Here is a 72089-nt window from a genome sequence, read left to right on the forward strand (position 1 = left end):
AGTCAAGATATATGACATCAATCTCTTCTCCCTTGTCCAGGTGATAGGTCACCTGGTCATAGAAGGAAATGAGATTGGTCAAACAAGACCTACCCACAACAAACCCGTGCTGGCTATCCCTGGTTAGCCTGGGCCAGTCCCTCAAGGATGGCCTCCTTAATAAACTTTTCTAAGATCTTCCCCAGGATAGAAGTCAGGCTAATGGGCCTGTAGTTAGCCGGATCCACTCTCCTCCCTTTCTTGAAGATCGGCACCACATTGGCCTTCTTCCAGTCTTCGGGCACTACACCAGAGCGCCAGGAATTTTCAAAGATCCATGCCAGGGGCTGGGCTATGACGCTCGCCAGCTCCTTGAGTACCTGGGGTGCAGATTGTCAGGGCCTGCTGACTTGAAGGTATCCAGCTTCTCAAGATATTCCTTCACAAGGTTAGCATTTATGGAGGGTAGGGGTTCCCCATCACCCGGATCTCCCTGTCCCATAGCAGGCATGGGCGTCCCATGGGACTGATGAAAGACTGATGCAAAGTACCTATTTAATAGGTTGGCTTTTTCCTGGGCATCAGTTGTCAGTTGCCCCATCTGGGTTAGCAGGGTCCAACGTTGCCCTTGCTTTTCCTCCAGCTGCCCACATATCTGAAAAAGGACTTTTTGTTGTCCTTGATGCTTGAAGCTAGTTGGAGTTCAGTTGCAGCCTTGGCTTTCCTGGTTTGCTCCCTGCAGGACCGGACCAGCGCAGAATAATCCTCCTTGGAGGTGAATCCCATCCTCCATCCTTTGTAGGCTTTCCTTTTTAGCCGCAGGAGGTCTGCTAGGTCCCTGGAGAGCTAGGAGGGCTGCTGTGCCTTTTTGCTGCCTTTCCTCCGTGTTGGAATAGATTTAACTTGTGCAATGAGGATCGCTTCCTTGAGAAGCAACCACCCTTCTTGAACTCCCATCTCCCTGGGGTCATGGTCCCTGAGGGCCTGACCGACAAGCCTCTTGAGCTTGTCAAAGTCAGCTTTTCTGAAGTCAAGGACTTCTGTGTTGCTGACTGACTTGCCAGCTTTACGGCGGATGGTGAAGGTGATCAGCTCGTGGTCGCTGTCACCCAGCTTCCCATCGATCACTAGGTCGCCGATTAGGTCATCCTCCGTAGCCAGTACCAGGTCGAGCAGCGCTTTGCCTCTCATTGGCCCATAGACTTCTTGAGTCAGGTAGAGGTCATCCACGCATGAGAGAAAGCTTTGCGACCGCTCGGATTTTGCTTAGTGATCTTCCCACGAGATGTCCGGGTAATTGAAGTCACCCATGACAACCAAGGTCCTGGAGCAAGTGGCCTCAGTCAGTTCCCGGGCGAACTCCTGGTCAAGCTCAGGACTTTGAGTGGGAGGTCTGTAGTAGACTCCCACCGTTGTGTCCCCTGTGCCATATTCCCCACGAATTTTTACCCAGAGGGTCTCTAGCTGTCCATGCCAGTCGCCAACATCAGCTTGCAGGGACATGTAGCTTTCCTTTACATAGAGAGCTACACCTCCACCCCTTTTGTCAAGACGATCCCTCCTGTACAGGGTATAGCCCTCTATACCCGTGGTCCAGTCATGGGTGGAGTCCCACCAGGTCTCCGTTATCCCAATGATGTCATAATTCTTTGCACTGAGCAGGAGGATGAGCTCCTCCTGCTTGTTGCCCAGGCTCCTGGCATTAGTGTACTAGCAGGCAAGTGTTCCCTTGGGGGCTCTTGCCTTGCCCACAGATTGTGCCAGGGCTGGGCAGGGGTGGGCTCCCTTAAGTGCCTTGGTCTGCTGGCTTTGCAAGGGTTGCTCAGCGGGCCAGCAGTGGCAGTAGTCCCCCCCATGATGATTTGGCAACAGGGGGAGTCATGCTCAGCCATGGCACGCAGCCCAGTTCAGGTCCCTGGGGCTGCACCTGGGAGCAGGAGAGTGGGGGTCTCTGGGTGAGTGTGCTGGAGCCCTCACAGAGTTCTCCATGCCCCCACAAATGAACACAGCCCCAGGGAACATGACCAGGCTGGAGAGTATAGGCAAGCATGGTTGCCTCTGCTGCCTGCCTGCAGTCAACAAATGCCTGTGGCTGAAGATGATGGCGGGGAGGGTGCTCAGCCATGCCCAGCAGCCAATTGGGAGTGACCCAGTTGTTCTACTGTGTTGGCAGGCTCTGGCAGCCCTGGCAGCTTGCTGGCAACCATGCAAGTCCTCCTCCAGCCTGCTGGCCTCGTCCACTGCAGGCAGCCTGCGTGCCTCACCTCCCTCCCCTCACCAAAGGGTGAACATGTGTTTCATTCACTCCCAAACTAACCTGCAGTGCTTACAGTTACCCATGTAAGTTTAATCAATTCTGCCATGGGTTTTTTGAACCTCTGTATTTAGCCTTCATGAAGGTTTCCATTGTTACCTTCCTTCCCACTATTTAGTGCATCAAGGGCAGTTGTCAGTTCTGTAAAAATCAAAACCACATTCAAGTTCTCCTGCTATCTTCAGGAAATCCTTGCTTCTGGGTCTCAGCCTGACACAATTTCTCCAGAGAACAGATCGAAATAAACCCCCATTGCAAATCTAGGGATAGCCACAAGGCAATGACTTGCTTTTAACTGTTTTTTCAAACAGTATTATGTACCGTGTATTTTTCCTTTTGCAAGCAAAGAAATAATGAGTAGGAACGTGACAGGTCCATATGGGATTGGACTGGTATGGTTTCTTATGCCTTCATAAAGATCAGGTCTGTGCAAGACATGTACAGTAAAAATGGTAAGAAAATAATCTTTCTACTGCCAGGCCAAACTAGTTCTGAACTAACTGAAAATATAGCTGAGTCAAAGGACATGTACAAATGGAGTTGATCAGAAATTAGGAACAAAGAAGAGAAAGTTACCCCTACCTTTTTTCAAAGCTGCCAGGTTCACTCTTCCTCCTCTCCCTCTAGGATGTGGGATTTTGATAATTTATCACAATCAGATGTGTGCAGGCACTGATTCTCTTGCCACTTACATTGCAAAACAGACAGCCAAAAGTTTCTTTGTGTCTTTGTACCACCCTTTAGTAAGGGCATTCAGCTGTGACTTTCATTGTGGACAGTTAGCTCTGTCCCTGTTTGGGCATAAAGCAAATTATCCATTAAAAAAAAAAGTATATTTCCAACACAAAATACAAACTACTGTATCTGTAACCATGATATTCAAAAGGAGAACCAAGTTTTATTACTGTAGATAGGGTTGCATGAATGATGGATTTTCCAGTTTGGTGGCCTAACCTTTTTTTTTAAATGGGTAAACCAAAATTGGAAGGAAGTATTTCATTTTGGTTTAAGATTATTTAAACCTTTTTTAGCCTTCATTTCCATTATTTCATTTTTGGAATAAAAGATAATTTTGAAAATAAAAATCAAAAGTTTTCACTTAGAAAATGTCAAGATGAAACATTTAAACTGTTCTGAAATTTCTTCACCATAATTTTGTTGATATCAGGGAATAGGGGTTTTTTTTAAAGTGGGAATTATTGGCAAAAGTACTAGTCCCTCCAAAAAATTCAACTTGGCTGTTTTAGGCACTAACTCAGGCTTACATTCTATTGACTATCAAATACTTTTTCAAGTCCTTTGAGTGCAGCTTCTGAATTATTCTGTTAGTCCATTAGTGTTATCAGCCATGAACATTGCTGGCAAAAACATCTATTTTAAACCTTTGTCTTCATGGGAGGGAAAAGTGTTCCAGGTTCAATTATTTTTGGGAAAGTTAAAACATAATGAAAAAATAAAAATTACTGTGTCAAAAGCAGGTGCTGGAATACTAACCATGTGCATGAATGGAAGCTGAAATTAAAGAAAACAAAACCAGACTGGCAGAGAACCAACTGGGGATAATCTGACTGGCAATCAGGACATTAAATGATTTTGAAAAACATAAAATTTGTCTAGTATCTCTAAGTACAAATTGACAGTTACCCAATCAAGTATATTGCCGAATATAAGCGTTAAAATTCCTCTATACATCAATTAAATCACTGGCTTGCAAAATAAAAAGACAGATAATGGGTGACAATCCAGATGGCGTCTATCTGTAATTTCATCAATTCCACAATTAAAATCTCCCCTATAATCAGAAGATCATCACTGGTCAATTGCTGCTAACTTATTGCTAGACAATTATTGCTACTAAAAGATCAACCAGCATTTTTAAAAAGACACAATTTCTTAGAAGTGGTCTAACCTATCAATAATGTCTTTCTTAGCAGCTTGTGTAACAGCAATTAAATGGGTAAGTGAGGAAGCTACTAGTCTCTTTGTGTCTCTGAATTGTTGCAAAATCCATATGAGAACCCACTCAGAATATCAGACTAGCTAGCATCTTGGGAGGATTCCAAAGTTCCTGTAAAAACCTGCATCTTTATACATAAATTATTCCCTGAGCCATCCAGTCACAGGCTAAAAAATGTATACACGGTTTAGTAACACTTTACAATTCTCTCTCTTGCACATTATTATTTTGATATTATTTTTAACTGCTATTACCTTGTCAACTTCTAAGTCAACCAAAGCAGTATACCTTGACTGAATTAGTTTTGTATGGCATAAATAAGAAAATAGAAGATATATACATTAATACATTCTTAACCACTTTATTCTTTCTGGGAATTCCCAGCTTTTGCAGGTTATTTGCTATATTCCAGAAAGCATTTGACCACCAATGCAGTCCTAGTTTGGGGGGAATTTTATGGGTAGGAAGTATAACCCATTAATATGGAAACCATAACATAAAATGAATAAATAAATGAGAATGTCCACATTTGTTGTCTTTAAAAAAATATCTTGACTGGCAGGGAACTGTCGAACTCCTGGGTTTTGAACATTTGAAGAAGAGTGAAACTGGAATTAGAGAGGCAGAATTGCTTTTTTAATGGCAGAATTAATTTGCCTTTGTTGGGAAAAGCAGTGATTGTTTCTGGATAAGAAGTAGGATGTGATGGATGGAGGGAAGGATTTTAATAGGAAATAAAAACAAAATAATACAAAACAAAAAAAGGCAACTATACAACCTTTACTTGTATTGTATCAAAATGAATTAATTCAATATTGTATTTCAAGTCTGTGCATAAACTACAATGATCAGTGACTATCAGAAGGCAGAAATATTCATTTTATATCTTTAATATCAGATATTTCCCTGTCACAAATCTCACTTTCATGCAGTTTTGGTTTTTAGCACTTACTATGTCTATATTTTATATTCCTAAGATTATTTCCTGCAGAGGGAATTCTGTACTTCTCATTCCAATAATATTTTTGGTAACAGTTATTGTTTTCTGTCAGAATTTCTGTATTTTGAGCCAGAATCAAATTGCCTTTTTTAAATTCCCATTTTCATTACATTTTCTCTAGCACTGCTTATGAAACAGTAATTTCACAGCACATAATCTGAAAGGAGTATAATAGAATCTACATAAGATTTTATACTGCGTTTATATCAAATTAAAGGTGATACAATTGTTTCTTGTAGATATTATAATCATCTAGCACCCTGAGAGCCTTCTGCTTTCAAAGGGATGCATGATTTCACTGGTAAAACTCAGTTCTGCAACCTGAGCTAGGAAGCCAACACTTCTAGCTTCCTGTTCCATTTCTTGATCAGAGTCTATTCTTAGTGTCATAATCCAAAGCACAGAGCATTATAGAGTGATAGGACACTTTTACATGTGGTCTAGGGGCGGGGAGGGGGGTGTTAATTTACAGCGGCTCTCAGAGCCGCTGTAAATTGTTGCCACATCTCCCATATCAGCATCTACGCACTTAAAAATGGCACAGTGGGGGCACTTGAACTAAAGCTCATTCAATGAGCTTTCGTTCAAGCACCCTGAAGCCATTTTTAAGCACAGAGACACTGAAACATGAGATGCAGAAGGCTGCTAGTGCAGCAATTGCCATGCTCCAGCAGACTTGTCTGCTCCAACACATTGGAATTCCAGCACATCCAAGCAGCCTTGGTACTTGTGTATAGGCTGCCATAGTTGCCACAAGCCAAACATTTTTGCAAGTTCAGATGTGAACCAAGACCAATACTTCAGTTTCTTTTCATTTAGCCATGCAACTACACCCCAGTATTGTACCCATGTACAGTTTAATGTCATCCCTCAGATCAAATAAAGGAATCATGTTTGTTTGTTTTTTAATATATTTTTGTATGTGCTGTCACATATAGGATCTTGGAAAAGCAGGGCTGGAAGAGACTTTGCTCCATCATTTCATCATTTAGTCTAGCCCCTGGCTCAACACAGGATCATTCCTGACTGAACTAACCTAATCAACTGTTGATCTTACCTGCTCTTGAAAATTTCCAGGGATGGAGATTCCAGAACATCTCTAGGTAGCCTGTTCTCATGCCTAACCACCCTTCTATTCAGAAAGTTCCTTTGAATCACCAACCTAAGTTTCTTCTAATGTATCTTGAGGCCCTTGCTTCTAGTCCTGTTTCCTACAGTCACACAGAATATTGTATCTCCATCCTCTATAACCACCCTTTAGGCATTTGAAGACTGTTATCAAATCCCTTGCTTAGCCTTCTCTCCTCCAAATTAAATAACCCAAGTTCTTTTAGCCCTTCCTCATAAGTCATTTTTCATAGATTTCATAGATTTTCATAGACATTAGGGCTGGAAGGGACCTCAGGAGATCATCGAGTCCAGCCCCCTGCCCAAAGGGCAGGAAGTCAGCTGGGGTCATAGGATCACAGCAAGATAAGCATCCAATTTACTCTTGAAGGTGTTCAATGTAGGTGCTTGAACCACCTCCGCTGGCAGACTGTTCCAGACCTTGGGGGCTCGGACAGTAAAGAAATTCTTCCTTATGTCCAGCCTGAAACGGTCTTGAAGGAGTTTGTGACCATTCGACCTCGTCATCCCATGGGGCGCTCTGGTGAACAGACGTTCCCCCAGAACCTGGTGGTCACCCCTGATAAACTTATAGGTGGCCATCAGATCACCCCTGAGCCTGCGCTTTTCCAGGCTAAAGAGTCCCATGTCTCTCAGCCTGTCATCGTAAGATCTGTTTTCCTGACCTCTGATCATGCATGTGGCTCTCCTCTGGACTCTCTCAAGCTTCTCCACATCCTTTTTGAATTGTGGAGCCCAAAACTGGACACAGTACTCCAGCTGCGGCCTCACTAAGGCCGAGTACAAGGGGAGAATGACGTCCCGGGATTTGCTTGAGAAGCATCTATGGATGCATGCCAGCATTTTGGTCGCTTTACTAGCCGCAGCATCGCATTGGAGGCTCATGTTCATCTTGTGGTCAATGATGACCCCCAAGTCTTTTTCTTCTGTAGTGCTAACCAACGTAGCACTGCCAAGCCTATAAGGGTGCTGCAGGTTTTTCCTCCCAAGGTGGAGAACCTTGCATTTTTCGGTGTTAAACACCATGAGGTTCTCGTCTGCCCATTTGCTGAGCTTGTCCAGGTCAGCCTGCATCACCCGCCTATCTTCTGGCGTGGATGCTTTGCCCCAAAGTTTGGTGTCATCGGCGAACTTGGCCAGTCCACTCCTGACTCCAATGTTCACATCGTTAATGAAGATGTTGAACAGGATGGGTCCCAGGACAGATCCTTGAGGGACCCCACTGGTCACAGGGCACCACGATGAGTAACTGCCATCAATCACAACCCTCTGGGTCTGACCACGAAGCCAATTTCCCAGCCAGCAGATCGTGGTGGAGCCAAAGCCACAACTGGCCAGTTTGGCCAAGAGGTGATCATGGGATACCAGATCAAAAGCTTTTTTGAAGTCAAGATATATGACATCAATCTCTTCTCCCTTGTCCAGGTGATAGGTCACCTGGTCATAGAAGGAAATGAGATTGGTCAAACAAGACCTACCCGCAACAAACCCATGCTGGCTTTCCCTTAGAATGTTAGCCTGGGCCAGTCCCTCAAGGATGGCCTCCTTAATAAACTTTTCTAAGATCTTCCCCAGGATAGAAGTCAGGCTAATGGGCCTGTAGTTAGCCGGATCCACTCTCCTCCCTTTCTTGAAGATCAGCACCACATTGGCCTTCTTCCAGTCTTCGGGCACTACACCAGAGCGCCAGGAGTTTTCAAAGATCCGTGCCAGGGGCTGGGCTATGACGCTCGCCAGCTCCTTGAGTACCCTGGGGTGCAGGTTGTCAGGGCCAGCTGAGTTGAAGGTATCCAGCTTCTCAAGGTGTTCCTTCATGAGGTCAGCATTGATGGAGGGTAGGGGATCCCCCTCACCCAGATTTCCCTGTCCCATAGCAGGCATGGGCATCCCGTGTGACTGATGAAAGACTGACACAAAGTACCTATTTAATAGGTTGTTTTTTTCCTGGGTGTCAGTTGTCAGTTGCCCCATCTGGTTTAGCAGGGGTCCAACATTGCCCTTGCTTTTCCTCTGGCTCCCCACATATCTGAAAAAGGTCTTTTTGTTGTCCTTGATGCCTGAAGCTAGTTGGAGTTCAGTTGCAGCCTTGGCTTTCCTGGTTTGGTCCCTGCAGGAGTGGACCAGCGTGGAGTAATCCTCCTTGGAGGTGAATCCTGTCCTCCATCCTTTGGAGGCTTTCCTTTTTAGCCACAGTAGGTCCGCTAGGTCTCTGGAGAGCCAGGAGGGCTGCTGTGCCTTCTTGCTGCCTTTCCTCTATGTTGGAATAGATTTAGCTTGTTTCCTAGGACTCTAATAATATTTGTCCCTGTCTACCAGACCTTTTATAATCTGTCCACATCCTTCTTGAAGTGTGTCACCCAAACCGGTCACAGTATTCCAAATGAGGCCTCATGAGTTCTGAACAGGATGATAGAATCATTTCCCTTGGTTTGCAAATAAGACTCCTGTTAACTAACCCAGTATGCTGTTAGCTTTTTCTGCACAAAGAGCACACTGTTGGGTCATATTCATCTTATGGTCTACTGTAACCCCTTGGTCCTTCTCTGTGCTACTGTAGCCTATTCAGTCATTCCCCGGTCTGTATTTCTGTATGCAGTTATTCCATCCCAAGTGCAGGATTTTGCAATCATCCTTGCTGAATTTCATTTGGCTGATTGAAGATCGTTTCTCCAGTCTATCCAGGTTGTTCTGGATCCTAGTCCTGCCTTTCAGAGTAGCTACAACTCCACCCAACTTGGTGCCATCTGCAAATTTGCTAAGCATGCTCTCCATCCCATCGTTCAAATCATTAATGAAGTTATTTAACTATCCTGGACCCAGGACAGACTCATGGGGGAATCACTCAATACCTCCTCCCAGCTAGATATTGAGCCCTCATTCAGCGTGATGACCCAACCAGTTACGTAGCTACTTTGCAAGTACTTTCATTTAGTCTGTATTTTCTTAGCTTGTTAATGAAAATGTCAGGGGACTTCACCTAGATAAAGTCAACGTATATCACATTCACTGCTGTCCCTCCATCCACAGACCCTGTCATCCTATCATAGAAGGAAATCAGTTTGGTCAGGCATGACTTGCTCCTGGCAAACCCATGCTGGCTGTTCCCAAATGCCTTGTTCTCCTCTAGATGCTTCACAGTAGATTCCTTGAGGATCTACTCAATGATCTTTCCAGGTATTGTGGTCAGACTGACCTCATGCCCTCCCCCACACACACATTTACCAGAAGGAGCCCAATCCAGCTCCCTGCAGATGCTCTGGCTGCCCCCACAGGGCAGGGTCCAGGACTATGCCCTGCCCGACTTTTTTTCACTGCAGTTCCCCGAGTTGATTGAAGTCTGCTTTTCTGAAGTCCAGTGTCTTTTTTTGTTGTTGCTGTTCTCCTTCATTCCTGCCCTGAGGATCTTAAACTCTCTCATTTTGTGGTCACTGTCACCTAAGTTACCTTTCAGCAGTAGGTGGAAAAAAGGGTCCCCCTTAGTTGGCCTCTCTACCATCTATGTCAAATATCATTCACAGCACACTCCAATAATTTGATGGACTGCTTGTGCACTGCAGTATTTCCCTCCCACGTCCCTTTAAAAAAGTCTTAATTTACCTCTTTTTCCTGGTTTGGTGGCATATTGCAGAAACCCCCATGCTGCTCTCCCCTCTGATCCTTACCCAGACCTTTCAACAGGTCTATCTTCCACTTTTTACTGCATGTTGCATACTGCAACCTTTTTCTTTTTGTGACAAAACTCCATTATGTTTCACAATACAGAGGCTGTAAGGATTACCTAATCTGCCATTTAAAAATACCCTGAAAATCAACCATCGCTCTTCCAAAACCCTGTTAGCTGAGGAGGGATTATTTCAGATGTCACCCTCCCTATCCCAGAATACAGTCTATTATTCTGAAGATTTTACATCAAAAGCTATTTAAAGTTTTAACAGAGTCAAACTAGAGTCAGTGTCTATCTGGTGTAAATAGAGTTCCACTGAACCTAACCTTACTTTAAAGGAGTAAAAGCAAACATGCTAGCACTGTATGGAACCTTAAGGCATGTCCAGATGAGCAGGAATGTATGTTTCCCTGGGGACAAGTAGCAGCAGCACACCTTGTGCACCGCTGCTACTTGTCTCCAAGGAACTCCCATTCCACATGCACTCTGATGCATGGCAGATTACCCTGGGTGGAGTAGCGGAGCTTGGTGCTGCACTCCCATTGTGTACTAGATGTAAGTTAGAGTTCTTCTCTGAGTTCTGGTGAACCAGACTTGGCTGATTTACCAGATTTACAAAGGAAAACCAGTATAATCACAATCTTTCAATGGTTTAGAAACATTACTCATTTGCAGAAAGACAGTTTTCTAGAGGATAGAACATGCATCACATCAGATGCTTTACAGCCTGACTATATATCTTATTTGAATTGATGACATACCCTAAACTAGCCAGCCACACCATTTTCCTAAGTGGTAGCACAATGGAAATAAGTTTCTTGGCAGCTGGTTCTGAGAGAAATTAAGCTGGAGTAAAACTGTCATTCAGAAGAATTGCCTCAATGATTATTCTGCTAGCTTAATCAGAAACAGAGAAGAAACAGTTCAAATTATTTGATGAGCATATTTTTTTCCAGATGAACTTTCTAGAGATAGCCACAGACCTTCTCAGAATTGTGCTCTGGAGTTATCCATGGCTGTAAACAAAAACCCTGTAGATGAAATCTTGATTCAACTAAAGTCACTAAAGTCAAGATTTTACTTAGGGCTTTTACTACTATTTGGAAGCTGCATTGGTTGAGGTTTATAGGCAAAGTTAATCAAAATTAGGCCTCTAAAAGTAACTAAGAAACAATACAATTGTGAAAAAAATTAAGATCAAAATATTTCTCCAAACAAATGCACTCAAAATTTTATCAAAATAAGTTTAAGAATATATCAAAAGTTTGTGTTTTCATTATGCCTCTCAGTTAAAAAAAGGATTTGTAGCTCAGCAGCTGTATTATGTCATTTTTTCTTAAAATTCAGTCTTGAGAGAAGACAAAAGAGACATGACCTGAACAGAGAACAATCTACAAAGCACAGTGTACATCAATACACATACAGAATGGTGTATAGCATTGTAGTTTGCAAGTAGATAACTGCATGTGGTCTTTGGATTCTGCATTTGAATCGGAAGGAAATGATTCTATATTAAATTAGAAGTAGAGTGGACAGTTTGGGAAGAATGAATATAGTTACCCATGCTGGGATACTTAAGGAAAGTAGATTGTCTCTTAAAGACCAAAAATGGTCTACTTTATCTCTTTTCTGAAAACTGACAGATAGTGACCTCTAAAACCATGGAAGCATTGTTTCAGGATTATCTCTGATACAATAGGACAGATTTCCCTCGCCTTATCCTGTACATGTGTTCCTGGAAAACAGTACATAACTCAACTTCGCACAAAGGGAACCCACTTTACAATGTAACAAAAAGGGATACATTCCAAGACCTCGACTGTACTGACCCCCAGACCCATTTCTACCACTTTTACAGGACAATTTTGGTATTCACCAACAGCAGGCAGTACACACGAGCACAGAGTGGTAGAGAGGATGGTGAAGGGTCTTCAGTGTCAAACTCCACGTCACTGGTAGGAGGTACAGGCAGGATAGGAGATAAGCAAGAGGGATGCTAAGAAGACAGGGATGGCAACCACAGAAACACGTGTTGCAGACAACAAGAGAGGAGCACAGATCCACACAGGAGACAATAATTTGGTGCACATCACTCCCCCAATGCACTGCACAAAGCAGCTGACTGTGGGCTTCCACTACACTGATCGCATAAGAGTGAATCTACCTTAGATGGAATGAATTTTTGGTATAAACAGGGTCATCGCGTAAGAGTGAAGTCGCACAGACAGAACCCGCATAAAGGGAGGAAAACCTGTATTGCCTATTGAGAATCACAAGGACCATTTATTTCTCTCAACACTTGTTGCCTTCTCTACAGCAGTTGGGTTCCTCCTGTCCAATAGTGAACCACTCAGCTCTACTTGGCTTTGAGATTTGATGGGTCATAGTTTCTTTTGTATCCCAGTTTGAGGGATTCATGGGTAAGAATACCCATAACGTTTACTCACAGGAAGATGGGGTATTAAATGTGGGCATGTGTATAGTTTTCCTTTTTGTCTCACAGTTCATTAACATGTCATTGATGAAAATACGTTACAATGCAGTGTTGGCCATTAATGCTTCCTTTTGAATTTGACTGTGTATTTTCTTTGTAATTTATGTTTATATTCTAAAATATGCCCAAAACACATTTCAATTTCATTTTTTCTGCAAATTAGGCAACATAAGTGCTGGACCAAAAATATATTTTAAAGTCCTCTTTACTATAGAAAATGACCACCTTATAAATGATGGTGGCTTTACTAGTTTGTACTTTAAACAGAGCTAATATTAATAGAGGAAGAAAAATGAATGACACTTTTAGTATCTATCTCAGAGAAGTTACATTATCAATATGTGCTCCTACTTCAAACTCTGGGTTTTTTAATATTCTGGGAAATTATAGAGCTTTATTTTAAAGTGAATTGTAGAGAGATTTAAAAAATAGGTACTTTTACCAATCTGCCATCACTTTGTGCCTTTCTGATAGCTTGCCTTTTCTCTGTCTCTCTCCTTGCATTTTCTTTGGGTGTTTAACAGTTCCCTCAGGATAAGACCAATTATTTATGACATACTTCTCCATGTAAGATTTATTTGGGAAAACTGTTCCTATGGAAACTGCTGTTTTCAAACAGGGTTGTACTAACTTCAAACAATAGGACTGAAAACACAATAGAAGAAACATCTTTTGTTAGCAGGCATATTCTAATGACTTTGACAACTACACTAAACTGCCCGGAAAGGAACAAAATGAGGTGTATTCTGTAATATGATCAAGGAGGTGTTCAGCCGTCAGCTGATAACTACAGGGAATTAGACTAGCTCTGTTCATTTAAGAAAGTTGAGTTTGAAGCTCTCGCAAAGCTTCAAAAAAAAGCTTTAAAAGATATCAGTCAGAAATCTGCACTGGTAAGTTTGGGATGCAATGTCTTGAAAGACATCATGTGTATTAATTATGGAAAGAACCCTGGAGGGGTCTGTTTCAGAAATGTCAAACTAAATGTGCACAAAATACATGCTTTGTAAGGCCTTTGCACAAAAATAAATATGTAGGTCTGGCTTCTACCTTCATTGGAGTTCTGCAGCAGCAGAATCAAGTTTGTAACAATTACATTTGCTATACATCTTGTTTTGTTGATTGCTCTCTGTTCCAATCATGTTTCCTTTGTCTTCTTTTCAAGGTAGCAATCTAAGCTAAATGGAGCACAGTGCAGCTGCTGAACTACAATGCCTTTCTAATCAGGTTATTAAGGCAAATTCATTCCTTTATCTGTTTGTTTTAAGAACAGAGAAAATATTTTCCTTTAAAAAAATTCAGCCATTGCTCTCAGAACAAAATGTTATTAATTACCATGGCAATATTTTTAGAGTTTGTAGAGCTGTGATATCTTGCCTTTAGTCAGGAACAGATGTGGATAGTAGCCTGCAGCCTGGAAGGAGAGCTACTGCCCTAATGCAATCTGTAATTCCCCTTTGGGTAAGTGAGGAAGCTATTGATTTGAGTACAAAGGCATCCAGAGCTACCTTTAGCTCAGGCAGATTCTTAACACCTGTTTAGGTGAGTCATCATGTATCAAAGACTCAGAAGAAATACATCCTATGCCTTTCCACACTGAAAATATATTCTCAACTAACAGGCCTGTTTTCATCATTTAAATGATAACTTGAGGGCTCCTCATTTTCAGAATCAATGAATTCTACCAAGGATTAATCCAGACTCTAAAATAAATTGCAAAAAAAATTAGCAAGTGAGATGTGAGAAAGAACTACATGATGATGACTAGATCCTGGGGTAGCAGGAAACACCTTCAGTTTCTAATTACCATATTTTAAATAAAAGAAGAAGAAAGAATAAATAGTGCCTTTAAACTGCTGAAATCCAAATCCATCCAAATCATTAGCAATTAAAAAATGTATATTTTTAAAAAATTGAGGTTGGGATTTTGGACCCTGTAGGAGGTAATGTTTTCAGGCTGTTCTCTGCTATCATGACAGCTATAGATTTTCATGTAAATCACATAACTCAAGCTTTCCAGGCTTGATTGACAGTTCCCTCTGCATTTGCCCAAATTTCACGTTAAGACTCGGATAAAGGGTACATTTCACAGTCCTGAAATGTCCCCCTTTTTTGCAACGCAGACCCCTGCATCTAGTATCATCTGGCATAGACAGGGCAGAGGGAGACCAGAGTAATCATGGCCTGTAAATGACTCAAGTAACTGTCTTCTCTTCTGGATTAATGAAGACCAGGGAGGGATTGGTACAAGAAAGGATCACCCTAGTGATAGCCTTCTGGGATATCTACTGGTTTTTTAAACCTGGTATATGTGAAGCCTCAGCCTCACTATAGCTTGTATATGCACTGAATAGGTCACTGTCAATCCATTATCCAGTGGCAGCGATTTCTCTCGTTTTGGACCAGATTCTACTCTCCTTACTCATGCTAAGTCATGCTTATCCCTGCCTACTTCCAGGTTAGAAAAAGTATTTCCTTTACCTTCAAAGGGCTATCCTCAGTTGTGAGGACCCATGGGAGGAGAAGAGGTTGCTGGTCATTTGTTTAGAAAAAGAGAAGAAAAAGCATCCATCATCCCCTCCTTAATCCAAACAATAGATAAGACAATTTAGCAAGGAGAACCCTGGGAATTCCTTTCCTCATTCCTGTGGATATTCAACCTGCACTTGTTCCAAATCCTGAGGAAATGGGGAAACATAAAAATCTCAGTTTCCATATTTGGAATAAGGTTCTATTGCTCATGGCTGTACAGAACCAAATATGAGGGTACAGAGTTGGTTGAAAGTAATTTTATCCATTTTAATCATTGTGATCCAAACCCAAGAGTTAAATGGACTCTAGACACTTTATGATATTAATAGTTATGCTGAAAGAAGATTTAGCCCAACAGTAGTAAGAAATTAAGAATCTAGAAAATGGTATTTTGTCTGGAAAAATGTCACTGTCAGCATTAATTAATTTACCACATATTTCAAGGTTAATTTTAAATTCAAGGAAATGAGGTGTTACAGGAAAGAAGCTTTCCTTTTATGAGGAACAATTGAGAAGAAAGGAATAAGTTAACATGTTGAGGTAACACATCAGGTAGCTGAAAAGTGTATGATAGTACAATAAAAGTTAAAAATTAACAAACAAAAATTCATTCTTGTGAATTTGCAGTATTTTACTCAGAACTGAACTTGGTATAAGTATAATACATACTGCTGAAGTTATTCATTCTGTGTAGAAAATTAATCTTTTGCATTTGTGTTTCAGAATTACAGTTTTTCTTTTCTTTTTCTATGTTGAGTTCATATGTGTTATAAAATTCTTAATTTACAAAATTCTCTATAATAATATTTGTATATACTTTATGTGGTCTTTATTTGTTATCTCTCCTCTGATCAGCTGCAAAGTAATGGTAAAAATTTCATTTGAGCCTGTTCTCATGAGATTTCTAGATCACTTTGGCCAGCCAGTTTTGAAGGCTTTACTTTCATCGAAAATGCACATTTTAGAAGTTTGTCTGCTCCAGCAAAAGATTATATTTCAAAATACTGTATCATGTTGATAGGTGTTTCTTTATGACATTCCCCAAGGAACAGACTGTACCTCTCCTTCATTAGTAATAAAGTGTAGTTTCATGAGAGTAAGTGTCTATGGATGCTTATAGCCATACCTTAACAGTGCCAATGGTGTTATACTCTTACATAGTTTTAAATATCCATATTATCAAGGAAGAAAGATATTCACAATTTTCCTACCATCATTTTGACATTCTTGAGCCTTGGTTCACATAACAGTTTTCACTTATTTAGTTTGAGGCAATTATTTCTAGTTTCCTCTGACTCAACAAAATAGTTGTTGGGAAAAAAAAATGTTTTGAGGACTAACCTGAAAGGCTACCTATGGGCTGCATCTAGAGCAATATTTATGAATCCTTTTCCTTGGTTGAGACCAACCAGAATAAACTTATGATGCCAGTGCTCTACTCTAGGTCTTGGCTGCCAATCCAAATCTAAATTCTATATACCCAATTTGGTCTGATCTTCAGATTCCAACATAAATTAGGATGAGTTACTTTAAGAACTGTTCTTCTATTTTTTCCCACCAAATTTGTTATCCTTAAAATGGACATTCACTGATGGGAGCCAAGTCATATCTTGCATGTGTGGCATCCTCTGTTCCATGGCACCCTGGGTGGTTGCCCATATTGCCCACCCCTAAGGCCCTCTCTGTCAGCAGAAATAAACATTTCTCTGAACAGTCATGTAGTAACAAAATGTAACATAATAGAATAATCCAGCAGCCCATTTTATTGGAACAAACTGGATTAAAGAGAGACGGGAAGAAGATCTACCTTCCTAGCAATTCATTTGATGTATCTTTAAATATCATGAAATACTTCGATGTTTGTCAAAAAAAATACCAATAAAGGAGTAAATGTCCCTTTGTAGTTGAGCTGCAATGTAATGAAAAGGACCAGTTCTGAAGCCAGCAATGTCTGGAGGCCCTGCAGTAGCCAATAAACTCCCCCTCACCTCCTCTGGGGAGAACACGAATAAATGCATAGGTTTCTGATAACACCTCACCCAGCACAGATTCAAGGTGTGTAACATCTGTGCCCTGTTAGCTGGAAGAATCATGTCCAAATTGTGAGGACTGAAAAATAGGGATGGAGGATTGAGGGACCATGGGGGATCATTAGACAGTGTATAGCGGCTGCACGAGGGAGTGGATAAAGGCATGACCCAGCTGCTGATAGAATGCCATTCCTCAGGAAAGAAACAGCAAATAAAAAGAGACTTTACCTTTTCCTCAACAAATACTCCCCATTTCAAATACAGTTGAAGCAAGCAGCTTGGTTTACAAAAATAATAATTGGAGTTGCCTGTTGTTCATTTTTTTGCTGCTGTTGTTGAACTCACTAGCTAATTGAGCTATGCTCCAGCCTTTTGATGTTTTCCCTCATGTACAGGCAAGCATTGAAACATGGAGAATTGTAACACTAAGGTTCAAGATAGCAAGTAGATTCAGAAATCTAAAAAGTCTTGGAGTGAGTTCAAACCTGTAATAAGAACATTAGGTCCATTTTTGTTCACATGTTAGATGAATTAACCTTCAGTGGAATCCAGAAACAGCAGAAATATTTCCTTTTTTTTTAACTTCCAGAGGAAACAGAATTTTAAAAAAAAATGTAAACCTCCTTTTTCTCTTTAACCTGAAATTACATAATTGTATGAATGAATGAAGATATGAACACAAAATTCATTTAAAACCAACTACTTTACTAGTTTATGACATTGATCAAGTCAAGAGAAATGTAAAATGTGCTCAAAGGAGATAAGTAAATTACAGGTAAATTTTTGCCATTATTGAAACCCATACATTTCACTGACCATAATGAGAATGGAGGATGCTAGATTTTTTTAAAACTGTCATTTTAATACTAGAAGGTATTCATTTTATAATAAATGAGAATATGATTTAAAAATATTATTTTACCATGAAAGTATGTCTTTAAAACATCAGTAAATTCCTGTACCAAATGAGCCTATTTGCTGATGAAAGTGTGCAGAATATCACAGTAGTTTGATGCAATTTTTAAAAAGTTGTTTATGCATATGCCCTAAAGAAGGTGTATAGAAATTTCTAAATATAAAACATTCTCTAAGGGACCATTTTACAGTTAATTGTCAGGCTGGGTAAAGCTCTTCTAATGAGGCCTGAGAATGATGAGCTTATGTAAAATCCATTCATTTTTATTGAAAGTCTCCATATGAAAATATTTCTTGTTATCCATATTTATTCAAGCAAATACTGCATAAGCAAGAAAACAATAGATATGTTTACAGAAGATTAGTCTCCATTGTTGTAGTTATCATCATCCTTGATAAATTCCAGATATTTTTCAGTTTAGGCAGAACAGGGATTCAGAGTTGTAATCTAAGCACTGTGGCACCTCTACACAATACACATGCTTCAGGGTGGAGGGCATTTTTATTAGAGCGGTTCCCAGGAGCTGCTCTAATTAAAATACCCACAGCACCTCATGTATTCAGCATCCTGCATTTCAAAATAGCAGCAGGAGCATTTAAAGCTCATTAAAGCACTCCTACCACCATGTTCAAATGCAGGGATGCTGATTAGAATGCTCCAGCAGACTTGATTAATCATTTCCAAATTGTGTGGCACAATGTGATTAATTAAGTCTGCACCAATGTGTTCTTATCAGAATGTATCAGAACACATATAAAAGTGCCCTGTGAACAGAACTTATGTGGAATAACAAATGGACAAATGGGGTATTCTGTAGTGTGTCAGCTGGGGAAAAATAGTATTTGAGAAATGGCTATAAATATAACAGCTAAAGAAGAGTTAAAAGTATTAAGAGACCAGTGAGGAAATGCTCACAAGTATACTATAGCTGTACTCTGATATGTATTATGGTCATTGCATTGGACAGTTAGAGTACATGCAGGCATTATACATACATCAGTCCAACTGGGGTTAGGTAGATCTAAGTGCAGATCTGTGCATATGTTCAGGGAAGTTGAACAAAAGCAAATAATAAATAAATGGCTGGCCCAATCTAAATTAGGTCACCTGAGGAGGTGAACTAAATTAGACTGGGAACAGATTAGCCTGATCTGCTGAACATCGGCACGCATTCAGAGCTTAGATCCTTTCAGGATCAGTAAGGCCATAGGTGGTCACTCACCAAATTACCTTAAGCAGGCCAGAATCACACCAGGTATGAGTCAATCTCTGGGTCTTCAGGCCAAGGGTTGAGTCAGTATCATGGTCTGGGAGGAAGGTAGATCAGAACCCAAAGGTTCAAACAGAGCAGGGGCAGGAACTATGGTGAGGCTAGGATCAGGCAGGAGCAACAAAAAGAAACCAGAAGCAGGGCAGAGATGCAAGGACACAAACAGGCAAGGAAATAGGGGTTTTATAGCCTTCTTATAAGGGGCTTGCAGGGCCTATTGGTTCCCCCTCATCACCTGATTCCTTGTTAATATCCTTATGAGAGGAACCAGGTTGGGCTGGGGCTCACATATCACCAGTTGCATGGTGGAGTTAAGGCCTGGCCACCCTGCTCTTCAAATCCCCATGGTTCTAACACTACCGTGTCCCCTAGGGCAACCCATGAGCACTCTAGGGCCTGCCTTGCTGGAATGGGCCTGATGGAAGGCTCAGACCAATTCTGAGTCATGCATGTTTTCTGCTGGTTCCCAGGAGCAATCATTTGGCCCATAGCCATCCCAGTCAATAAGGTAATGGAACTTCCCCTGTACCCTTTTTCTATCAAGGACCTACTTCACCATGAGTTCTTCCTCATCTTGAACTATGGCTCGTAGAGGTGGGGACAAGCCACAGCCTGGAAATGGGTTCTTTCTGTAATGATTTAATAAGGAAACATGAAAAACAGGATGGACCCTTGAAGACTTAGGCAGTTGCAACTGGAAGGCCACCAGACTGACCTGCACTGAGATGCAGTGTGGGCCTAAGTATCAGTGATCAAGCTGGGAAGAAAGATGGGTGGATCTCAGATGCTGCACAAATAGCCACACTCAGTCCCCTTGCATAAGGGGACTTCCTCACAATGCTAGGCCACAGAGCACATATACACCTCTTTGTCCCATTTCAAATGCCATTTTAGAACCACACAGACCTTTTACAGGTGATTCACTAGCTCTGCTGCAGCAGGGGTTGGTGAGGAAACAGACAGGAATGACTGAAGACATGGGTGGAATCCATAATTGGTATAGAATGAACAGTGTTGTGGCAGGCATGATCTAAGTTGTATAAGCAAATTCTGCAAATGACAGGAGGGTACCCAATCATCCTGATGGTAGTTCAAAAAGCAGTGAAGGTGTTGCTTCAGAACCTGATTTACTCACTTTGGCCATCAGATTGTGCATGGTAAGTGGAGGAACAATGCTGTTGTATTTTTGGTAGTCACAGAAATTCTCACCATAAGTGGTATATAAACTGGAGGCCTCAGACTTACACAAGGCTATTAGGTATCCCATAGAGTTGGAAGGTGTTCACCAGGAAGAGATGGGCTGTGTCTTGAGTAGTATGTTTGCCCTGATTGAAAATAAAGCAAGTCATTTTTGTTAGTCCACCACCACCAGAATTGTGGTGTAACCCTGGGAGGCAGGAAGGCCCATGATAAAATCTAGGGAAACTGTTATCCCAGGTGCGGAGTGGGGGGAGGGAGTGAGCAGAGGCCGGACAAAACTGAAGGATTTTGGTTCATTGAGACTTGGCACGAGAGAAGGTATCACAGGAATTAACATAGGCCTTAACGTCATATTGCCTCTAGGGACACCAAAAACGTTGAGCAAGGAGCTTCCTTGTTTTCATGTGGCCAATATGTCCAATCATTGAGGTGCTGTGGCCCAGCTGGAGTACTTGAACTTGGGGTAGCCCTTAGGGAACACAGATACATGGCCAATGATAGTGTATACTCTCTTGTAGATAGTAGTCCTGGTCAGGGTGAGTTCTCAGATTCTGTAATAGGGCAACCACTTTGGCTAGCAAATGGTCTTAGTTAAGGGTGGTCTGGAAGAGTCCAAGTAAGTTTCTTGTCTTGGTATTGCCTATGACATTTGTGGGAGCCAGGGGTGTCTCTCTGTGTATTTTCCCTTCTGGGACAGTCACTTTGCCCTTGTGACTCCCAGATCAGAATATAATTATAAAATCAAACTGGGAAAAGAACAGGGGCCACCAAGCTTACTGTTGGTTCAAGAATTACCTTCTTTCTGAGTGAAGGTAATTTAGGTTCTTATGTTTTGTCAAAAGTTGTATCTAGTGCCAGGCCCCCTCTAATAGATGGTGCCATTCTGTGGTAGCTTCTTGATTGCCAGTAGCTCCTTATCTAAAATGTCTTTGTTGCATTAACTGGGTGTCATCTTTAGGGAATAGGAAGAAAAGTATAAAGTGGTAGTTCATGGGCACCACAGCACTGGGGCAGCACTCCTCCAATGGCATAATTAGATGAGTCTGCCTCAACTAGAAAAGGAAGGGATGGGGCAGGGGGATGGCTCAGAATGGGAGCAGAAGTGAGTACCTGCTTCAAGGAATCAAAAGGTGCTTGGGCTTTAGGGGACCAGTGGAATGGAACCCCGTTTTTTGAGATGGGCAATTGTGCTGCCAATTTGGAGAAATACTGGATAGAAATCTCTGCCTCATGCACTTCCTTGGGACCCCATTCCTGTACTGCAGCTATCTTGTGGGGTTATATCCATAGCCCTTCTGGGATGATAATATACCCTAGAAATTCTACTAAGTTCTCATCATATTGGCATTTCTCAGGTTTAGCACACAGGTGGTGTTGGCAGTCATCTTAGGACCAGGCAGACATGCCTGTCATGCTTTTCCTGGGTTTCTGAGAAAATGGTCATCCAAATATATGACCACAAACTGGTCCAGTACATCCAGGAAAATATTTATGAAATGTTGGAAGGTCACCGGGGCATTTCATAGGCTGAAAGGCATCACCAGATATTTGAAATACCCATACCAACCAGGACGTAATCTTTTCACTGGTGACCCTCACAGATGAGAACCAGATTATAGGTCCCTTAGGTCCAGCTTGGTGAAAACTGGTGCTTATCCCAATCTCTCAAAGGTGTCATTAATGAGAGGGATAGGGTACCAGTTACACAAAGTGACTTTGTTTTAGGCATAGTAGTCCATGAACAGATGAAGGGACCCATCTTTTTTCTTTACAAAGAGGATGGGGGCCCCAGATGGGGAGGTCATGTGTTGGATGGACCTCTTGGCAAGGTTTTTATGTAGGTAGTCCAACAGAACTTGTTACAACTCCAAGAGTGAATACAGATGGCCAAAAGAAACCACAGCCCCTGGAGTAAAATGGCCTGTGGGGTGGTAAGACACCAGCATTTTTCTTGCTGAAAATGTATGCCAGGTCCCTATATTTAGCTGAGAGGGTAACTTAGAAACTTTCCTCCCTGTTGGAAGGCACTAGCCCCCAGTTAGTGAACCTCAACTACTTGAACATGAGTAGGCCCCATCCTTGCAGAAAATCACTGACTGGGTAGCCACAGCATCCAAGTGTTTAAGCATATATGTTTTCCTACAGGATGGCTTGCAACCAATCAGTGCATTAACAGCCTCTATGGGTGTTAGAAAAACCTTCTGACAGTAGGCTGAACTGGAATGAATGTTTTCAGATAGCCAGAGGATTTGAGGGCCATGAAGGTACTCGGGTCATTCTCAGTATCCTGGGGTCATAGGCCAAATGAATCAAGCCAAATTGCAATACTTTGTGGTGACCCTGGTAAGCAAACCAAGACAGGAGCTGTCTCTAGGGTGCTGGGCCACAAAATTAGTGGGGAGCTATCAATTGATTCAACAGTCATGGGGTTGGCTCTGCACACAGTAGGGATGTGGTTTGCTCTGGCAAAGTCCTGGTCCATAAAATTGTCAGACCCCAGAGTCTACCAGAGCAATCTTCTGGACCTTAGCCACAGCAAGATTAGAAAAGTACAGGGCTAACAGAAGCGGTGATGTCCAGGGGCACCTTTTACTCTTCCAATTGTAAAAGTTGTTGAGGGCATAGTGCCTCATTCAGACAGGACCCCTCTATTACAAGCAAGCAGTTTCCCACTGATACCATTCCCCAGTGTTTGGGAGGGCAAGCCTGTCCCACCACAGTTTAGGTAGAGGCCTAAGTACCATTGACTTTTTCTTTCTGTCTGAGATAGCCACTGTCACCCACAACTGACTTTCAGGGATTCCTCCTCCAGCTCTATACTCCCCACCAAGGATTGTGGAGCATGAATCATACCTAGAGGATCCTTCCTTGGGGCTCAAGACCTTTCTAGCCTTCTTTCTAAGAAGTGGTGGTCTATGTGAACACATCGATCAAAGAGTGAGCCTAGGCAGGTGGAAGCTTCCAGTCAGGCTAGTGGATCTATCACATCCTCATTAAGCCCCTGACCAAAGTGGAAGAGCTGTGAACCCTTGTTCCAGTCTGTCTCCAGCTAATTGCTGGAACTCAGTTGCACATAGTACATAGTGCATATCTGCAGCTACATAGTGGCTGACCATTTGAAGACCTTGCCTTAGGGTGTTCAGAACTATTTAAGCAGTGTATGACCAGAAGGGGCCAGCTTACATAGCCTTAAGAAACCCCTTGAGGTCCTCCAGAAGGGAATTAGTGCCTTGCAACAGAGGAGACCCAGGCCAGGACCCCATTAATAGGCTAATTGCAAGCCCTACCTTGACCTTGTCAGTTGGATAGGTATGGAAGCACAGGACAAATAGTAATTGACATAGTTTGACAACCCCCGTTCCCCTCCCCAAATTGTTGAGGGTCCCCAAGGAAGCTTTATGGCAGGGGAACTTTAGGCTCAGGGAAATCTGGAGTGGTGGCTACCATGCCTGGTGCAGGTGAGCCAGGCTGTAGCTTCAGGGTAGCATTTTCTTGTTGTAGAGTGACCACCTGAGTCTGTAGAGACTAATTCTGGGCCTGCAGAGATCCCATTCAGGGGCACAGAGCAGGTAAAATGGCCATGAAATCCTCCATGGACCAGGGCACCTTGGTGGGATCCACAGCTCCAGGTGGTCATAGCCCTAGGACGCTTTGGAGAGCCCAGAAAGTTGTTAGGATCAACCAGGCTGTTGCTGGTCACTCAGGCTGCTTGCAGACATGGAAAAAAAAAACCTGGCACTTTACTTTCAGCTCAGAGCACTCTCACTCTGACCACAATATATACCCAGAAAATGCATCGCGTTAGTTTGACCTGCCCAACATTTATATAGATCAGTCACTTCAATGGGGCTTTCTGGTGCTTTTATCTAATAGATGATTGAATCAGCTTTAGAAAAAAGTTACAAAAAGTCCTACTGAAGCTCCCAATCCTTATACAATGCAGGGGGCCCAGGTCAAACTAAAGTGCTTCCTCTTCTGGTAATGAGTTTTGTTTTGTTTTTTCACATCTAACAGGAGCCTCAGTGAATTACCATAAGCCGGCCAAGGTCACACCAGGTATGAGTCAAGGTCTAGGTCTTCCTGTCAAAGCCTAAGGCAGTATTGTAGCCAAGGAGGAAGATAAATCAGAGCTAGGAGTTCCAAAAAAGCAGGAGCAAGGATTGTGTTGAGGCTGGGATCAGGCAGGAGCAACAGGAAGAAGGCAGGAGCAGGGTTGGAATAGGGAAAAGATCCAAGGAGCACATACAGAAGTAATGTTGCTGGAACAAGTCCCACAGGAAGTAGGAGGGGTTTTTATAGCCCTCTAATCAAGGGTTCATGGTTCCCCCTGGTCACCTGACTCCTCATTAATATCTTCAGGTTGCGAACCAGGTTGGGTTGGGGTTCATGTCTGACCAGTGGTGTGGAGATGTTGAAGATCCATCCTATGTCTTTTGGTCATCCTGGGTTCAAATCCGCATTGTCTTGGCTTGCTCACTCCAATTCTGGGGCTGTGCTCTTCTGACCAGGGTATTTTTACTTCTCTGCCGCTTCCGCACCCTGCAGACCTCCCCACCCAGAGTTGCCAGTCCTCCCCAATCCTAACAATCTCCCTGGACTCGCCAACACCACTATGGTCTTGCTTGCCACCCCCACCCATCCCAATCCCACCCACTAATCTCTCCACAGTTACTTAGTTTGTTTTCTATACATGGCTCTTGGCACTGGTGATTGTGTGCACCAGCCACTCCTGATCTACAGTCACAGTATGTCTGCACCTACCCTTCATGAGAAATGAGGGATCCAGCCTGAAGTAGGTACAGGCAATTTAAGGTATTATGATTCATCTACTACAGAAGTTCTGGTCATTGTGCCAAGAGCAAAACCAGAGACAGTAGCTTTCATAAACTGAGATCACTCCATTCTGGTATAAGTTCTGATACAGACATGACATAGTGCCCAAGAACCTGCAGTGTAATGGAAGGGAAACAGAAATGACAGTTTGAAAACAAGGGAGAGAAATCCTACATGGTGCTTGCACGGAAACATAAATTATTCTCCATGTCATTAATGATTTCTAGTTCTCACAGATTGGCAGCCCCTCTCTGCCTTCCTTGCAATAGTGCGGTTTCATCATCAACTCATCTTAGTTCTTTTGTCAGAGGGTATCTATTCCTTGTCTCTCTGGAATGTCTACCACCCCAAAAATGACCAAAAATAGCAGGAATTATTTTGTCCTGAAAACCCTCAGCTGTGGATCTTCTTGTCATCTTCTTCAAAATGTATCTGATATCATGTATCCTATCTCCATTTCCACAGGTGATTCAAGGATATCACAAAAAATCATGTGTTCTCTGGATCCTGTAAATTGGTACCTCAATTAATGATCAACATTTAATACTGTGCTCCTCTAGGACAGTGGTTTTCAACCTATGGTCCACAGACCCCTGGGGATCTGCAGACTATATGTAATGAGTCCACAAAAGATGACTATGATCAATCAAAAGTATGTGAATACCCATACCTACAATTCAGAGGGGTCTGCACCTCCATTTGAAATGGTTTAGGGATCCAAAAATGAAAAAAAAGGTTGAAAAACACCGCTCTAGAACAATGCAAATAATTTCACTCAGGACAAAATTCATGTGAGCCAGAGACAAATTAAATTTCAATGAACAGGCCTAGCTGTGGAAAAAATCTCCACAGGAAATTAGATTATTTGGGGCTCTGATGACTCAGCTTTGACTGTTTTGCTTTCTGGATGCCTTTTCTTATTCTTGAAATCAAATGAAACATGCTGCTAAACAGACAACTACCTTGGTTTTGGCATATTTCTTATTGCCTCCTGAAGTCAAGATTCAAAATGGCCAGCTTCCTCACAACTGTGCTGCCTCTTGTCATCTCTTTCGAAAAGAGATGGGAAACAGTAGATTTCCCACATTGTCCCTGTTTGTACTTCTGCATGGGGAGGTCAGTATGCTCAAGCAGAATGTGGCACAAACACACAACTGAAGGGGAGAATCTGCAATTTGAACCACAGTAGATATAAGATTGTGACCACAAATACGTATCTCCAAATTACTGGGGTATAATTACATCTGAATTTTTATATTTGTAGTGCTACATAAATTGGGGAAAATAATGATAATGACACTTTAGTGTTTGGTTATATGTGCCATAGACACTGTAGTGTCTGAACTAATTACAGCGTAATGTAGAGTAGCTAGTGAGTAAATAATAATAAATGGATTGGTTCAAAGCTGTATAACAGTTTCGAAGTCAATGTGGAGCTGGGCCTAATGGAGTGATATTTAAGGTTTTACTGAGCATGTCCCATTCCTTGTTTGCAATGGTAAACCATCCAACTGTGAATCCAGTCATAGAGAAATATCTAAGAGACGACGCTAAGAATTCTGTTCAATAAAATGTATTATCTGTGCCTATCTTAATTTGTGTGTTCTCTGGATCCTGCATAATTAAGAAAATATGAGTTACAAAGGAGCATCGAATTATAAATAATCCACCCCTGCAGAGGCAGTTTTCCCCAGGGAGTTATACAAACAATTGTTTTTTAAAAGAATAAACATAATTCCTCCATTTTTATTTGTGTGTGTGTTTATGTATAAAAGGAAAGAATAAGATACAGCACATATTGAGAGCTTTCTTGTGGTTAAACAGTATGAAGAAAACAAATAATTTCTTATTATCCTTCAGTCAATTACTAAATGAAAGTTAAAATATATTAAGTGTAAAAGGAACAATTATGGGAAAATTTAAAACTGATAAAGAGAAATACTTGTTTCATGCAACCCATAGTCAAGCATGCAGAGCTCATTTTTTTACCACAGCAATATTACTAATGATCTGATTTAAAGAGAGTATCCGGAATTGTTTAAATAAGGATTTTAAAATACCAATAATGTTACATAGGAATGTAACCTTCATGTTTCCAGCTAGAACAACCAACCAAAGACTGGGAAGTTCTCTTCCAGGCAAGTTATCTAATAACTGGATGTTTCAGGCTTCCTTCTGCTTTTGAGGGTAGCAGGTGTTAGCCATAGCAGCAAACAGGATATGCACTTGCATAAGCTGTGTTCATGTCCTTACAAGTACAGTCAAGCTGGATCAAAGGAATAGCTTCTTGCAAGCTGCTCACCTTGGTGAGGAAGGGTTCCACAGATGGGTCTTTAACATTTAACCTTCATTAATGTTGAAATTCTCTTCTCTTCCTTCCTTTGGCTCTAGAAAAGGGAAGGGAAGAAAAGCAAACAGGCAAAAACCAAACAGATACGGTAATGCTTCCTGAAGAAACTCAACTGTTTTTAGAAGTTCCTAAGAACCTATATATCTATTGACTCTCAGTGGAGCTTTACCAACTAATACAGTGCTCTTGTAAATTTGACTCTTTTTTTCCCTATAACATTTCTTATTTAAACCTCATATACTAAGAAATATTTATTTTAATTAGATTTATGCTGATAATCTGCAAACTGGTAAAAATATAGTAAGACTATACAATAATTATCATGTTTATCTTGATTCATAATATTTGATGCTCTCCCTTGATTTATTTCATGGCCAAACATAGAATATCTTTTTTCTGTGGGTTATTGTAACACCAGGGAGTGTTGCCAAATCTATTGTCCCTGAAATTAGACTGTTATGGTCTTTGGTACCAATTTTAAATGTTCTCATGACTCCACTGTCTTTTATATTTTCTTTTGCTTCTAACTGACCTGAGCACACAAAGTGTCTCAAACCTCAATGCTGGAGATGTGCAAGGACTCCTTCATTGTCCCCTCAAACCATGATCCATTTTTCACTTTCATTTTGTCCTTGAACTGCCCAGGAATCAAATTCTCTCCTCAGCCTCCTGACGGTTTATTAGACAGTAGGGGGATTATCATTTTCAAATTATCACCTGTACAAGTGAGCCTTAGCATTTGCTGTTCTCTCCTACAGTCATTCACACTTCCCACATCTATCTGTCCCATGTGTATACTAAACACAGACAAAGGTATCCAATTATTTCCACTGCAAAATTCTGACCATCTGGTTAACCTATGTCTCACTCCTCTATACTGAACATGCATACGTGTCATTTTCACTGGTTCATTTGAGATGATGAGCTGATTTTTAATTCAGAATCCTCATTTCCTATCTCTGACATCAAACTGATAGGGTTTTTTTTTAAATGCCAAGCATTTCTATTTCAGATTAAAAAAAACATCCAAGCATTGAGGATTTTGTGTTACCTGTATACTAAATTTGTCTGACGTTCACCTACCACTAAAAATGCTTTGGTAAGAACAAGTGTCTCCACTAGGCCAACTCACTTTGCAAAATGCATAGGTAGTCTCTTCATGTGGGTTTGCTGACAGGTATTATGTATTAAAAGCTCTTAAAAATATTTTGTCAAAAGAAGGGCTGTTACCATTTAACAGCTTTATAGAAATTATGTTCTGTACACTGACCCTGGGGATTTTACTTTTGTGAAATCCTGAATACACACGGGAAATTTTCTACAATAGTTAATTGTTGGAGCTTTCAAGGATTTAAAATCTTCGTATGAGAGCAGTCTGATTTGCAGAGGAAGCCATCAATGTTAGCTCTGTTTATCTGGGAATAATGCATATCAGTGAAAAAATGTTTAATGGCTGCTTTAATTTCTGTGAGTTTGGTCAGTTTTCCTGTGGGTTCACTTTCTGAACTGATGGGACATTATCCTATCAGGGACATTATCCTATCAGGTTTATGGCCCTTGTCATCAAATCTCCACCTTGCACTTTTCATTAAGAACAAGTGTTATCTAAAATGCTGTACGATGAGATCTCCTCTTGCAGCAACCAGGTCTTTCTGTTGGCCTTTATCTATTTTCTTTTTATAAAAAGGTTTTAAATTTAATAACTTCATTTTCCAAACTGCCTGGTTTGTCAGTCCTCTTTCTTCTTTTGGGGACACATGTTTGAAATTTTTATTTCATCATTATCATTTAAAAGCCAGGTATCCAGTTCATTTCCTCTTAGGAGTGATACAGATTCCTGCTTTTGTAAAAGATAATCAGATTCTGTATGTTGGCAGCGTCCATTTGAAAACTTTGTTTCAGAGTGTCAGATGCACCAGGTATAACTGGAGATTATGATCTCTTTTGTATTTTTTGTCACATTCCAAAGAATAGTGAAGTGTAGCCTAGAAAACAAGTTCCTCCTATGTGACTAGAACACATGATCCTGATGAAGCCAAAGTGGTTTCTGCATTTTCATATTTGTACTAGTTTAAGGATAACATGTTGTTTAATGATCTTTTCTATTCCTTCAGACTCCCCCTTTATAATACAAGAGATCAAATTATTTATGTATTTACTTTGTAACTTCTTGTAGTCACCAGGCCATGATGTGCAAGGACTTGCATGATTCTGTAAGCTTATAACATGATCACCCATGTTATTAATTTTACTGGAACTGCTCTTGAGTGTGACCTTATTCAAAAGCTTCAGTTGTTGAAAAATGAAGATCTTCATTAGTGTCTACATTTTTTTTCTGCCAGTCAGTTTGGAATAGATGCTAAAGTCATAAAACACAATATAAATGCTTTGTACAGTGCATATTATGGTTGAAATATAGTACCCAAACTCCTTTTCTCAAGCATGACCCATTTTAAAATGATCTCCAATGGAAGATCTATTTAAATTTCCTTTAAAAAGTCTGTAATTTTTAAACAGCAGTCATTTCCCTGTGCTGGTTAAAATACTGTGAAATGAAAGAAGCTGTTCTTACAGTATTTTTGGTTTGACCAATAACAAGAGAATCTAGCTAGGGACAGGCATAATTGTTCTAGATCTAACAGGGGAAGTTGTTGCTATTTCATCCTCAAGTAATGTGGGCCTTGCACATGGAAACTGATAAACATGAAAAAAAGAAAAAAAGAAGACAAAGTTTTAACAATATCACATTAGGAAGGAAAGAGTAGACTATCTGTTATGTAGAAACTAGGCCCCATTGTGCTGGGTATTATAGAAACACAGAACAAAGGGAAGGTCCCTGAATAATTTTAAAAAATAATTTAAAAATAATTTAAAATTTTTAACATCATCTAGGAAGTAAGCAAACTTGACAAACCAACAAGAATAAGAACCATAAGGTAAGAACACTATAGTAAGCACCTTGGAGAGCACATCAATTGTTTCCCCATTGCCACGTGTTCTCAGATTGGCTTTACTTAGTTCAAACAAGATGGCTGAATGAGACATTGGCTTTTTTCTATTTTGGTTGATGCATGGCATGCCCATCTCACTCCTTTTGCCCAGTCCAACCAATGGGAACTTATACTGCTTGTTTTCTTTCTTTTTTGACAATGATTTTCTAGTGAGTTATCAGATATAAGATAGGAAATTCTATTGAAATCCAACCATGATAGTAATATGCCATGTGTGCTTACTTAATCTTTGCCAGACTGCTATCTGACTGTGTGAAATTTTCTATGCACTTGTTGCACATTGGCAAAAGAAGGCAGGAAACTTTATAGTGTTTCTTGGGTAGCAGGGAGCATATCCAATGCCCTAAGGTTACTTTAGACAAAATGCAATGCAACATCTTTAATCATAAAACATAGTTCTGCTAAGAAAAACAAGCAAGTAAATCTTTCCAAGTAGATAGGCAATTTGAAACTTGGCTGGTAACTTCCGATAAATGACTGAATAGAAACTATTTATTGTGAAAACAATTATTGATACCTTGATTAGATCTGGAAAAAATAGTAGAACTCTTCTCATTTTTTAGTTTGAAAACTTATAAAGTCATAATATTTCTCAGTTAATCAGCAAGATCCCTGGAACATATATTTTAAAATATGTAATAGAGGTTTTAAGACTCTTACAGATGGAAATCTTTCTCTACTGCTGAAGCTGTATTTCCTAGCTGACAAGTGGAGAGTGTCATCACCTGTGGAGTCAGCAGCTGGGGCAAGATTAATTAGAGAAGCTGAGAAGGTGACTGTGCCTGAAACCATGAAACAAAAAATTCTTGTCTTCAGACCAGATTTCAAAAGGCACAGTAATAACATTTTTTCCTTTTCTGACTGAGCCTAGAGTCTCCCACTTACCCATAGAAAGGAGCAGCTGACTATAAGTCATGTTAAACTGCCTAAACATAAGCAAAAATATACAATCAATGCTTGTACAGGAGAGAATTTCTCACATTTAGTGATATAATGTTAGAGCTCCTCTAGCCAGAAATCTGTTGTTGTTACACTTTGTATTTGTGTCATTTAGGAGCTGAGTTCTCTTTCATTATTTTTCCCATATAGAACTGAATCTCACCTTTTCCTAAGGAGCTATCTAATCAGATAAAGCCAAAGAATTCTTAAACCTCTATCAAGGTAGGTCTGGATTAAGAAATCCACATTAACAAAGAAATCCAACTTCACCTTAAAGTGCAAGCGCAGCCTTCAGATGCCTGAGAAAATGTGATCACGACATCAGAAATCAAGCTCATGGTTTATCAAGCAGTGGTGATCCCCACCTTACTGTATGGAGATGAGATGTGGACAACATACAAGAGACACCTCAAGTCACTAGGGAAGTACCATCAATGCTGCCTATAGAAGATCCTTCAAATCCAGTGCAAAGACAGATACACCAACATTACCATCCTCCTGCAAGCAAATACCATGAGCATTGAGGCTATGATCATCTGACATCAACTTCCCTGGGCCAGCCACATCATCTGACTCCAGATTGCTGAAGCAAGGTTTATTCTCTTAGCACAGTCAAGGAGTATGCTGAAGAAGAGGGCAGAGAAAGTGCTTCAAGGATGTCCTCAAGGACAACTTGAAAAAAATGGTACATTAACATTAAGTCATGGGAGACTATTGCTTAGGACCACCCTAAATGGAGGAAGGATCTCTGTATTTTGTAACAGGTGATGGAAAAGCAGGAGTGGCAGAAACAGCGTGCCATGGACTGAATCAAGAATCCAGAGCCACTTACCCTGCACAGAAACATGTGCCTGAGTTGCAACAGAGTCTGTCGATCCCTGATTGGCCTTGTCAGCCATCTTCAGACCCACAGAAAAAGCAATCATAAAAGACAGTCATCCTCAACTGTGAGGGATTGCCAATAAACATGGGTTAAATTATCAGGCTCTATAGGGATGTTCGTCTATCATTTTGCATCACTTTGATGATGTAGTCTGACCCTAAACCTGGTTAGACCTTATCCAGTCAGACTGTACTTAATCAGTAAAAGGGTGAATGTCCAGGTGTGCAGAGTCACTTTGGAGATTTTTTTTCTTTTCTATGTGGCTGGAGAATAGGGGATGTAACAGAGACGCCCCTACAATATGCTCTCTTGCATTTTTGGTATATATGGGGTTTAGCTGTGATTGAAAATTTTGGAGCAAATTTCAGGAGTTCTGAAGTTCCCTTAGAATAGCCCAGAGAGCCCATATTTTCTATCATACAATATGCCCACAGATAACATAAACACCGGGTTTTTGAAAGGAAAAATGAAGGATAAAAATACTAGTAAATAGCAGTGAGTAGCTGAGTAGCAGCAACTAGGGAGCCCAGTATGCAGCATTACCTTTGCTCCCTCCTCCTCTGCAGTGAGACTTACACTCTGTGGAAACTGATATTGCCATATTCCCTCATAATATGCACCCCAATTTCCAGCAGCATATTTTTGGAAAAAAGTTTCATGATGTTTGCTAGAAAATATGGTATGTAGAACTGGATTTAAAATCTTACAAAAGTCTAAATAATTTTTCCATTTCACTCTCCAGTGCCACTTTGTAGAAGGATTTCTATATTATTCCATTTCTACAAAACACACTCTAGTAGCGAGCAGAAGGTTATGGCGAAGTTTCCTCTAAATCACCTTTAAATTCTATGCATCACTGGGCTATACAGGAGCCTCTTGACCCTCTTGCATAAACCAGAACAATCTCAGGGCTGCTCATAATAATATAATTACTGTGTGGGAGACTAATGGAAGGCCCTGTATTTATATGGATCAGTTAGCTGAGAGGAGAGATGATTTTACCCAAATGTCCAATAATCAGCACTGAATTAGTTAACTGTATTAACATTTACATTGTCATCAACACATTTCAGAGTTCATATCACACTAAGACATATGGAGCTGTTCACATATCCTTAGCCTCTCTTTAAAACTAGGATGCACTGGGGCACATTTGAAATGATAGTGTATGAGTACCAGTGTGCTTCTGGAATCCCCTGATTATTATCTGAGATATCCAGAACAGATCCAAAGATGAAATCAAGTGCAGAGTAAGCTCTGTGAGTAATCTCTTCAATTATCTTGGTAAAATTCAAATTTCCATCACTATTGACCTAACTCCCATTATGCATAATATATTTTCCTAAACTGCTGCCAACATTTCCAATACATGTTCAGTTGGAGCTGGCCTTAAACATAGTGTCCATGAACACTGCAACACCTATCATAGAATGATAGAAGTCGGGTCGGAAGGGACCTTATAGATCTTCAAGTCTGACCCCCTGCCAGGGCAGGAGAAAAAAAAAACTGGTCTCAAATGAGGTAGGTAGACAAGCCCCATGGTATTGCTGGGGACCCACGGTATTGCTGGGGACCCACGCACAGTCCCACCTCACCCCAAGCCTGCTGTGGGCTCCCCTGCTCATGCTGAACAGCTGCAACAACCACAGCACTGGCAGGGCAGAGTGTGGTCGGCATGGGGAAAAAGCGGCCCCTCCCTCTCAGCACTGCTTGAAGCAGTCACCAGGAGCCCATGCTGGGCTGCCCTGCACTGTCATCATCTCCAAGCTGCTCTTCAGGGCAGTGGGGGCAGCACAGAGGAGCCACAGGGCAGTCCAGTGTGGGCTCCAGGCAGCTGATGCAGGAAGCACTGGGCAATGCTGAGAGGGAAGGGTCACTTTTCCCCCATGCCAAGCACACTCTGCCCCACTGGTGCTGCAGTTGCTGCAGCTGTTTAGCATAAGCAGGTAAGCCTGCAGCATGTGCAGGGTGGGTCAGGGCTGTGTGTGGGGCCCCTCCAGTACTGCAGGGCTGGAACTAGAAGCTGTCTAGAAAGACAGTCTAGTGTGGAGATGCCCCAGCCTGGGTGTGTGCCTGGGGGGTGGTATGATATGCCACAGTCAGGCAGTGCAGAGCAGGTACAGGGGCCAGGTCAAGGCTGTGTGTGAGTCTGGCTGATCTACTTCTGCTGGGGTGGGCATAGGCTGTGCTGGGGCTGTGTGCTGCTGGCAGTGGTGGGGAGGTATCCAGGGCTTGCAGGCCCTGGGCTGTTAGATGGGGGCAGGTACTGACTGGCTCAGGGAGGCATGCATAGGGGGCTCCCATGCACATGCCACTATACCCACAAACCCTCACCCACAAAACCCACAACCACAGCCTCCCCCACACACAATCACACACCCCACAAACAATGCACCCCAGGACCCCTCCCCATCCATGCCCCTCTCCACACACACCCATGGGTCTCTGGAGGGAGCCATACTCACTACTATGCACACACACTCACACACACCTCCTCAGCCACCTTCCCCCTCCACGCACCCCACAAATCCCATAACCACCTACACACACACACATCCACGTAACCCCACAAACACCCCTCCACAAGTCCCCAATACCTACCCACAACCACACCCTCCTCCACACCCCACATATGACCACAATCCCTGACAAACCCCATCCCCCCACAATATAGAAGAGTAAGACTTCATTTTGAGAGCTATTATGCAATCACACTGCTATATAAACATGCAAACACACATAAATCAGGACAAAAAATAAAATATGTTTTTAAATTAAACATAAATGAAAAATTAAAATATGTTATTGTGCATGTTAGATTTTTAGTATATAATTTGTTTGCTTGTCTCTGGTTCCAGGATGGCAAACCACCTTCCCAAAAGGAGTACTTCTGGGGTGAGGGCAGGAATAAATGGTGACAAAGGTCAGGGGTTAGAGGGTGGCATTTCTGGAAACCACATGGCAACTGGGAGCAGGGCACCTGTCCAGGGGCGGGGCTACCCTTGAAGCCCTCAACAGCACACCAAAACTCATGAAGCGACCCTCCAGCTCAAATAATTGCTCACCCCATATTAAGAGCATCAAAGGATTTAAGACTGAAATGGATGAGTATTGAATGAGTTAGCATTTAGGGTCCTGCTTGCTTGGTTCCAATGAAGAGAGGGATATGAGTTACTACTGTCAGTCCCACATCATTGCAATCAAACATTAGCTACCACAAATTTTTTGATGGGTTATTATTAGTAAGCTTGTATACTCATTAGGTTTAAACAAGAGGCAAGCAAAATTTTGTGTCAAGAACTACAGTTGTATGAGAGAGACAATATTAGATGCTAGTTTCCTGAAGTAATTTGCAATTTGAGTATACATGCGGAGGTGGATTTAAGTTACAGGATGCTGAATATAACAGCACTGACTCAAACACCAATGTAATGATTGTATTTTGCTTTTTGTGTATGCTTTGGACAGAACAGATGATGGCCGCCCCCTACTAATGTCCTTTTGGCTTTTTTCTTGCTATGTTCCCTTTTATCCCACCCGCCCCTGATGTGTTAGTTATGTCACCTTAGGCTCAGCGTGCCAAATTCAGAACTGATGTGAAAGTAAGGAGGTGTAAATTACATATTGGTAAGTGGCTGTTGGTTTAATGGAATTTGAGACCAGGAGAGTCTAACTAAGCTGGAGTAATTTACATGCCAACTAGCTCAGAAGAGAAATATAAATTGTACCAAATCTGATTCTTTTTTATGTTTGGTCTTCTGACTCACTAATGTTGAATTCAAAGCTTAACATTTCTGTTGCGCTTAGGGCTGTATATATAACTAAGCCACCTGAGCAAATTCTCTGCTGTGGATAGTATTACTCAGCTTTAAAGAACTTGGGATGGTATTTTTCTCTACAAATCTTGCACAGGTCTACAAGAACCTTTCTGTAAGATTATTTCTGCAGGTACTTTTGTCAGGCTGACGAAGTACCTGCAGAAACAGAACCAGGCTTTACCTAAATTCATTGAAGTTGATGGAAATATTCCTATCAGCTTTAGCTTTGGATCATATTTTAGAGCAGACTAAACAAAAAGGAACAAATTCCACACAAGCTTAAGAAGATTTTACCATTAGGAAGGTTAAACTGCATATATCTGTGATACTATATTCATAAAACATTTGATGTATGCATAAAATGTTCAAAAAAGCATAGTTAAAAGACTGTTCAATATAAAGCATCCTCCACAGTATGCTTTGTGAATAATCTATTACAAATTAGTTAACTTTAAAATTGGTAAAGGCTATAGGCCATTCCCTCAAGTTTAGAGTTCTACTGTTGCTGGTTATACAGAATAAAAAAGTAATTACTGGAGATGGCCCTTTACCAGACAAGTGCTATGGACTGTACAACCACTCATAATGTTATCCCCAGATCCCTTCTGAAATTGGTTCACATACCAGTAGGAGGCTCATAAAATACTTATTTAAATTCATTGCTTTGGAAAATATGTTTATTTTTATATTTAAATTCACCTGGTATGATTGGAGCTTTTATTCCTGGAAGAGAAAAAAATGAAGAGAACGGAATAGCTGGGTTGTTTTTTTTTTCATGACTGCTTCTAGAAATGCTGCAAACTGTATTTGTTTCTTAACTTGTAGTCAAGCTGAGCAATTTGATTCAGTATGATAATACTACTTAGTGTTTCATCAGCTATAACGTATGAAGCCTTCAGTCAATGAAGCAATATATATATTTTTTTTCTTTTATGTTTTTTAAAAGGCTTTTTTAAAGATAAGTCAGCTGTTTAACACAGCAGGTGCAAAGAATTCTTGCTACATGGACATGATACATCTCTGTTTGCAGATTTAATGCCTGCATTACAGTTTGAAAACAGGTAGTGATACAGTGAGAAGTGCATTCTCTATATGAAATATGGCATATGCGATACATGAATATGGAAACTGGAAAATAATCACTTCCTGCTGCACTTGTTTTTAACTCTCATTCTGAATGCTGAGCAAAAGTATGCTCTGTGTTGTATTTAAAAACACAGTCAATGTTCAGAGGGCTGAATTTTCAGCTGGTGGAATTGTCTGAATTGAGAATAGTTGAACCACACCAGTTGAAACTCTAGCTCAGAGAGTTTAATTATAATAAATCAGCAGAATGTTTTTGCACTTTTCCTTTCCTTCCATTCAAGTAGCATTTTTGAGTAGATGTTTAAAGATACACAGGCGCTACGGCACAGAATGAAATTTAAATTTAATATTGCTGCCTAAAGTCCTTTGGGAAAAGAGAAGAGGAAAGAACATTGCAGAATTCTTGGAAAATATTTTATTTCTTGTGGATCTACCTTCCTGATATTTTTCATTTGCCTGAAATATTGTACAATAACAAGGAACGCCCATACAGTTCTTTGCCACTACTGTCAAAGAATCCAGTAGCATGACTCCATCAGAAATGCAAGTTTTCTTTGCCTGTACTATTATATGTAGTCTTTGGCCACATCTCCATGAGATGCTGACTGCACAGTAGCCCATGAGTACTGCTCAGTAGTGCTGCATGGCAGGAAGCATAGCAGGGTAGTCATGAGCTACTGAGCAGTCAACATCATAAAAAAGCCATTTGGCAACATTACTGTGCAGTAACTCCGATTACTGCACAATCATTTAGTACTTGTGTGTACAGTTACTGCTGACAAGCAAAACTCGTGAGATAGGTGACACTGTATGTGTGTTAAGGTGGTGGGGGGTGAAAACTGCAGGCCTGCTATGCCCTGCTGCAGATGTGAAGCCTACCAGCTGTCAAGGAGATAGGTGCTAGGGGAGTCTGGGTTCTGGGGCCCTGCACCTCCAGCTGCTGACAGGTAAAACTTGTGACATGGGTACTTGTGCAACTGTGTCTCTCTTAGGGTACAGGGGGAGTGTCAAAACTACTGCAGGCCTGGCTGCTAGGCCTTGCTGTTGCCACAAAACCTGCCATCTGTCAAGGAGATAGCTGTAGGCAAAACTTGTGATATGGGTGTGTGACACAGCGTGTGTTTCCAGGTGTATCCTTCCTGGCATTGGGGCCTCTGCACACATTGGCAGTGTGCCCCAGTGAGGTCTCCTGCTCCCCTACAGTCTCGTTCCAGTCCTCCACTGTAAATGATGGCAGGTCAAAATAACTTAGCTGGCTCAATACCAGTAGCATTAACAGCAGCATCAAAGGTACCCAAATGGAACTGTCACCGAGCCTTTCTTTTTATAAAGGAATTGACAGCAAGAAGTAAAGATGTTGTGTTGTGTTGGATATATGATATTACTCATGGTGTGTGATGGCTTATCTTGTGTTTTTATGTCCATAGGTTTATTATAAAAAAAAGGAATACTTAAAAATATATATCTTAGGAAGCTTTTGGGTTGAAAAACCCTTTGTCAGGCTGAGGAAGTACCTGCAGTTGGTTTGTCTCCTGGTCCTGGATGGAAGGAATAGTAAAGAAGCCAGAGGCTGGCTTGGCATGCGATGCAGGCGAGAAAGCCAGTCAGTAAAAATGAAAATGGAGGCATCAGGGAGTGAGGGACAGGCTGGAGTGGGTGGGAAAGTGGGATGTAGCAGAGCAGATAAAAGTGCAGGAGTACCTAGGGGGTCAGATGTCTGGCAGGTTGCAGTGTATCAGAATTCCACTGTGTATATTGAGTCTTTGACTTTCTGTACCTACTGCCTAGGAGGCTGATGTAGTGCAGTTCATAGCTCCAGCTCTGAAAAGTGGTTTGTACATTCAAACAAGCACCTAACCTCATCACCAAAACTGAAGCCAACTTCCTACAGCTCAAAACGCAAAACCTGCCAACTATCTCCAGTACCCCCACAAACTGCACACCATAATCTATCAAAGCAGCAATACCCAACTACCTGTGGGGGCACATTCCTCACCAAATAAACCACTCTGCCTCCAGTCTCTCAGGCCTGATCCTGATAGGGAACAAATTACAAACCACTTTTCACAGCCAGGCCTATGAACTTCACTTCATCAGCCTCCTAGGTACAGAAACTCATGGATTCAATATAGGCAGTGGAATTCTGACACACTTCAACCTGCTGGACATCTGACTTCCCAGGTACCTCTGCACTTTTTCCTGCCTTGCTACATCTCCCTTTTTCCACACCCCCCCCCCCCACCGGAGCCTGTCCTTCACCCCCTGATGCCTCCATTTCCATTTTCATGCTAGGAGATAACATTGGGATGGAGAAGACAGTCATTCTGCTGCTGGTGCCTATTTCTGGAGTTAGGGGACATGGTGCAGGTGCAGGGATGTCAGATACAAGTACCATTCCCACCTCCTTACTTCCACTGGCAGCAGAAGCCTTCCTTGGGGCACTCTGGTGAACAAACGTTCCCCCAGATACTGGTGGTCACCCCTGATAAACTTATAGGTGGCCATCAGATCACCCCTGAGCCTGTGCTTTTCCAGGCTAGAGAGCCCCATGGCTCTCAGCCTGTCATCATAAGGTCTGTTTTCCTGACCTCTGATCATGTGTGTGGCTCTTCTCTGGACTCTCTCATGCTTCTCCACATCCTTTTTGAACTGTGGAGCCCAAAACTGGACACAGTACTCCAGTTGCAGCCTCACCAAGGCCAGGTATAAGGGGAGAATGAGGTCCTGGGTTTTGCTTTTGGTTGCTTTACTAGCCACAGCATCACATTGCAGGCTCATTGTGGTCAATGATGACCTCCAAGTCTTTTTCTTCTATAGTGGTAGCCAGCGTAGCACTGCTAAGCCTATAAGGTGCTGTAGGTTTTGCCTGCCAAGGTGGAGAACCTTGCATTTTTCAGTGCTAAACACCATCAGGTTCTCCCTCACCCAGACCTCCCTGTCCCATGGTGGGCATGGGTGTCCCATGGGACTGATGAAAAACTTATGCAAAGTACCCATTTAATAGATTGGCTTTTTCCTGGGCATCAGTTGTCTCATCTAGTTTAGCAGGGGTCCAGTTTTGCCCTTGCTTTTCCTCTGGCTCCCCACATATCCAAAAAAGGACTTTTTATTGTCCTTGATGCTTGAAGCTAGTTGGAGTTCAGTTGCAGCCTTGGCTTCCTGGTTTGCTCCCTGCAGGACTGACCAGTGCAGAATAATCCTCCTTGGAGGTGAATCCCATCCTCCATCCTTTGTAGGCCTTTCTGTTTAGCCTCAGGAGGTCTACTAGATCCCTGGAGAGCCAGGGGGGCTGCTGTGCCTTCTTGCTGCCTTTCCTCCGAGATGGAATGGAATTAGCTTGTGCATTAAGGATCGCTCCCTTGAGGAGCAACCACTCTTCTTGAACTCCCCTTCCCCTGTGGTTATGGTCCCTTAGGGCCTCACTGACAAGCCTCCTGAGCTTGTTAAAGTCAGCTTTACTGAAGTCAGGGACTTCCATGTTGCTGACTGACTTGCCAGCTTTACAGTGGATGGTAAAGGTGATCAGCTTATAGTTACTGTCACCCAGCTTCCCATTGATCACTAGGTCACCGATTAGGTCATCCCCAGCAGCCAGTAACAGGTCAAGCAGTGCTTTACCTTTCATTGGCCCATAAACTTCTTGGTCAGGTAGAGGTCATCCACGCACTATAGGAAGCTTTGCAACTGTTCGGATTGTGCTGAGTGATCCACCCATGAGATTTCTGGGTAATTGAAGTCACCCATGATAACCATGGTCCTGGAGCATGTGGCCTCAGCCAGTTCCTGGGTGAACTCCTTGTCAAGCTCTTGACTTTGGGTGGGAGATCTGTAGTAGACTGCCACCGTTGTGTCCCCTGTGCCATGTTCCCCACAGATTTTAACTCAGAGGGTCTCCAGTCATCCACCCTGGTCACCAACATCAACTTGCAGGTATGCGTAGCTTTCCTTAACATAGACAGCTAAACCCCCGTCACTTTTATGTACTCGTTCCCTCCTGTACAGGGTATAGCCATCTATACATGTGGTCCAGTCATGGGTGGAGTCCCACCAGGTCTCCGTTGTCCCTATGATGTTATAATAATTTGCATTAAGCAGGAGGACGAGTTCCTCCTGCTTATTCCCAAAGCTTCTGGCATTTGTGTACAGGCAGGCAAGTGTCCCCTTGGGGGCTCTTGCCTTGCCCACAGGTTGTGCCAGGGCTGGGGCAGGGGTGGGGTCCCTTAAGTGCCTTGGCCTGCTGCCTTTGCAATGGTTGCTCAGCAGGCCAGCAGTGGCGGTAGTTCCCCCATCCCCCAGAGGGCTTAGTTTAAAACCCATGGGAGCAGGTCAGCCAGTCTGGCTGAAAAGAGCCTCCTCCCCAGGGGGGAGAGGTGGAGGCCATCTCTTCCAGCAGCTCACTGCCTTTCTTGCCAAAGAGCGGGCTGTGGTCATGAAAGCCAAAGCCTTCCTGATGACACCAGTGCCACAGTCCTTGGTTAACTATGTGGATCCTCCTCTCCCTCTTCAGCCCATAGCCCGAGAGTGGGAGGATTGATGAGAACATCACCTTTGCCCCCAGACCCTTTAGCCCCACTCTCAAATCCCTGTAGCACCTCATGACCTGGCTGGGAATGCTCCAAGCTGTGTCATTGGTGCCCACATGAACAAGGAGCATAGGATAGTGGTCTGTGGGCTGGAGGATCTTAGGGATCTTCTCCGCAATGTCTTGGATGCAGGCCCCTGGGAAGCAGCAAACTTCCTGGGCTAAGGGGTCGGGGCAGCAGAGTACCCCTCAGTCCCCCAACAGGATGGAGTCTCCCACAACAAACACTTTATGTTTTGTCTTGAGGAGAGTGGAGGCAGTAGCTGCAGTTGAGCCTGTGTTGTCTGCGGTGTGTGTTTGTGTTGTTTGTCGGTTGTGTGGTCTCTGCCCTCACTCTGACTGGGTGACTTTAGGAATTCTTCTTTCCTTCTTGCTTGTCTGAATTGTTTGCTTCACTTTATGTATAGTGGCTTGATTCTTGATTGTTTGTTAATAAAGAATATGGGGGGTGTGTGTGTGTGTGTGTGTGTGTGTGTGTGTGTGTGTGTGTGTGTGTGTGTGTGTGTTGTTGTTCGGTAATGTGCTCTCTGCCCTGACTCTGAATGGGTAACTGTCTGACTTCTCCCTCTTCTTCTGCGTTGTGTTTCTTTACTGTATTGTTCTGTGTTGTGTAGTGTACCTAAAATATCTTCTTTTCCTTTCTGAATCACTATCTGACTTCATCTCTGTTGTCTTTAGTCAGTCTGTAAACTATTAAAACTAACTATAACTAATAATATTAATAACTAATGTAATAGCTATACAATCTCTTCTATGAATATCTATTTTTCTTCTTCTTCTATGTGTGTGTGCACGCAATGTGTGCTTCCCTGCACAGTAATGGATCACACTGCCAGGAAAAATACAGCTTTCTTTTTTAAAAGTTTGAAAAAAAAATACAACAAATATAAATTGAAAGAAATGAATTGGAATGCATAATTATTACATAGAGAGATTCTAAAATAAGCTAAGCAAAGCTAAATCCTATCCAATCCTTTCTAAGAACAAAAAGGAGCAGGCAACTAACTGACTATGAAGCAAGCCAGGCAGTCCAGTACCTTTCTGACCCTTGCTCTCTCAGAACAAGCTCACAGAAAGCACACCAAGCCTGCAAACAGAGGCTTTTGTGCTGTTTCTATGTCCCTCCCCCAGAAACTGTAGATGGAAGGGCAGTCAGAGAGAAATCATGCTCACTGGCCAGCTAGACATGTCAGTCCTTCCCCCTCTGCTCCCCCTCCCTCCTATCCTCCTAAGTTTGTTTCCCCAGAAAGATTGCCCTCCAAATCACTGAATCTTTTCTGAATCAATTTCAAAACTTTTAAGCTTCTAGCACTTCAGTTCTGATTCAGAGATTTGGCCTCCAAATTGGTCCAAATCATCTCCGAATCAAATCGTGACCTGAAGCTTTGCACAGCCCTACTTCATATTGTGGTGATGACAGAATGAAATACTGTACTATAGAATTTAAAAGAGTTTACCTGGTATATTTAAAATAAAGTAACAACAACACAGCATTTGCTTAACTCAAAATTTAGGAATTTACAATCTTGCTGTGCAGAAGCTGGGATTTTATAGACCCCCAAGGGACTTTCAGCTTTTGTGTACATGAGAGGGAAAAAGAAGCACAACATGGATCACATCATGAAATCTGAAAAAGAAATCCATTTAAACATTTATTATGGCTTACCTACATAGAGTGAAAAGCATCATACGCTGTCAGCATAGATAGCATAGGAATTAGTCATTTGATTCTTGCTACTTCCCAGTAATTTAATATTTATATACTCCTGGTAATATTATCACCCTTGTATAAACTGTAATTTATAAGGTCTTTGTAAGAACATTTCATCTCTCTATGGCATGATGCCAGACCAGATGAAAAAGGTAACTTGTACAACTCACAATACAACACTGCTAAAATTATTGTTTCATTTTCTAGCCAATCACTTGCAGAGAGCTGTGATACTCAGCATGCTACATAGAATCTGTCTATAACATCAATGTTCTAACAGCATGAAGCAAAACAGAAAAGTACAAGGCTAAATTCATGTGTGGTGTAAACATGCAGAAGTCTCACTGACTTCAATAAAACCATCACTCAGGTAAAAAAGGTACAAATTTGGCATCCTGATTTTTTTTTTTTTAATAAGTACCAGATGCAGGAAGCTGAGTGGTCAAAACTAATATTGCAAGAGGAATAAGTACCTATAACCAACACCATGACATCTGCCACTGGGATCCAATGCAAAGTTTGATTTATGTCAGTAAAAATTTTTCAGTTGAGTTCAATAAATAGTGAACAAGATTCAAAACGATGGTACCTAGGATTGCCTCACACCTCATACATGGAAAGGATTAGTTATTTTAAATCAGAGAAATGTTTTGTTTTATTTTTCCATCAATTTAAGAAGACGTCTAGGTGCTTATGTCAGTGTTTGACTCTTGCTCCATACGTTCAATATTTTAACAGCTAAAAGGCGTTCAGGTTCTGAGTATGGCACTGTCGTCTACCACTCAGGAGCAGATGGTGGAACTTCACTCTTTCAGTGTTCTGGCCATATTTTTGGAACAGATACAAGGGTATTTCTTCTGAAGTGTGTAGTTAGATTGTGGCTAGTATGGATGGGTGGCCTTTTTTTTATTTTTATTTTTTGCTTCTTATCTAAAAATATCAAAGAGTTTAGTTATTTAAAATCTAGTTTTTATATTTTTTGCTAAATTATAAGTTTACCATGCACTAATTTCATTTTGCCATTATCTAGAAAAATAAGCTATAAAACTGTGTTCATAGAGGATTCAAATTAATATAATCTAAAACAAACAAACAAAAAGAGAAAAGCCCAGAACATTCTTATTTTGGGATAGAAGTGTCCAAACTGGGAGTTACACCAGAATAGCTATACCAGGTTATTTTGTTTCAGTACTTGTCCTGGAACCTGACTTCTAAGTCCCCTCTCACTCAGGAGGATTGTGTGTGTGTCTCCTGTGCAAGGGAAGTGGGGGCAGAGATGAGCAGGGTGACCACCCCAGGTGCTGAAGCAAAGGGGCACCAACAGCCCCTGCCCAGCTGGGGTGGGGCACAGGACAGAGCCATGAGCGGCTCATTTGGGGAGGTGCAGGGATGGGGAAAGGCAGCTCCTGCCTCTGCGTGTACAAGCATGGGTCAGGATGTGTCCCCCAGATCTGTGCATGGGGCTAGGGCAGGCTTTGCCACAGGCAACAAACTTCATTGCTATGGAATTGCTTCTGTGCCTCAGCCCCTGCTTGCATGATCTAAACCTGTACAAACAATGTTCAAGCTGATACATTACTACCACTTTCAAGACCTTGGTTTCCAATATGCCTCTTATTAGCCACAAGAGAGACAGTCCAGAATGGTCTCACTAGTGCAGTAATGGGTTTAGAACATTTTAGCAGAAGTGGAAGCAAATTCTGCTAGCTGGCATCTGTGCTGGGACTCATCATCCCTGCAGTGCAGATGTACCTTTCAAATCCTTTATACAAAAAAAAAAAAGTATCCATTTATCTAAAACAATTTTAAATCAGTCTACGTAAAGTCTTGTTACCCCATTTTAGACTTATGTAAACTGCTCACATCTACTTAGTTTAATCTAGTCATCTACTGATGCAAAAAAACACATTCAAGCACATAGTAAGCTGGTTTAAGTGTCTAGTACCGTCTACTTGTATGTAGCTGCACCTGATCAGCATAAAATCAGTTCAGTTAAAATGTCACAAGCTTGCAGTAGCCTGATTTTGGTTTCAAAAGTAGCTGTTAACATAACATGGTAACAGTTGTAAACACACACAAAAACCTGATGAAGAGAATGTCTGCGAGGGTGTATATTGTTTCTTTTAATCTATTGAAAGAAACTAGGCAATACTGGCACCAGGGAAGCTGACTGAAGGCAGAAACTGTACTTTAAAAGGAAGAGGCACAGGTTTTAACGTAATGATGTTTTCCTTATTTTAACAACATCACTCTTGCAGTGAGACACTTGCTGTAATTTTTTTCACTATTACACGTGAGTCTTAGCCTTCAAATAGGTACTTCTCTATTATTGTAAGTGCAGCTGAAACTAAAATAACAATGGTCAGCTAATTTTTTCTCTAAGAAGTCATGAAGCTAATTTTCCCACACCACCCCCAATTGAAATTGGCTTAAAAACTACATTTTTTAAAATGGAGTAGGGATTCTCTGCTTTTTGTTTTCTGCATCTTTTAGGAGTCCTTTGTTTATACTTTCAAGCTGTCTTCCACAACCATGAGAACGAAAAACTCATTTTCTTCCTTTCCCCCCCTTTTCTTAAACAAACAAACAAACAAAACCCGTTACTCTTCCCTGCTATGATGGCTTTAAGAAAAACCATATTACCATGAGATTTAGCAATGCTGTCAAAGTTCCATTTCAATAGACAAGCAGCACCCAAAATACCTTGGGAGGAGAAGGGGAACCAAACTGATGTAAGCTGTGTGTCACACTAATTTCCCCCTAGGTAAGGTAGAGCAGACTGACAGTTTTCCTAACATGTACTCATTGCTAATGGCATTGTGAGTCCATTTATGGCAGCTTGGGAACATCTGTGGGTTATTTCACAGCTAATCTGAGACGACTGCTAAAAAGTGCTTGATTTCCCTTCTGCTTGAAAGCTGGTAACAAAAATGGCTGTTTCATTTTAAAACTTGAGATCTTTCTTGTGTTAAACTTTTTATTACCTGGTCTTCCTTGGTATCAGCAGTAAATGGTCTCAGCCATGTACTCCCCTCCCCAGCCAGACCCTATGTTCCAGACACAGAGTGAACACGACATAGAAACTATTGAACACCCTGTGTGCCAGCTGTGCATCCTAGAGATGGATATCTTTTTATTTTAAACCACACTGGCTTAGGCTTAGTGACTGCCATCTGTGTGCCATGGTCTGGTGCTATGGATTTGCACAACTATATAACTGAGCTAATAAAAGATTAAAATACTCTTGCCTATACCACAGGTCTTAATTAAGGATCTCTTTGTTGGCTGTGTTCCTATTGACTAGAAGTATCTAGAAATGGTTAAAAAAAGGTGAAACATTGCTTTAATTGTTGTGTTCTTGGACTACAGAATGTAATTAAATTTAAATGAAATCAGGTTGCATCTGCAGACTCATGTTGGACCTAACCTAAAAAGACTGCTAAAAATGAGCTATCATCTAACCTATGAAGAAGCCAGTAACAAACATTTTCTCTTTTTTCCTGCTAAATCTTACTAGTAGGTCTTCTCGGTATCATGATTCTTCAACACACTGGGGACATGTAGGCGGTGCACATGTATCTCCTGAGCATGGTGGTGCATCCCCTATGAAAAGGCGCCACTCACCGCCCCCCACCCTTCATCACCAACACTGCTGGTGGTGTCTGCAGGTGGCCAGTGATCACTGCTGGCCATCACTGCTACTACCAGCAGCATCTGCAGGTGGTTGCCTACCCCTGGTCGCTGCTCGGCAGTCCGTCCCCCTGCCCTGCCGTTGACAGTGGGGGAGCTCCCTACTTACCACCGCTGCACTCCCACCACCGCACTGCTGCCATTGCCAGTGCCACCATGTCCTGCCCACCCAGCTGCCAGAGGCATGTATCATTCATGCTTCAACATGATGAGTTCTGAAGATCTCCTTCTCTTCTTCCTATTCACCCTGGGCTTTGTACTTCAATACACCTTGCTGTATTTTGTATTTTGAGGCCAAGTAATAACTTTCAACAAAATTAAGAAAATGATAAGTGCTGGGAGTACCCAACATGCGATCTTCAAAGAAGCGATTTTCAAAGAAGCTGGCTTTTCAGAAGGTCTGAAGAAACAGGCGTCTAAAAACTTTTCTTCACAGACAACACAAAATTGTCAGGCTTCCAGAATTACTAGCCACTTTTGAAAATGTAGGCTCTTATTTCTGTGCTTATCAACTGGGCAACCTTTTGACAGTAAAAAGAACATTCAAAGACAAATATTCAAAGACAATGAGCAAACTACCTTAGGCATGAAACAGCTTCTAAAAAATGATTTAGCCATAATCAATACAACATTTATACAAAGATTTAACTGCTACTCCATTTGGTTAAATGAGTGGTGGGATTATATGTAAAACTACCTTCTGGTTACTTCAAAAAATGATCCAGTTGAGGTAATTTCATTTGACATATTAAGGCAAAACTTTACTGATACACAGAGGAAGGCTCTCACACATCAGCTTCCATCATTTAATCCATACATAACAGGAACAATAAATCATTCAGAATTTTTCACTAGACTAATGAACAGTTCAGACTATATTTAGCTAGGAGATCTCAAATATGCTGTTTGCTAGGGCTATGTGAAGCTTCAGTTGTGGATTTGATTCAGAGGAGATTTAACAGCTGAGTCTCCAAATATGAATTGAATCAAGAGACCTATTAAAAGGTCCAAATTGAATCTGAAGCTTCCAAATCAATTTGGAAAAGATTCAGAGAGATTCAGAAATTCAGATCCAAAGGCAGGAACAGCCAGGTGGCTTCAGGTTCTTGCATGGCACCTAGGGCTGTGCCCGCCTCTCCCTGGGTGGGGGGAGCCATGGGACAAGCCCCTATGGGTGCCCTGCCTGCCCCATCCCCCACCCAGCCCAGCCTCCCAACACTTAAAAAAAAAAAAGTCCCACATTCACCAGCTGCAGCAGGGGCTATGGGGACTTTGGGGCCTCCTGGCAGGGCCCACCCCCCATGCAGCCCCTGCTCCCCAATTGCCCCCTTTCTCAGCCCTGCACCTGATGCCTCCCTGCCCCCTCCCACCTGGCCCCAGCACTCCAGGAATAAAACAGATAAACAAACAAACAACCCCCCCCAAAACCCAAACTCAGCAGCAGCAGCAGTGGTTGTGGAGGCTCTGGGGCCATGTGGAGGAGCCCCCCTCATCACCCCCCCCCCCACAAAACCCCTGCCCCTGCTGCAGCCAGTGAGTGTGGGACTTTTGTTTTTTTTTAAGTGCAGGGAGGCTGGAGACAGGCATGGGTTGGCCAGGGCAGGGTAGCCATAGGGGCTTTTTCTGTGGCTCCCCCCACCCAGGGAGAGGCAGGAACAGATGAAGGAGAAGCCTCCTGACTGTGCCTGCCTCTCCCCAGTGGATCCGAATCAGCATCGAATCAGTGCCAAATCTCCAATTCTGATTCTGCCGAATTGAATGGAGACAGTGATTCAAAGTACAGTCCTCTGAATCAGCTGAGTCCAAATCTGAATTGAATACTTCCCTATATTCGCGATGCATAGGGGGTGCACGCGGGTGCATGTGCTCCCCCTGAGATTGGCGGTACACCCCTGAAAGAAGAACTGCTGATGCTGCTGGCAGTGCCTGCAAGCAGTCACCCCTTGCCACCCCCGCCTTCCACTGCCAACACTGCCACCACCACTGCCACCTGCGGGCAGCTGTCATACCCCCCCCAACCTCCAGAGGCACGTGTCATTCATGCTTCCCTATTCACAGGCCTGCTGTTTGCCACAAGCAATAATTTTACAAAACCAATAGTCCACTGTATTTGGTACAAGAGTATTTGTAATTCTGTATTCCTTCTATTTCTCTTAGAAATACGATCTTCCTTGTTGTGGGAGAAGTAAATTAAATTGTCTTCAGTGAAAAAAGATATAGGATTTTTATTTTGGCAATGTATTAATATATTGTCTCAAAGTTACATTATTCTCCCTTCAGTAGGAAATGGCTATATAAGGAAAAACAATAATGTAAATATCTGAATTATTTCTTCATTTTGTTTCTCAGCTGAGTAGGAATTTGAAACTTTAGCAGCAAAGGCAGTTGTGAATTTTTCAGTGAATCATTTTCCTGTCAGAATACTGAGTAATCAAAATCAAAGCCATTTGTGACAAAGGGTCAGTTTCAACAAAGTTCTTAATTTTTAAAGTTTGGCTAAAGGTTCTGAAATTGTCAGAAGTCCTATTTAAACATTTACAAGATGAAAGAAATTCTGCTTTGACCTAGACTTAAAGTGCCATGAGCTAAAGTGCCCCCCGACCCAACAGCCATTTGCTTATTGGGTCAGGGAGGATTGAGCCTTCCTGCACCAGTCCACCTGGCCAGCAGGCAGGGATGATTCAGAAGCCTCCTAGGAAGCTGCTGAACTGCCTCTTTCCTCATCCTCACCCCCTCTCCCAGCACCGACACTGTCAGGAAGGGAAGGGGGGCAGAGGGAGTAGCACTAAGCTGCTGGCTGGGCTTTGCTGCCTGGCTAGAGCTGGTGGGGGAAGGTGAAATGGATCCCCCTTGCCTTGAGTCTTTATAAGCCAGATGCATGCCTGTAGTTGGCATTAAATAACTGTTTCCTATAAGACTGTCTACCAAGTTAGCCATAGTGGGTAAGCTAGGCAGAAGGCTGGACAAGGTGGCACCTTAGGGTGCAAACAAGCATTTGCTGCATCTGTTTTCTTTTTAGATGACTTAAGTGAGGAAGGGGCTGATAGGTCTGGGAGTAGAGGGTGGTGGATCCAGGCAGGGCTGGCAGGTATGTACAGGGATGAGAATGGAAATAGGAGGAAGGGTCAGTGGGTCCAGGCAAGGAATAATCAAGCAACTAAAATAGCCTGGTTGGGGTCAGGGGGAAGGGGAATATGAACAGCTTATCCTTGGGGCTGGGGCAAGTGGCTGGATTTTTCTAGTCCTGGAGCTGTGTTATGAATATATGCTGGTATTCACTAGACCTAGTTAATCCAGTTTAGATGGGATTACTCAGGCTGATATAATGTTAGTTTACCTCCTGAGGTGAACTAACTTTAGATGAGGTGCACCATTTTTAGGGTAATTTAAACCCTGTGAATGCCTGCATACCCAGCCATTTTGAGCAACCTAACCTTGATTAGTTTGATCTCAATCTAATGCTTGTCTTTACCTGCAACAGGGGGCCTTCTCAGGGCTTATTTAACCATGGCCCACCCACCCACCTGTTTCTGGGGTAACTGGCCATATTCTTGCCCGCCACACCTTGTTATTAATTGATTAATAGATGTTAATAAGCGGGAGGCTGCCTGAACTGCTTCCTCTTCAGGTGTGATCCCCCCAGGACCTTCAGCTCATAGTTTCATAGTTTCATAGTAGCTAGAGTCGGAAGGGACCTAGGTAGATCATCTAGTCCGACCCCCTGCCTTGGCAGGAAAGAGCACCGGGGTCAGATGACCCCGGCAAGGTGCTCATCTAACTTCCTTTTAAAAATCCCCAGGCTAGGAGCCTGCACCACTTCCCCTGGAAGCTGGTTCCAGGCCCTAGCCGCCCTGACTGTGAAGTAGCGCCTCCTAATATCTAATCTAAACTTACCCTCCGCCACCTTGTGACCGTTATTCCTGGTCACTCCTGGCAGCGCACGGGGGAACAGGGACTCCCCCAATACCTGCTGATCCCCCCTGACCAGTTTGTAGCAGGCCACAAGGTCCCCCCTTAACCTTCTCTTGTGGAGGCTAAACAGGTTCAGGTCCCGTAGCCTCTCCTCATAAGGCCTGCCCTGCTGACCCTTGATCATACGAGTGGCCCTCCTCTGAACTCTTTCCATATCGTCCACGTCCCTCTTGAAGTGTGGCGCCCAGAACTGGACGCAGTACTCCAGCTGCAGCCTGACCAGTGCTGCATAGAGGGGGAGGATCACCTCCCTGGACCTGCTCGAGATGCATCTGTGGATGCATGACAGGGTACGGTTGGCCTTCTTGACTGCCTCCCCACACTGCCGGCCCATGTTCATCGTGGAGTCAATGACGACTCCAAGATCCTTTTCCGTCTCCGTGCTGGCAAGAGGGGAGTTCCCCAACCTGTAAGTGTGGTGCCGGTTCTTCCTCCCCATGTGCAACACCTTGCACTTATCAGTGTTAAACCCCATCCTATTCTCATCCGCCCACCGTTGCAACCTGTCAAGGTCAGCTTGTAGCCTATTGCACCCTTCTAGTGCACCCACATCCCCCCACATCTTAGTGTCATCAGCAAACTTGAACAGGGTGCTTTCTACCCCGTCATCCAAGTCACTGATGAAGATGTTGAACAGTGCGGGCCCGAGGACCGAGCCCTGCGGAACCCCACTGCCCACGTCCTTCCAGGTCGAGAAGAACCCATCCACTACCACCCTCTGGTAGCCCACTAGCCCTGGCCCACCTCCAGGTCAGTCAGAACTGCAGGCCCTCAGCTCTTGGGTCTTCCTTGCAGTGGGCCCCTGGCCCTTTGACCCTTCCGGTTCTGGCCCCAGTGTTGACCAGTCAGAGGAAGTTCAGACAGGCCTGAGTCTATGGCCCTTTTCTGTCTCTCCAGGGATCCACCTTCCAGACCCTCTAATCAAGGGGTAACCCACCCTGTTGTAGGGGCTAGGGGTTAAGGCACCCTAACCCACCTATCACCGGAGTGGTAACTGGCCTGGCATTTCTTGGGGGCTTCCATGTCACTGCAAGCCCCACCAGGCCACCCACTCCCAGCAGGGTGAAGTTTTAGGTCATATCCAGGACCAGGAGCCTCCTTACCATCCCCTACAGCTCCTCCCTTACCTACAGATGATAGCAGCAGCTCTCTAGCCAGGCAATGTTGTTACCTGGCCCCCAGAAGCAGAACTGCCCTATTTATATGGTTCAAAATGGCTGCCCTCATCAGGCACCTAGCAGCTGCTAGCTCCAGGCCCTTAAAGTGGCAGGCACAAACACCCTTAAAAACTAAGTGGTTCAGAAAGGCTTTATATTTCATAGGTGTCAGATGCTATGAATGCACTTCTGGGGTTCTAAACAGAAGGAATCTAAATATCATAGATTTAGTCCCTAAAGTGCTACCCTGCCTGGCTGTTACTAAGAATTTAGGCAACAAGAAAAGTCAAGCTGAAAAGATTGCACTGATATCCTCCCTGGGGAACACAATGCAGGTTGGTTGGCAGGCAATCAATTTCAGGAACTAAATTTTGGAATATCTTGTAAGAAAAACAGCCCAGGGAGTCTGAAGATTCTTTTAATCTGGAGTCTGGCCACAGAAGTATGGTGGGAATAAACCCAATATAGAAAGAGCATCATTGGCGATGCATAGGGGGTGCACACAGGTGCACATGCACAGCCTGGAAGTGCCAGCAGAAGTGCACTTCTGATTTTGCTGCTGGCTCAGTGATCAGATGCTGGGGGGTGGGGGGGGCACTCCCTCCAAGTCGTCAATTGGCCACTGGGGGACCTCCCCCATCAGTGATCTGGTGCCCCACCTCAGACTCAGGAAACACCAGTTGCCCGTGAGCAGCAGTTTTCCAAATTTTTAGGGAGTATGAAAACCAGAAGAAGGAAGGCAAGCAAGCTAATGGTGACTCAGAGAAAGGTCACAACAGCCTGTCCATATCAATTACAAATTTGGTTTACTCTATAAAAAAAATAATCCAATAGGTCTTTTTCTCTCTCATTTCTCTGACTGTTACATACAAGTATAACTTAATCTGTCACCAGGGTACACTTGTGTGGTGTATAGACTTTATAAATTTAAAAAAAATAATGTTGGGATTATTCTGGATAATCCACCCTGTCTGTCCAATTTGTAATTTCTATTTCAAGCATGTATTTATTTGCAGATTGTTTAAAAAAATATTTTCATCTGCAGTGCAGCCTACACTTTTTCTGTTATAACATACTTTTATACCATAAGTTATTCATCTAACCACTATTTAAAAAATCTATTACAATATTTGTTTGTATTGATCTCAATCTCCTTTGGTGGGTCCTCCTCTTTCCATCTTCCATTCTGTCCCTGGTCGAAACCTCCTTTGCATTTGCCTCCTCTTTTCATAGTTACAGTAGTTATAGTTAGTAGGGTCAGAAGGCATCTGAGCAGATCACTGAGTTCAACTCCCTGCCATGGCAGGAAAGAGTACTGGGGTCAAACGACCCCAGCAAAATGTTCATCTAGCCTCCTCTTAAAGACCCCCAGGGTAGGAGCCAGCACCACTTCGCTTGGAAGTTGGTTCCAGATCCTCGCCGCCCTGACTGTGAAGTAGCGCCTCCTGATATCTAGCCTAAATTTACCCTCTGCCGTTATTCCTAGTCACTCCTGGTAGTCCTTGGGGGACCAGGCACTCCCCCAATACCTGCTGGTCCCCTCTGACTAGTTTGTAACAGGGTACTAGATCCCCCCCTCAGCCTTCTCTCCTGAAGGCTGAATAGGTTCAGGTCCCATAGCCTCACCTCATAGGGCCTGCCCTGCTGCCCCCTGATCATGTGAGTGGCCCTCCTCTGGTCCCCCTCCATGTTGTCCACATCCCTCCTGAAGTTCATCACCCAGAACTAGATGCAGTACTCCAGCTGCGGCCTGACCAGTGACGCACAGAGGGAGAGGATCACTTCCTTGGACCTGCTTGAGATGCATCTGTGGATGAATGACAAAGTGCGGTTGGCCTTCCTGACTGCATCCTCACACTGCCAGCCCATGTTCATCTTGGAGTCAATGATGACTCCAGGATCCTTTTCTGCTTCTGCACTAATGAGAAGGGAGTTCCCCAGCCTGCAGGTATGCTGCTGGTTCTTCCTCCCCAAGTGCATCACCTTGCACTTCTCAGTGTTGAATCCCTTCCTATTCTCTTCCGTCCACCCCTGTAACCTTCTTAGGTCTGATTGTAGCCTATTCCTTCCTTCTAGCATACCCACATCCCCCCACATATTTGTGGCATCGACAAATTTGAAAAGGGTGCTTTTCAATGCTCATCCAAGTCATTGATGAAGACGTTGAACCTTGCGGGCCCAAGGACCGAGCCCTGAGGGACCCCACTGCCCACATCCCTCCAGGTTGAAAATGACCCATCCATCAACACTCTTTGGTGCGGCCCTCCAGCCAGTTGGCGACCCATTTGACTGTGTAGGTGTTGACACCACAGTTCCCCATTTTCTTAATGTGGATGGGGTGAGAGACAGTGTCGAATGCCTTCCGAAAGTCCAGGAAGACTATGTCCAATGCTACCCCTGCATTTAAGGATTTGGTGACCTGGTTGTAGAAGGCCACCAGGTTGGTCTGACAGGACCTGCCTCTAATGAACCCATGTTGGTTGCCCCTAAGCATAATCTCACCTGCTAGCCCTTCATGGACATGTGCCAGAATAATTCTCTCAAAAAGCTTACCCAGGATTGAGGTAAGACTAACTGGCCCATAGTTTCCCAGGTCCTCCTTCCTCCCCTTTTTGAAGATGGGATCCACACTGGCCCTCTGGCACCACACCAGAGCACCATGAGTGCTGGTAATGCCATGCCAGTGGTCCCGCAATGACCTCAGCTAATTCCCTCAGTAGTCTAGGGTGGAGATTGTCCAGGCCAGCTGATATGAATACATCCAGTGCCTCCAGAAGTTTCCTAAGTAGTTCATCACTAACCCTTGGCCTAGGTGAACCTCCCCTGGGGTTTAAGGTGGGGGTGACTGTTCTGGTCCCTGATCAGGAAAATGGAGGCAAAGAAATCGTTAAATAAGTTGGCTTTGTTATCTGGTGTGAGGACCAAATTTCCTAGCGTTTCTTGCAAGGGCCCCACATTACCTGGAACCTTCTTTTTGCCCCCTATGTATTTAAAAAAGTACTTCTTGTTGTTCTTGATCCAGGAAGCTAGTCCCAGTTCCATCTCCTCCTTGGCCTCCCTGACTGCCCCCCTGCATCCCCGAGCAACTGCAGTATAATCCTCCCTGCTGATGGCCCCTCCCTTCCATTGGGTGTGTGACTCCCTTTTAGCTAGGAAACATTCCCAGATGCTTTTGGTGAGCCATGGGGGCTTTTGTGCCCTCCTGCTCCCTTTGATTTGTGTTGGGATTACTTCCCTTTGTTCTTGGAGGATCATTTCCTTAAGGAGCGACCACTCTTCTTGGACACTTGGTTCCCCTCCCCTCCAAGACCTCAGTGCTTCCCCAACTATTCTCCTTAGCTCATTGAAGTCTGCCCTCCTGAAATCTAGGGCTGCTGCCTTGCTTTGCCACCTTGCACTAGATGGTGAATGTCAGCAGGCAATGATCGCTGTTGCCCAGGTGGTCAAGCACCCACAGCCCACTCACCAGGTCATTGCCGGTGACCAGCACCAGGTCCAACAAGGCATCTCCCCTGGTGGGGCTGTGCACCTCCTGGGTTAGATAGAGTCCTGCATGCTGGCTAGGAACCTATCTAAATGGTCAGACCTGGCTGATTGCTCTTCCCAGCAGATGTCTGGAAAGTTCAGGTCACCCGTGATGACCACGTCCTTTGACCTAACTACCTCCATGAGCTGACTTAAGAATTCCTGGTCCAGCTCTTCCCCTTGGTGGGTGGTCTGTAGTAGACCCCCACCGTTAAGTCTCTTTCCCCTCAACTGCCTTGTATTCTAACCCAGAGCATTTCAGTGTGCCCCTCCTCTGACTCTGTGATAATTGATGAGGATGTGTATTCCTCCTTAATGTAGAGCGCCACATCCCCACCTTTCCTCCCTGTCCTGTCCTTCCTGTACAGCCTATAGCTCTTGATATTCACCACCCAGTCATGCGTTGGGTCCCACCACATTTCAGTGAGCCCCACTATGTCTGGGTTGATGTCAGCTAGCAGGAGGGTAAGTTCCTCTTGCTTGTTCCCCATACTACAAGCATTTGTGTAGAGACATTTGAGGCCTCCTGAGGATGTGTGCACTGGCCGCCTAATCTCAGCATCGTCCTGGCCCCTGTTGCTCACCTGTGTATATGTTCCACTCGTAGGTCTCAGCTGGGCTGTATTTGTGAGTGTTGCTTGTTTTGGCAGTCCAAGGCTTCCTCTGCCCTCATCTTCCCCTTCCCCCAATGAGCCTAATTTAAAGCCTACCGGAGGAGATCCACCAACCTAAAAGAAAACACATGCTTACCTTTAAGGGAAAGGTGGAGCCCATCCCATCGGAGCATGTCTCTTGTTGTGATGTGCGGGTCATTGTCGAGGAACCCAAAGCCTGCCTTGAGACACCATTCTTGAAGCCACCAGTTGGTCTCTGTGATGCATGTCCCATGCTATCTTCCACATCTGCTCACTGGTAGGACAGAAGAGAAAACCACCTGTGCACCTAACTCCTTCAACACCGTTCCCCTCCCCCCGACCTAGGTAGTCTGCCATCAGGTGATCAAGGCTTCTCCTGGCCACATCATTAGTACCCACATGGATTAGGACCATGGGGTAGTAATCAGTGGGCCGGATCACTGCTTAGATCATCCCCGTCACGTCCTGAATCTTTGCTCTGGGTAGGCAGTAGACCTCGTGTGTCAAGGGTCCTGGCGACAGATGGGGTCCTCTGTACCTCTCAGGATGGAGTCGCCTATGACGATCACTCAATGCTTTTTCCTCCAGGACTGCTTAGCTCCTTCAGCCTCCTCAGATTGTGGAGATTGTTGAGTTGCCTCCTCTCCTGTTGTCTCCTCTCCTTCCTTCTCCACCAGAGTTGCCAGGGCCTTGTACCTGTTCTGCAGCTGGACTGGAGGAAGTGGTACTGTTGTATTGCAAACAGCCCTGGTTCTGGAGGTGACTGTCTGCCACTCTGCAGTGGAGGGCACCTCCCAAGGTGCTTCTTCCTTGGGTGTGTGGGCCTGCAGGGAAAGGAAATTGCCGTCAATTTCATCCTCTACCTCCCTGATTCCCCTCAGCCTGCTAACCTCCTCCTGGAGCTCCTTCACCTGCACCTCCAGGGCCCCAAGGCGGGTTCCTGCAGGACAGATGTAGGGGTCCCCAATCCCTGCCCCCTAAGCCTTGCTGGGCAACTCCCACAGGCCAGGGGGTGGGGGGACGCCTGCCCCCCATGGGCTTTCTCTAGGTGGAGGCCTCAGACAAGCCCTGGATAGGCTGCACCCCCCAGGCAGGGGCTCTGGCAGCACTCCGTGTCAACACCATTGTAGGAGTTACTGCTTGTTTATGGTTTAGTGCAGTGCCTTTGCCCTGCCCTAGCAGGAGTCTTCCTCCTGGCCCTTCCTGCTTGCCCATTGACATGAATGCTGATGCAAACACCAGTGTACTCTAACAGAGCGCGCCTGTTCATGCGGCGCGGCTCTCTACTGGCTCAGCTAAGAGTGATCTGGGGGGCTTCTCCTCCGGATCTGGCTCAGCTGCATCTGGTCCCTCTGCCCACTCACCTTACAGGGATCAGTTGCTGCTGCCCCTGCTGCTGGCTCCGCTGCTGCTGTGTCCACCTCGGGTCAGATAAGAGGGTACACGTGCGTGCGGGACACGTGTGCCTGAATCCCTCCACTCCTCCCTGATCCTGGCTCCTGAGTGCCGAGAGCTACATCAAACTGCAGCTTTTAAAGGCCACAGTTTGAATTTCCCACCACTTCCCCAACAGCCAATCAAGTGCTCTGGTCTTTCCGGAAGTGCCTGCTGGCAGTCCCACCCCCTACGCTCCCCCGCTGGGAGGATCTGGTGCCTCCTAAGCCTGCTCCCCGAGGGTTAACCCCGGGGGTACTCCCTAGCTTGTGGAGACAGTCTCCCAGCCCATCCCATCTTTGCGTGCTCTGTTCACACAGTGCAGCTCCCTACGAGGGATCTGGGGGCTTCCCCACCAGATCTGGCTCAGCTGTGTCCAATCCCTCTGCCCACTTACCTTAGGAGAATCAGCTGCTGCTGCTTCTGCTGCCACTGCTGACTCCACTGCTGCTTCATCCACCTCAGATCAGGTAAGGGGGCACACGTGCGTGTGGGACACACGTGTGGCTGGATCCCTCCTCTCCTCCCTGCTCCTGGCTCCCAACTACCTTAACTTTCACATGAGTTAATCTTCTCACAACCTCAGCTACCGCTTTTCCAACTACAAATGACAAAATGATATTTGTTTGCTAACCTATCTTCATATATCCAGCTTTATTTCTCTCCCTTACTGCCATCTTCACTTGGGTGTCTTACCATCACCTTAAACTATACATCAGTAAAACAGAGCTGCTTGTCTTTCCTCTCAAAGCTCATCCAGTGCTTACAAAGGTGGACCTAGGATTTAGAAAAGAGAGGTGAAGATGATATGGTACATCATCACAAATAACATACACATTTTTCTCCAGTTAAAAAGAAGCTAGAAGCTTTACTAATATGCTAGAGGCCTAAGGCTATATTATTCAATATAAATTCCCTCCAAAAAGAAAAAAAATATTTATTAAAATATGCATCAATTTGCTATATCATCTGTTATGTATAAAACACAGCAAACCAGGAAAAATGATCAAAAGAAGTTGTCTAATTAGATCAGTACTCACTAGAACTAAAAGTACACCTCTCTGAGATTCAAAAAACTAAATCTAGCCTTCACAAGCATTTTGGCAGTGCATCCAATGCTTCACTGAAAGTTATTTCCATGCCTGAGTTAATATTTTTCAATAAAGTTGAAAACAGCCTGCAGGGCTGTGAAATAGAAGCTACATTACCAGGAGCAGCTACCAGGCAGCAGAATTACAGGTGAAAGGATAGCTTGGTTAGTGGAATCATTAAAGGCCATTCAAAAACAGAGAGAGGGTTATTAACAGTTATGGAATGAAGAGTTTAGAAATAATCCAGTAATTAAAATAAGCCATGAAGTCAAGTGACTTCCTCACTGCTTCCTGAATAGAAAATTGGTTGGCACCTCCAGGTGGTTAGTTTTAAAGTTTTGGGTGGACTGGGAATCAAAGGAGGATGTGAATGCACCACTATATAGGTATACCCTGGATTTGCCCCCAAGTGCTTAACATTGCCATCAGGGTAGTCTAATACCCTTCTGGCTACTAATCTGAACAAGGTATGGGGAGATAAACTAGAGTGTGAGCTTGCTCCATGTCAGCTACTGTAAGGTCACTGCCCAGGGGCTCTTATCCCCATTATTAAATAGAAGTTGTCTGGCTTCACTTCTATTGACGTGCAAGCTGTCTCACATTTACCATGAGATACGAGCATGTTAGGCTGTGGATTTAGCACAAGTTATATATCTAAATAGGAGTCCTCCACTTAAATATTTTCGAAGATCTCTACTCTATGTCTTCCTATATGTTTTTTTCATATTTACTTTTGTCACAAATCTAAAAGTATTTTTTTCTATATTTAATTTTCTATCTTTTGGATCAAAAGCTGCTTTTAAGATATTGTCCCTGATCCCATACATAATTATCCTCATCTACATAATAAAATGCTTTTAATTTGAAACAATTATTGTCTGCAGAAGGATATTTAAATCTACAGAATCTGACCTGATTCTATGTATAGTCTAGAAAATTAATTCATAATTCGATTCTAAGCTTTAATCACTTTCAAATGTATTTTGATGACAGGTAAAGAAGGGTATATGGGGAGTAAATCAAAAATATGCCATTCTTTGTAATCCAAAGGTGAAAGGATGGAGAACCTTTTTTTCTCTCTCACTCTCATTCGAGAAACAACTGGGACAAAGGGAATGTAAGGCAAAGAAAGAACGGAACAGTTGAAATTGTACATACAGAAAAGTTAAGGTTTGTTGGCATTTTTTTTCCTTTTTAAATAGACTGGATTCAGTCTATTAGCCTTCAGGACAATATTGAAATAATGATGATACAGTATCTTTCCATCCCCAACAAAATAACCTATGAATAGTCTATTAAAAGAGAACATTTTTCCTAGCCATAAAAGAGTACTCAAGAAAGCATATAAATGCTAAATAAAGATACCTAAGAGCAAGTACATAAATCAAGCAGAATTAATAAAGAAAACCAAATGTCAGAGGATGTAGCCTTGAGGTAAAACTTTTTTATCCTAGACTGAAAAATGAAGCAACTTTGAAATTTTCTTAATAATGCCCTTGACTACTCAATGTTACATCACAAGGTCACATCTCTCTACATTTTCTGTTTAAGGATACACCATATACGTTCATTAATTTTTGTCTTTGTATGCTAGTCAAAGACATCCTTGTTTATCCAAAACTCCCATTGATTCCAATACGAATTTGATGACCGCAAGAACTGTGTGGCTGCATTTACATGAGTGAGCACATATCTGTTGTAATGTCTCAAAGCAGTTTGAGATGCCTCAGGAGGCACACCACAAATGAAAAAAACATTCCTTGAACTGCAAATATGTAGTGGAGACTCTAAATTTGATACCAGTTATTAAAAGAAAATACACCAGAAAAAGTGGCACAGGGTGTGATCCTGGAGCATGCCCCAAAGCGTCTGGAGGCTAGATTCTCCAAAGAGATGCTCTAGCACCTGACTAGAATGTCCTTATGCCTGCTGTGTGCGCTTTCTACTTCAGTACACTGCCTCAGCATGCCGGAGGGAATAGAAGCAGGGCATGGCTGACAGCAGGGCTCAGACCTGGGTGGGTCCCCCCCTTCCCATGGTGCACAGCCCTTGCCACTGATGGCAGCAGCAGCAACCAGCAGGAGGCCCTGAGTATGTTCAAGACCAGCTGGAGGCAGAGCCCCCGATGGGGGCATAGTGTCACCTGAGACCCTGGGGCTACACATGGTACACTGAGCCAGCCTGGCCCACTGGCACATGCCTTCAGGCAGCACTGACTTGGATCCTGCACCACCCAGTGCTCCTGGCACTGCACTGTGAAGCCCTTTGCCATTGGGCTGGCTAAGCTCCTGCCTCCACATGACCTGCATATCATTGGGCTGGGCCAGCTCCAGCCCCCACATGGCAGGAACATGGAGGCAGGAGTCAGCCTGGCCTCATGGTTCACAGATACTGCATGCAGGGTGGGGAGCCCAGGTGGTGGTAGGAGCCACTCTTGTCCTGTTCGAAAGTGTGCACCAGAAGACCAGGCCAGCTCCATGTGCCATGTGTAGCTCTGGGTCTCAGGTGGTGCCATGCATTGCCTGCGGGCTCTGCCTTCAGTGGGCTACGAGCACCCCAAGGGCCTGCTGCTGGCTGGTGCTGCTGCTGCTGCTGCTGCTATCAGCAGCAGGGGCTGTGCACAGTGAGTGAGTGGGCTGGCAGGCATGTGGCAGACCCCCCCCTCCACAAACCCCACACCCACAAACCCTCCACAATCCATCCACAACCCCCACCCTCCACATACCAACCTACAAACCCCACACCCATGAATCACCTCACAATCCAACCACAAACCCCAACCCTCCCACACCCACACCTCTTCCCCCGCAATCCCCCCCCCTCCACACACAAATATCACATCTTGAGTGCCAAGCTGCCACATGGGATGGGACCTGCTGCGGCTGCAGGGGCAACTGATGCAGTGCCCCATGCCTATACTAGTGATGGGACATGTGGCTCTGGCCCTGCTGCCTGTACCACAGCCCAGGGGGGCATGTGATTTCTGCCTGAGTCTTGCAGGCACATAACCATGGACCCACAGGTCTGATGGTGTGGATGGTGTCACAGGTGGCAGCAGGTCATAGGCAGACAGCATTCCCCACTGCCAGACTGCTGCAATGGGTGGAGGGTGCAGGGGCCACTCCTGGTTAGGGCTGCTTCAGAAGCCCAGCTGCACAAGGGGTAGTGTACCCAAATAACAACAGACCTCAGAAGCTCCTGAGGGCAAGTAGCCCTGAGATGCTCACCGGGAGAGGTTTTTATACTGCTGGGGTCAGTGAAGGGCAGGTTTCTATATTGGTGAGGCCAGCACAGGTGCTGGCCCCAGGCTCTACCCTGTCCCCCCGGCTGAGGATCCGGGAGGAGCTGGGCAGGGTCAGTTTGTCCCAAGTGGCACAATTTGTCCCACATCAAAGTGCATGTTCAGACACATGTGCTGAGGCAAAAATCTCTGGCATAAATTTGTGCCTCTCCTATTTGAACTGCTGCAACCTCATGTGCCTACATATGTGGATGCACCCTGATGTAGCTGCCCCATGCAAATGCCAAATGTAGCAATGGTTCACACCAGCTTTATCTGATAGGGTAAAGTTCACTGGTGTGATACGTCTGTGCTATGGGTTTGGTGTAAATCAGTTTCTGAAATGCCAGTGTAGATGAGAGGGTGCTTTTGAGGGCACTGATGCTAGAATTAGCTGAAGCTAACAAAAAATCAAAGTGTAGTGTTTCCAGATACCAACTGGCCAGGCCTCAGAAGCTCCTATCTATTTGTATCTTTGAGAGATCATGTGCCTTAAGGCCTACCTAGTTAATTAATAACCCCCACTGTGTGGGGCCAAAGGTTGAAAGCTACAACTAATTTTTTGTGTGACATCTAAGGAAGAAATGGGTAGGAGTGATATGGGGGTCAAAGGTTCAAAATGTGAAAGTAAGGTTTTCAGGGGGGACACTGAGCAGAGCCCCCCAAACTGTACCCCTCCCCAGTCCCCAAAGGCATCCAAGGAGCAAGTGGATGCCACCCATTGGTACTCTGCCCAGAAATGTACATGGATGAGTAACAGAAAAGTGGCTCCACAGTCCCTGGGAACTTTCCCAGCCAGAGCCTCCTTCCTGGTCATGTACACAGCCCACTTGATCAGGGCCAGGATGAGATTGACCAGGAGGTCCTGGGACTTGGTGGGATGACAGATGGGGTGCCCAAAAATAAAAAGGTGGGGAGTGAAGTTCAACCAGAACCTCAGAAGGTGGTTCTGGAGGTGAAGGGGCTGCAGCCCGGCACACTAGAGGATCATGTGCGCCAGGGTTTCCCTTTGTCCACAGAAGGAGAAGGAGACCATGAAGCTCACCACATACACACCTGTGGTGATGGCTCCATGGAGAAGCCTCCGGTTGAGGTCTTCAGTGGCTCATGGGATGAGGATGGAGTATAGACTCAGCCACTGGGATGACCCAGCCACGTCCTTGCCACGTCCACCTGGTGTCTGAGCGGGATGCAAGGATGGCATGATGGATTGTGTGGTGCATGAGTGTGTAGACATGGCAGCAATGGATGGTAAAACAGCAGACTGGTTTGATGTCCTCCAGCCAGCTCAGGTGGTGGAGTGGGGAGTGCTGCCCTCCTATGACAAAATCCAGTGAACTGGAGGACATGGGGGTGTGGGAACTGTGACCACACAGGACCTGGTCAACAAAGGCAAGGGTGTCAAGAGGTCACATGTGTCATGGGTGCCTCTACCTCAAGCATGTATGTGATGCAGGGGCCACTCCTCGTTAGGGCTGCTTCAGCAGTCCAGCTGCACAAGGGGTAGTACACACATGGAGCCATCACCATGGGCGTGTATGTGGTGAGCTTCATGGGTAACCTGGCCTCCTGCCCCTTCTGTGGACAAAGGAAACCCTGGTACACATGATCTAGTGTGCCAGGCCAGCACAACAGGGTCCACCCCCTCTCACCTATCATAGTCCAAGAGGTCTCTGATATGGGTGACACCAACCAAGATCAACCTCTGTTGCAACCAGGGATCCTCTGCTATTGGCACCTCCAGCTGGGGGGTTCCAGAGGAGAGGCTCAATGAGCAGGTTAGTGCACTGGATGAGTGTCTCAGGGGACCTAGAGGTAGATGCCAGCCTTCAGGCCCAAAGGAGGTCCTGGTAGAACTCTGGCAGCCCTTGCAGGTCCTATAGGGAGAGCCCCTGGAAGTGGCAGAAGGCAGCACGCCCCTAGGTGGCCTCATGTCACGTGGCTACAATTACCATATAGCAATCACTGCAGGGCCTAAATGTAGAATGTCAGGACCTGTCTGCACAGCGAAGCCAGACCCTGGCCTCCCTCCCACAAGTGGAGGCTCAGGACCTCTGCAGCAGTGCCATCCTGCCCAGAAAAACTCCAGTGCCTATTTCCGGAGCCCCACCAGGACCTCAGGGGCAGAGGTAGGGTGTGTAAGTGGTGCCAGAGCCTGGACAGGACCAGCTGGTTCAGCACTAGCATTCTCCCAAATAGGGAGAGACACCTCAGGAGTCCTGCCCATGCCTGAAGCCACTCCACCACCCTTGCCTCCAGCTTCTGACAGTTGTTTGATAGGGAGGACTCTATGGAGGACAGATAGACCCCCAAGTAGATCAGCAAGCCCACGCTCAAGTGGATCCTGTGGAGCATGGATGGAAGTGAGCCCACCGTGAGAAATACGTTGTCAGCATACACAGATAGGAAGAACCAGATTGCCAGCTCCTGGAACATCAACCCCACCACCTGCCACCCACCTCTGCAGTAGGATGAGGAAGGGCTCCAGGACCAAGGCATACAGCTGGCATGACAGTAGGCAGATTTGTTGCACCCCTCTCCTGAATGGGATGGGCTCTGTCAGGGTCCAGTTGAGCTTCAACAAACACTATGCAGGGCTGGAACCCCACCTTTCCCCACCTCCCAGCATGGCCTGGGTTCAGACAAGGTTGGTGATTGCTGAAAGAGGTTGGCTAGTTGCCAGAGGAGTGGGCCTAGGAGAAGTGTGGCAAATGGATATAAATCCAGTCCAACTGGAAGGGGAATGTCTGCACCCTTTCCCCCCACCCCAACACCCTGACCCCCTCTGGTGTGGGACCATGGGACAGGCTGGAAGTGAGGTTTTTCTGGGAGCAGACTCACTCCCTGTGGCTGCTACAGCCGTCGCCAGGACCCTGCCAAACTTGGTTTGGGAGATGGGTCCCCTGAGCTCACAGGGAGGCTGGATGACGTGGCTGGGGTTCCAGGGGGGCCTGATGGGGGAGGGGTACCAGTGGCAGGGGCACCCCTCGTCAGCCGGACCTGTGGATGCTCTCTCCTCCTGGCCCATGGGATACTCATAATGCAAGTGCCCCAGAGTGTGGCACTGGAAGCATTGCAGGTCCCCCAATGTATAGAAAACCCTTACCAGGAACCCCTGAAAGGGAGTCATTAGGCACTCCTCAGTGTTCATCCACGTTCCCACTGCCAGCTGGATCATAACCTGGTGATGGAAAGAATACATGTGGCGGAGGCCAGGGTCTCATTACCCCAGTGAGAGGGCCACCACCAGGGAGATAACATCCCAGGGTTTGAAGCTGGGGTAGCAGGGCCCAATTAGAGATATAGGGAGGGACAGAGCTGAGGACCACCCCAAGGGTGGTTGAGAGGCTTGAGGAGGGCATACTCTCCCTCCACCATGAATCCACGCTCCACCACCTTTTGTGCGGCAGCCTCTAAGGCAAGGAAAAGAAAACACCCTTGCCATGAAAGAGGGGGGGCTGCCATAATCTTGGTGGGCCCCAGTACCTGAGTGCGATGCTGTGGCAAATAAAGCAACCAAAACGCTGGCTTGCATCCATAGATGCTTCTCGAGCAAATCCCGGGACGTCATTCTCCCCTTGTACTCGGCCTTGGTGAGGCCGCAGCTGGAGTACTGTGTCCAATTTTGGGCTCCACAATTCAAAAAGGATGTGGAGAAACTTGAGAGAGTCCAGAGGAGAGCCATGCGCATGATCAGAGGTCAGGAAAACAGATCTTACGCTGATAGGCTGAGAGACATGGGACTCTTTAGCCTGGAAAAGCGTAGGCTCAGGGGTGATCTGATGGCCACCTATAAGTTTATCAGGGGTGACCACCAGGATCTGGGGGAACATCTGTTCACCAGAGCACCCCAAGGGATGATGAGGTCGAACAGTTATAAACTTCTGCAAGACCATTTCAGGCTGGACATAAGGAAGAATTTCTTTACTGTCTGAGCCCCCAAGGTCTGGAACAGCCTGCCATCGGAGGTGGTTCAAGCACCTACATTGAACACCTTCAAGAGTAAATTGGATGCTTATCTTGCTGGGATCCTATGACCCCAGCTGACTTCCTGCCCTTTGGGCAGGGGGCTGGACTCGATGATCTCCCAAGGTCCCTTCCAGCCCTGATGTCTATGAAATTTATGAAATCTATAAAATAAAGAAATATAAAGTGGGGCTGGTGAATCCAGTAGGGGCAGGCTGGGGTTGTGGGGGAGATGGGGTGGAAGGGGGAAGCTCACTGAGCTACAGCTGCACAAGAAAAAACTAGGAGGGCTATGTTTGGGGAATTTGGGGGAGGGGGAACACAGACACACAAGGGCTGGGGAGACTCAAGCTGGCTTACTCAGCTACACAACAAACAACAGGGCAGGGGGAGTGGACCACAGGACTTACCACACAAGGGCAAAACCACACAGGGAAGGCTACTGAGGCACATGGAAAAGATGGCTGGAGCAGTGGAAGGGCTTCTTTTGTTGAATATCAGTCCAGGAGCCCCTCAGGCCTCCAGCCAGGCACTCAGCAGCAAAGTAATAGACAGGAAAACAAAGCAGGATTAGATGCAGCGAGGCAGCTGTGGGGGGAATACAGGAACAATCAATCAATTAGGGAGTAATCCAGTGCAGGTGTGGTGTTGAGTGGTGCAAGATGTTGCAGTATAGAATCTTCCTCTCTCCTGAGAACAGATGGCAGCAGTAGCAGCAACAGCGGCAGTAGTCACCATCTAGTTCAGCCACTCAGGGTGAAAGTGGAGGTGAAGGCAGGGGGTGGCTTGCCAAGACAGCTCGGTCAGGTAAGGCACCTTTAGGCTCTGGTAGTGATGGTGGGGGAGGGGTCCACAGGTAGTGCAGTCTCCCTCCCCGGTCTGTTCCCCAACCAAAGCTCAGTGGTGGGCTGGGTAGCAGGCCAGAAAAGGTGTGCAGAAGCTAGGTTGTAGTGTTCGGTTGTGGTGCGGTGTGATGCCCCCCCCCAAAGCAGGGCAGCAACATGCAGCTCAGGAGCTCCCTATGAGGGATTAGCAGCAACAACAGCAGCCCAAGGGAGGAAAGGGTGCAGCCAGTTTACTCAGAAAAGCTTTGAGATCATCAGCTAGCAGTAGCCAGATGTAGGAAGGGGCCTGGCCATCTTCTCCCCAGAAGCTCCTGACACCAAGCTTGCAGTAGCAGCAGCAACAACAGCAGCCTAGGACAGGAAGTTGTGTGGCCCAGAGGCTCCTCCCCAGAAGCTCCCATCTCTTTGTATCCTTCAAGTACTGTGGGCCCTAAGGCCCACCTGGCTAACTAATAGCCCCTACTGTGTGGGGCCAATGGGTGAATGATACAAAATAATTCTTGGGACAAACAAAGGCAAAAAACATGACAGGAGTGACATGAGGGTCAAAGGGTCAAAATGTGAGAATGAGGGCACCTGAGGGGGACATGGAGCAAAACTCCCCAGGCTGCACCCACCAGTCCTCAAAGGCATCCAGGAAGCCCCAGAAGCTCCTGAGGGCAAGTAGCTCTGAGCTGCTTGCAAGGACAGGTTTTTATACCGCTGAGGCTAACACAGGTGCTGGCCCCAGTCTGTAGCTCCCCCCTGGCTGGGAGGAGCTGGGGAGGGTCAGTTTGTCCCAAGTGGCACAGCTTGCCCTACACCAAAGTTCATGTTCTGGCATATGTGCTGAGGCACAAATCTGCAGCACAAATTTGTGATGCTGCTCCTTGAGTTGCTGCAAGCACACGTGCCTCCATGGGTGGATGTGCCCCATGTCTTGGTTAACAGTGAAGAGAATTCTCTAAAAATAGGGACAAAGTAGGTGTGTCCACACAAGATGCTAGAAGCACAGTATACTAATTCTACTGCATATTAGTGCATCATGGCAAAAGCTGTGCTAAAGTGCAAATGCATAGTAGAATTAGTCTACTGGGCATTAGTATCACGTAAAAGATGTGTGCCAGTGCTACTCCACAGGAATGCCCATTGCAGCACATAAAGTTAGTACCTGTTTTAGGTACTAAACTTAATGCACTGTAATTATGGTACATTAATGCGCAGTGTACATCAGTAAAGCTGTGGCTTGAGAATCTGGCCCTGAGTCTCGTTTTTATCAAAAAGTATATAGTTCAACTTCATGGCTCCCTCTGTGTTAATAGAGTTCATGTATTCAATGATTATCCAGAAAACATGCCTTTTGCTAACCTGACCCATTGTGTGTTCCACGTGTCATAAGTGGCTCCTGAGTAGATGGACAGACTGACATTCTGGAGTATAAGGACAATTCTTAAGTATATAAAATTCTCTTTGGGATCCAACTTTGAAGAAAACAACCCTGATTTCCATGTAAACAAACAACTTTGAAACTGGAATTAATACAAGCTGCCACTGGTTGTGAAACCTACTCCATGCATTCTTTGAGCTTCTGATCAATCTGAATTTATTCCCACAGGTTACTCATTTCCCTCCCTTGTATTTCTTTATGCCCCACCCCCTCCCGGAACCTATATATTTAAGCCAGCATGTACCTGGCACAATTTTGGCTAGAAAGGCAGTAACTGTTTGTTTTTGCTTGCTTTGGGGGAAAAAAATGTTTGAGCAGCACCAGACAGAGGAGTTTTATGGTTTTGATGCTGATTTCCAACTTGAAACGGATCTTTTTGGCCGTTTCTAAAGTATCAGACATGCCTTTCATCTTCCTAGAACTGGTTAATATGCAGTTTATTTGTCACTTGAAAAGCAATTCTCTATCATTATCTAATTCATTTATTCTTTCAAAAGCTCTTAGGAATGGGCAACACACTGCCTGGAGATGGAGTAGGTCATCTAGAATAAATTTTGCATGATCCACCTTTCCAGAGATATAAATTAGATCTTGATTCTGTGAGGTGTTGAACTTCTCCCCTAGCACTCTTAGTAGAGCTTCAATAGCTTTATTAGCTGTAATGTGATTTGTACCTCTCAAGATGTAGGCTACTTATTCTTCACTTCAGCTTCCTTCAGCATCTGTAGAGATCATTTTTATAAAGCCTTAGTTCATTTAATATAAACGTCTTATACCCAACTTCTCTTTTATGGCTCCAATTCAGAAAAAAGCACTTGTGCATATGAGTAATTAAGTTAAACATCCAAATGGTCCATTGACATCAGTGGAAGTATTCACAGGCTGAAAATTAATTATATGCATAATTGCTTTGCAGGATCAGGATCTAAATCTCTTTGGACAGAAAAGTAGTTTGTGTAGTAAAGTAGTCTAACTACAAATAACTGAACAAACAAGAGGATATTTTTTCTGTGTTTTATCATGAAAAATGGAGGCACTCTTAATTATCAAATATGCAGTAGATCCAGCATTACCTCCTACTAAAAAAACTGTTCATGAAAATGTCTCACAAAACAATGAATTGTGGATAAAAGTATATCATGGAACACATTGGCTGTTTCACAGAAGTAGCATTTCTGATTAAAAGGAAGACAATGCTGTTTACTGGGGATTAGTTCCTATGGACTTTTTATATGTGTGCATGTTTTGCATATTTTTTTACCAGAGTGAAAGCACATTGAACTTGAGAGAGGAAGAGACTCTCATTGATATCAATAAATTTGCCTTTGGACCCTAAAGGGATATAATTTTAGATCGAACATAGCAGCTTTGACTTTCTACAATACTAGCTGTTTCTTAAACTGATTATAACATCTGTACATTCTGAATTAATACAATAATTTAAGTACCTTATTATTAGAATCTTTGTGTGATGATTGAGCTGTGAATAGATTGAATGGATTTTTTTTGCATCAAAAGAACGCTTGTCATTTGGCCAAAATGACATTTTTTTCTTCAAGCTTGAAAAGAAAATTAGATCCTTTGTATACACTGGGAATATAAAAACCTCTCGCAAGTGCCCAACTCCAGAACTACTCTTATTTCCATAACCAGAAGCTGGTAAACAAAGTTTTAGTGAATAAATTAAATGCTGAGTTTATTTCTGTTTGTTTAGACATTCATATTAGAAATCATCACAAAGCACCATGGTGCTGTACAGTATAACAACTGTTCAGTTAAAAAAACCCCAAAACCTTCACCATAAATGTGAAGTACCTACACATTTTATATATATGTAATAATATATATGAAACAATATCATATATATGAACTGTACTATGAATCATGTCATAGAAAACTGATTATTTTAATGTGGTTGGGTACCAGATAGCATATGTACATGGTCTAGACAATTTCCCTTTGGACTGATCCTAGACTACAAAAAGTTTTAATCAAAAAAGAATTTGAAATAGGGAAGTTTTGTTCCACATCTTTATCTTCTTTTGCAGGCCCATCTACTTATGTACATTTACATAAGACCTTTAGACACAACAATCTAGCTCTAAAGGAAAAAAAATATGTTTGTTCTTACCATTAATTGTTGCTAATTTTTTGTTAGAAAAAGTAGAGAGAGAAACGCATGCAATCAGTCTCAGCTTGGAAACAAATTGGAAGGTCATAGCTAACCATGTAATGGAAACTGATGTCCCTACACTTTGCATAAATTCAGATGCATAAATTCAGATGCACACCTGGATTTCAAATCCCCCAAGTTCATGAGGACAAAGTTGGGTTTTGATGATTTGTTTCTATTCTGTTACAGAAATGTAAAGTTTAGACCAGCATCCAGAGTTTAGATTTTTTATCTTTTGTTTGTACCCATTTCTAATTCGAACTGGCCAGTTTGGCTTGAGCCAAAATTATTACTGGTTTAGCTCTATTTACCTATGTTTTAGGTTACGTGGGATCCCAGGTAATCTTATAGAGAGGAAGATTGGTTTTTTTACTAATTATAAATTATAGATAAATATTTCTGCAACCTTGAGTTCCAACATTTTTTCCCTTACTAACCAGAGATTATACTCTGTCTAAAAAGCTATGCAACACAAAGACATTTGAGGCTCAATCCTACTTTTCATTTTTGTCCCTAAATGGAACATATACAGCCATACTTTTTGGTATTTACACACTATTTCCAATTCAGCTTGGCATATACAAGTCCATGTGTACCTTCTGAAAATGGTCAATACGGCAGCACTCCAGCTGGGCAGCTAAATGGCAAAATTGAGATTTCTGAGTTATACTCATACACAGCTGAGTAGGGACAAAGGTGGGTCCTGAGGCACAAGGGCAGCAGTGACTTCTGGTTGCCCCTACAATCATGTTTGTGATCATGTGACTGTCATCAGCAGCCAGTTATTTTCACCTCCTCTCCCCCACCACATCCAAGTTGGTAACCAGGTCACTTGCCCTGTTTGCTCTGCCCTAGTTATGCTTACCCAGCTCACAAGGCTGGGTAAGTCCAAACATTTATTTGCAGAAAAAACACAATTACTGTATATGAGGTGGGTACTTTAAGCCAAGTAACTTCACAGTTACTGTTCTTATACAGGGAGCAGGAGAGAAGCCCCATCCCTTAGCAAGTAAGTCCCTCTCATTCACTGCTTCCTAGCCATGTGCTGTAAACACTAGACCTCAAGTTAGGCATTACCCAGTACTATCTCCAGTATTCCTCTTGAAGTGGCTTGCTAGGCAGTCAAGAAAGGGAGATATGGAGGTGAGGAGAAGCAGACCATGCCACAGCATGTGTGGCTCAGTGAAGTGGCCGATTC

Source organism: Crocodylus siamensis, chromosome 1 (genome assembly GCF_052110815.1).
Source record: "Crocodylus siamensis isolate JL-2025a chromosome 1, ASM5211081v1, whole genome shotgun sequence".
NCBI lineage: Eukaryota > Metazoa > Chordata > Crocodylia > Crocodylidae > Crocodylus > Crocodylus siamensis.